The sequence below is a fragment of the Microchirus variegatus genome (assembly GCF_963457635.1).
Source record: "Microchirus variegatus genome assembly, chromosome: 4".
NCBI classification, from domain to species: domain Eukaryota; kingdom Metazoa; phylum Chordata; class Actinopteri; order Pleuronectiformes; family Soleidae; genus Microchirus; species Microchirus variegatus.
This window is the reverse complement of record NC_139805.1, coordinates 26,934,454-27,006,542: the sequence shown is the minus strand read 5'-3', so window position 1 is coordinate 27,006,542 and position 72,089 is coordinate 26,934,454. Positions and strand designations below refer to the sequence as shown.

Genomic DNA, 72,089 nt, shown 5'->3' with positions numbered 1-72,089 from the left:
GTTTGGAACAAGGGCCTTTCTGCAAGGAGTTTGCATGTTCTCCCCGTGAGTGCTTGGGTTTTCTCCGGGTTCTCCGGCTTCCTCCCACAGTCCAAAAACAATGCGATATGGGGATTAGGAGAAGTGGTCTCTCTAAATTGACCGTTGACGTGAGAGTGTGAGTGAATGGTTGTTTGTCTCTAGATAGATTGTACTTTATTTATCCCCGAACGGAAATTCAACTGTCCAGCAGCTCCCCACAAACACAAAACATAAAAACAACATACACATTTCCACTCAGGGCAACAGGGCAATAATATTTAGTTTAATAACAGTCTGGAAATATGGTTAAAAGTAGTTAAAAGGTTCAAAAGTAGTGCAAAAAAAGCAGTTTCATGATGATATGTGGCCCTGCGATGGACTGGGGACCAGGGTGTACCCCGCCTATCGCCCAATGTCAGCTGAGATAGGCACAGCAGCCCCCCGCGACCCTCTGGTGGAGGATAAAGCGGTAGAAAATGGATGGATGGTATTAGCCCTGTTCATGTGCCACTTATTCAAGATGGGTTAGGAAACATCTAATTGTAATGCTTTGACAGATATTGCAACTTTGTTCACTCATATTCTACTGCTTTATCCTCCAAATGAGGGTCGCAGGGGTTGCTGGTGCCAATACCAGCTGACATAGGGCCATCACATCATGAATATATCGCAAATCAAATTATAATTTCCTCTGAAGTTGCAGTTCACTTTACACTGTGTAATAGATTTAAAACAGATGATGGAGTATCAACACCATGAAAACATGAACTACTCTACCTTCTACCTGTTTTAATACAAGGTTGAAGTTGGAAAGATATAAAAAAAATTCTGACATTGAATTGCAGCCTTTGCATTTTGCTGACTGGGTCGTTTTTCATTTCAAAATGATTAAAGGTGCATTATGTAATAAATCTAAAGCAACTCGCCGTAAAATCCTCCTAATATGTCACAGAGACTCAATAATAACATTCATATAACAAACAGAACTCACCAACAACAACAGTACAGCCAATTTACTTGCATAAAAACAGACTGCAAATCATGTTTATGTTTTGAAATCATGTTTCAGCATGTGGCGCCACCTACCGCCGTTTACCAATCACTGCAGTCAGTAGAGTCTCAGCTGGCAACTGGCCAACCACGGGTTGCCAGTTACGTCAGAAAACGAAACCTAAAAGACCTTGGTATTTTGAATTTGAATGTAGTAATGGTTTTTGGCCACATTCTTACATATGGCACCTGTATATTTGTCATTCACAACATACAAACCTAATTATTTGTTATTATACCCACAACAGAGGAAAGACATTGTGAAGTGCCTGTGATTCCTAATAGCGACATGACGCATCAGCATAAATATTACGAAGAAGGCCAACGTCTCCAGATTGCTTGTAGCGCAGGATACAGAGCTGAGGTTCATGACTTGGAGTGTGTCAAGGGGAAATGGCATTCGACGGATATACCAATGCAAAGTATCTGCGCACGTGAGTCACCCTCACTTTTAGTTAAATATTAATTAAGGATTACAGGGTGTAACACTAACGCTGTCCACATTTTCAACACTTTCAGTCATCACCAAACAGTGCAGTCCCCCGCCTAAAGTTGATAACGCTGTTATTGGGACGTCATACCAGAAGGAATACTTGTCCGATTCTGAGGTCACCTATCAGTGCCGTCAAGGTCATGAAATTCAGGGAGAAGCGACGCTGACGTGCAAGGACGGGAAATGGGACGAGAGGACCATCGAATGTAAACGTACGTACATCTTTCCGGTGTTAAAGCTACGTTAGAGAGGCAGCTGGTTTCCCTTCAAATTCCTTTTGTAAATGTGTGGAGTCTAAAATTGACAACGTGCTTTAAAACATCAGAAAAATCACATAATATGGTAAAAAAAAAGGTGACCAAAATCACCGCCCTCCTTGTTCTTGGTATGGAGAGCGCAAAATAAAATCCATTGAAATCGAAAAAAAGACAGATTATTATGGATTACGAATTGAAATTAGATGTCACATGAGACAAGATTATCATCTGGAATATCATAATGACAGAGATCATTATTTCAGTAAATGGGCTGCAACTAACAATTATTTTCATCATCGTTTATTATAGAGTTACTGTTTGTTCCATAAAATGTTGAAAATTGTTAATTATTGTTTCTCAGAATTATGACATTTTTGCAAGTTACGTAGAGCAAAGAAACCAGAAGATATTCAAATTAAAGGTGCATTATGTAATAAATCTGAAGCAACTGGCCATAAAATCCTCCTAATATGTCACAGAGACTCTGGAATAATGTTCATATAACAAACTGAACTCACCAACAACAACAGTACAGACAAAATATTTGCATTAAAAAAAATATGACTGCAAATCATGTTTATGTTTTGAAATCATGTTTTGGCATGTGTCTACCAATCATTGCATTCAGTAGAGTCTCAGCTGCCGAGCAACCACGGGTTGCCAGTTACTTCAGAAAACAAAACCTAAAAGACCTCGGTATTTTGAATTTGAATGTAGTAACCGTTTTTTGCCACATTCTTACATATGGTACCTTTTAGAAGCCGAAAACTCAGAAATCTTGTTTTAGTTATCTGAGAGAGAAAAAAGGAATCAAACTAATGAATCAACACAACACACCTGATTCAAACGCTCATTAAGCTCAGCAAAGGCCTGATAACGAGCCCTTCATTTGAATCAGGTGTGGCTTGTGACAAGGTTCCCATCCAGGAAGAGTTTGTTTCTCGACAGGAATTATACAAGGTCTATGGAAAACTGTCATCATGGTTAACAGTTTATGTAATATGATTTGTTCTTTCATATTTTCACCCACAGCTATCTCTCTGCCACAGTGAAAGCGGTGTCCACGTGCGGTCAAGGACGGCTCACTTTAAATGCCAAAAAAAGAGATTTGTTTGTTCTGTTTGATGTTTGTTTGTTTTATTCTTTACAACATGCATCACCTTGATACACGGATGCGCGATACATGTTACTTTTGGAAAGAGTAACAGCGAGTGTCTGAGTTTGTGCAACAAAAAACAATGGGACATTGTGAAAGTTTGACATGTTGAAATAAAAAGAAAAAAAAGGTTAACAGTACAAAGGCCTCATTGGGTGGTTTTATTTATCTTTTGAGCTTGGTGTCTTCACTGGACTTGACTGAAACTGAGGGGTTAGAATTATGTTAGGGTTGGGGTTTGGATGTTTAGTTTTGATGCACACACACAAATAAGTGGTCAAAACTGTCTTTCATGGGCTTAATTTAGGTGGGAAATATTTACAATTTAAGCAAAATCTAAATGGATTCCATTTATACAGCACCAGCTTCACTTTTAATACGAACGTGCAAACTAATACTAGGCCGTTTTCGTGAAGAAACAAGAGTGGCACTGGTTTGTTGTAAATAACGCAACTACACTCTTAGAAATAAGGGTTCCAAAAGGGTCCTTCTTCAAGGGCTGAGGTTCTACCTGGAACCATTTGTTTCTGAAAAACCCTTTTAGAGAAAGAGAGGGTTTTTCAAGGGTTCTTGGATTCCAGTAAGAACCATTTTGATCTGTAGAACCCTTTAAAACCCCTTTTCCTAAATAAAGGGTTTTAAAAGGGTTCTTGGTGGAACCTTCCAAAAGGGTTCCACGTGGAACCTTTATAAAAAAGATTCTACCTGGAACCAAAAAGGGTTCTCCTATGAGGACAAGCCGAAGAACCTTATATGGTTCTACTTAGCACTTTTATTTCTAAGAGTATATGATTAATGCAAGTATCAATAGTAGTCAAGCACCAGCTACTGTGTGCAAAGTGTCTTCATGCAGAAAGTGTTGCTCATTTGATGCATTTGGAAACCGCTGAACGATATTTACACTGGACTTTGCACTCTATCGACAACATTGCCACATGCAACATGAGTGGTAATCAAAGTCAGCACTCACAATCACAATCATGGCAACTATTGAGCTTCAAATACTATATGGTTCTGGTGTAAGATAATGTGATTATTAATAGATACAGTAGTTTAATGTGCTGTGTCACAGTCACATCTAATTCAATTTAAATACTTAGATATCATCTATAATCTGGTACGTTCCTCCAAATGAGGTCATGTGAAGTCATGTAAGAGGCAATGCAGTAGATTCCCATATGAGCTAAATCAGGAACGTGAAGGAATGCATTGTCAATACATTGACCGATGTTGTGCAAACAATGCTGTCTGAGTATTTTTCCGGAGCTTTGAGTAAACCCAGTAACGCACAGTGTGTACCTGTTTGTTTTGCCATGCGTCATGTTGCGTCCATGCAGCCTTGTGCAGTCCAGTCCCCCTGGGCAGTCCTCACTCAGTGCTCACTGCAGACTGTGGCTGGAATTCACACAGACATTTTATTTTTTTTGTTAGGGGAAAAACAGTTTATCATCTCGTCTAATTTTTTTTTTTTTTTGCTGAAATGCGACTGCCTTTGTTGCTTCTGCTTTTCCAGCTGTGGAGCAATGTGAAATTTTCTTCATCACAGAACAGTAAGACCATCGTTTTAAATACTGACTCATGTTGATTTGTTTAATGGAAGTAAATATATATATAATGTATATAAAAAGCATTAAGGAGTCATTGTTCAATACTTTCAAGGCATAGTGTGTGTGTGTGTGTGTGTGTGTGTGTGTGTGTGTGTGTGTGTGTGTGTTTGTGTGGTTCTATTAGGTATAAGGTCCATAAAAAACCTTTTTTAGTCACGTAACATAAAGTTAATCAAAAAAAATCTATATATGCTTAAATCTACTATATCACAAGAATGTGTTCAACACTTTATCTCACTGTTAGACAGCCTTTTTGCAGGCTGGAAACTGAACTGTATAAACTGTACCAAAGTCTACTGAACAGCTGAAAAAAAGCCATTGTGATATGTTTCCATTATGGTACAGTTCAGTTTGGTACGGTTTGGAAAGGCAAAGGCCTCATTGCGTTGAAGAAAGGTGACAGTTTTGTGAGTCTAGCTCCACCCGGATCGTACCATTACTCTGGGACCCCAAGGGAAGGGTACTGAAAAATGCACCAGTTGGAGTCGATAATTTTTGGTACTATTTGGAATAAGAATTTGGAATCCGGTGGGGATTGAAGCTGGGCAGAGAACGGCGCAAAACCGGTGGAAATCTCGGGTTATCCCGTATCTCATACCCATAATGCATTAAACCAGACCGCCTCGTCCCGTTTGGTTTGGTTGCTTTCACACCAGAGGAACCGTACCAAAGTAGGGCGGATAAAGCGGTCCGAGACCACCCCTTCAGGCAGGCAAGATTACATAAAACGAATTACGTAAAAGGAACCGAACCACAACATTTGGTAGATGTGAAAGCGCCCTTAGACACAATTTACTTACATATATGTACAGAGCCGACCCAACGTATAAGCAAACCAAGCACATTTCATTTCTTTAGCATTTCGTTTCGATTACCGGCTCCGCTTGTCTGCATGAGTGATAGAAAAAGCGCTGCACATAGATTCACTGTGTGAATGCCGAAACCGTATCGTGTAAAGCAGCTTTGAGTGGTCATCAAGACTTGTAAAGCGCTATATAAATACTTACCATTTGTCATGTTTTTTTTTCTTCGTCAGTATGTCCAAACCTCCCAAATGTTCCTTACGCCCACGCGTCAGACAGCACCCGGAAAGATCAGTACCTGCAAGGACATGTCGTACATTTCATTTGTGAAACTGGCTACATATCCGGTCCAACTATCAAATATATGTGCTCAACCGATGGCTGGATAGCACTTAATCGGGCAACATGCTCCTGTAAGTGTAAAGTATTTCACCCCATGCTCTTTATTTTAGACTTTAGTGAAACCTGTGGCTGGATATGATTCCATTAAGTAAAGCTTTCTTCTTCTTTTCCAGTAAAGCCATGTCCACTTCCTGATGAAACTCCCAACGGCTATTATCAGATCACCAGAGGTGCCGACTTTGTTTTTGGAGCAACTATCACATACTTTTGTAATGTAGGGTATGTGGAACCATTTATAAATGTCGCATTACTCAATGTGGACCCAGACATTATTTCAGACCAGCAGCATTATGACTTAGAGAATGTAATGATGCTGAAATTGGCTTCCACACTTCCATCCACACAGCTTCAAGGTCGGCAGTCAAGGGGAAACTTTAGGGAAACTTAGGCGAGATCCACACGGAGATGGAGAGAAACGTAAACAATCTTTTTCTTTCAACGTTTTGAGATTTTCCCACTCAAAAAATACCATCTCAGGTCTCCCAAAACACTGTTTTTTCCTTAAGTTTCCCTGTTAACTGCCGGTCTAGATGCTGTGAATCTGGATCCAAACTTCAGCGTCTTGTTTCAGTACCTGATATGTAGTGATCGAGTGTTTTATAGTCCAACACTTCCATCATCGGTATCCTTGGCGATCCAGTAAAATGCTCTCCCATTAGTCCATCCACCATTTCCACCTATTTATAAAAACAGCCAGGGAAGAGAGGAGTTGCTTGACATATTGCCGGGTATACTGTAAGTGCCGCCGGTCATATACGACGTCTATGGCTGTGAACCGAGCTGCTTCCTGCCAAAAAAAACTGTGACGCTTGCTTGACGTCGGCTGTCGGAGCTCTGCAGAAACTATGGATGATTATGTATAAGTGATACATGAGTGGCGGAGGATTGATTGCTGCGGTGTTCAATGCAGGTATCGGATGGTGAGCAGGGAGGACACGCGCACTTGTCTGCTGGACAAGTGGACCAATCATGTGCCAATATGTGAACGTAAGTTACAACAGCAGAGCAGCAATTATGTTCAAAGTTCTGTCACTTACTGTACTATGGTGGGGTTTTAGATGTTGCGCTGCTCCAAGACACCTGATTCAAATGGTCAGTTCATCATGAAGCTTTTGCAGAAGCCTGATAATCATCCATGTATTTGAATCAGGTGTGTTGGAGCAAGGGAACTTCTAAAGTATGCAGGGCAGTGGGGTCCCCATGGAAATCCCAAGATTGATCTGTCTTTCAAAGATTGTGTTTCTGATGGACATAGAGAATAAGGCCCACTTTACATAACGCTTTTCGCGACAGCGGGACTGGCGATAGCGGGAACCCCATGTAAAGAGAATTCCCGCTGTCATAGTCCCGCTGTCTTCAAATTTTCTCCCGACAACTGCGAAGTGGTCGCCCGACAACTCAGCGGGAGTCCCCGACAACTTCAAAGTGCATATAAAGAGAACGCGTGGGGCTCGCGACATTGGGAGGTCAGGGCGGCGGGAATCCTGTCCTGCCAGATTTCCGGACGGTGTGTCTAAAGCGCCCGCTGCCGCGAAAAACGTAATGTAAAGTGGGCCTTAGTGGAGCACTCTGCTTTAAAGTTCTATCTCAATTGGAAATAGCAGCTTATTTAGAGTCTGTACATACCGCCGCAAGAACAGAGAAATTTGTTATTTTTCTCGAAGGTGTCAAGAACACAAACAAAGTTGGCTCTGGCCAGGACATTTCATTCTTCACGAGAAACTCAAAGCAGAACTCCTGGGAAGCACTTCCTTTATCCTCCACCACTCCATCCACATACCATTCAACCATTCACTCTCACACCTACGGTCAATTTAGAGTGTCCAATGTATCTAAACCCCATTGCATGTTTTTGGACTGTTGGAGGAAGCCGGAGAACCCGGAGAAAACCCACCCACAAACATGGCGAACATGCAAACTCCACACAGAAAGGCCCTTGTTCCAACCAGGGCTCGAACCCGGGTGTTTTTGCTGCAAAAGCAAGAGTGCTAACCACTGTGGGAAGTCCTCATAGGGAATGACAACAATTCAGTTGTTGTCGGACACCGCACTAGAAAAATCTGCAGATGATGAAAACAGGGCCGTTATTCTTTTCTTGCAGTCCTGTGAGAGAGAACACACTTCTCTGTTCTTGCGGAGTATTATGTACAGGCCTTTACACGTCACACTGCCCGCTCTGCTTTTCTCTGTCTTTACTGACCCAAGTGATTCTTCTGATCCTTTATTCAGCTTTTAGCTGTCACCCGCCTCCCGCAGGCGAAGAGATCACGGTCATAGGTTTTCCGGATAATGACGAGCCCATACTTCCTGACCGCTTCCTCACATTCCGCTGCGATGTTCCTGGGAAACACCTGAATGGCCATTCGGTGCTGGTATGTGGTAAAGACGGAAATTGGAGCAATCCATTCCCCACTTGCGATGGTAAACCATTTTATTATTGTTTTAACGTTCTGAAATGGCCTGGGGGAAAAAAAAAACTTGTCCACGCAATTTGATGTGTTTTATTTTTCAGAAATCACTTGTAAAGTGGACAGGATGTCCTCTAATCTCAGTGCAGTTGGATTATCAGCTGCAAATAAAACCATGAAGGTCGGACTTAAATTAAAGTTTCAATGTAATGAAGGGTACACACTAAACGGACCCGCAGAAGTTGAGTGTTTAGAAACAGGCCAGTGGAATGCCCGCTTTCCAACTTGTGATGGTAAGTACACTTGATTTTGAACACACACACATTTGTGAACGGGGGGATTTTTTTGAGGCAAAGCAGAGTCGAACAGTGCATTTTATGAAACAAAATAAAAGCTAAATACAATGGAAATCTATGAATAAATAAGTGGGCCATTTCCCGTCAAGGGTCTGTGTGGAAACTGCTATGAGTGACCTTGTTATCTCCTCTATCTATTGATGTAGCAGTTGTTTATTTACACTCAGTGCACATATGGAGTCATCTGCTGCTGTGCCTCGACTCCACCGCATTCCATAATTGCAGGCTGAAAAACAAAAACAGCCACCACACTGTGGGCCTTCTCACATAGTGGTCATGTGAACTATTTTAAAAACAATCATCTACTTTTGAACATAGAGAATATCAGCGTTCTAGACAACCCACGTGTAGATCACAAAGATATGTATTAAGTGTAAAGGGGTCGTACCTATGTTCCCCTGGTCCTATGTCCCCCCGATCGGGGAGCATCGGACCTTTTTTAAAAAAAAGGGTCCTATGTTCCCCGGGTCCTATATCCCCCCGATCGGGGAGCATCGGACCTTTTTTTAAAAAAGGGTCCTATGTTCCCCACTTTGTGGAAGCCCGGGTGTAGATCTCCAGGGTAAAGGGGTATGGGTAGGGTAAGGGTTAGGGTAAGGGGTAGGGTCCTATGTTCCCCGGGTCCTTTTGGGTGAACAGCGGGGAACATAGAACCCTTTTTTAGAGAAAGGGTCCTATGATCCCCGGTCTCATACAATGCGGGGAACATAGGACCCTTTGGGTGAACAGCGGGGAACATAGGACCCTTTTTTAGAGAAAGGGAACATAGGACCCAGGGAACATAGGACCCGGGGAACATAGATACGGTCCCAGTGTAAACATGAGATGAATACGCTCGACTAGCATGAATGGAATTATGTATCTTTTTGATATAATATTCTCTTCTTCTACACAGATAAATGCAGAATCCCAGAAATGCCACCAAATGTGAACGTGCATTCACCCGCATCGGAAAATCAACTCCGAGCAGGGCAAAAGTTGGGGTTTTCTTGTAGACTCCGTGGTCACAGCCTGTCGGGAAAAGCAGAAGTTAAATGTTTGCCAAATGGACAGTGGAGTAGCCCCTTCCCAACATGTGGAGGTGAGTGTGCGTTTGTTCTGTTTACTGTGTTGAAAGTGCAAACTGCTGTGGAGCAATTCATTTGTGTTGTGAAACCCACATCAAGGTTAACTCTACCATATCTACACTATCTACCCATACCTGTCTATGCAAGTGTATAATTGAAATAAAAATCATTCTCGTAAAGGTAGAACAAGCCTTTAATCTGCATTTAAGGTAAGTAACTTGCTTTATGGAGGCTCCAGCCTTGAGCTGACATGTTTCTAATGCAGCACATTTAAATCTGGAAGAGGTAAAGGCAGGGAGAGTGGAGAGGTTAATTAGACTCTCTAAATTAATTGTACGTGTCAATGTCGCCTGTCTGTTTGCCCTGCCACGGCAGAGGCGCAGCTTGTGAACAGGCAAGGCAGGCAACTGCTTGGGGCCCCCGAGCTGATAGGGGGCCCCTGACACTTGGGGCCTGAGGGCTGTTTTTACTGAATTGTGCAGTGACCAGCCGCCTCCCAGTCCCCCTTAAAAAACAATGGGCAATTTGCAATGACATCTCAGTAGGAAACCTTCCTAAAGGGGCCCCACCTCATATTAACCTGTGTGAAGTTATCGTTCTGCAACTTGGAAAATGAAGAGGATTATTTACAGTGTAATGCATATCTTTTTTACTCAGTTTATATATGTTTTTTTCAGTTATTTACAGTACTTTTATTGTCCTATATATTCATATTGTTTTATAATGTGGGTTATTTACAGTATAATTTTTTTTTTTTACTAAGTTTATATATTTTTTTAAAAGCTATTTACACTATTTTGTTTGACATACTTTTTAATTACAAGGTTTTTCCATGTTATTTCATTCATTTCGAGAAAAAAAAATATTTTGAACTCGTTGGTGGATTATTTATAACATAATGGTGATGAACACTGGTTGGAAGGGCCCCCTGGGAATTTTTGCTTAGGGCCCCTACAGACTCTAGAATCGCCTCTGTGCGACGGACTAGCGACCTGTCCAGGGTGTACCCGCCTCTCGCCCGTGTCACCTGGGATTGGCACCAGCGACCCTCGTGTGGAGGATAAAGTAGTCAAAATGTTATTACATATTTGTTTTCCGCATTCTTTCAGCTCCTAAGGGTTGTGGGAAGCCATCGCTTCCCGCAGATGCAGAATTCAAGCAGAGGCCTGAAGAAAATTACGGACATAACGAACGGGCTGAATTCATGTGTCCGAATTACTACATCATGGACGGTGGGCCTTTCAAAACGTGCGACAACGGTGAATGGGTTGGAGAAATTCGATGCCTCAGTAAGTGACTGCACTCTTTACAACGCCTGCCATATGCAAACACAAGTAGTGAAGTAGTGAAATAATTACACAAACACTAAATCGAAGGAAATGTGTCAGATATTAGCGCCCTCCTCCTTTATACAGAGTTAATGGATTAAATAACTGTCATTAAAGCAAAGACATGAACCAGATTTTCCAGCATCTGTTTAACTTTTATAAAGTAAATGAAAGATTGCCATCTTCAGAGGATTGTAAGAAATTAAAGTACACTTTAAATCACATATTTTTTTAATTATTGTATGTAATGCATATTATAGCCCCTTAAAGGCGCCATATGTAAGAATGTGGCCAAAAACGGTTACTACATTCAAATTCAAAATACCGAGGTCTTTTAGGTTTAGTTTTCTCCGCCATTGTAGCTCAGACGTAATTCCCGCTGTCATAGTCCCGCTGTCTTCAAATTTTCTCCCGACAACTGCGAAGTGGTCGCCCGACAACTCAGCGGGAGTCCCCGACAACTTCAAAGTGCATATAAAGAGAACGCGTGGGGCTCGCAACATTGGGAGGTCAATGTCGCGAGCCCCACGCAACCCTTGGTTGCTCGGCAGCTGAGACTCTACTGACTGCAATGATTGGTAGACGGCGGTAGGTGGCGCCACATGCCACATGCAGTGGTTGGCCCAAAACTTTCTTAATTTAAACAACGAGAAAACGGAATGTATTGTGTTCGGGGATACTGTGATGGATGGCTTTGGCTCCTTGTCCTCAAAACTCAGTCCGAACATCAGGAATCTGGGAGTGACCTTTGACAGTCATCTGAGGTTTGATAAACAAATAAGCAACGTTGTCAGGACTAGTTTTTTCCAGTTGCGTCTGCTGGCCAAAGTTAAAACGTTTTTAAGCCGTCACGACCTTGAGAAAGCCATACATGCTCTTATCAGTTCCAGATTAGACTACTGCAATGCACTGTATGTTGGCATTTCCCAGACTTCTCTCAGTCGCCTTCAACGCTGCTGCCCGTCTTTTAACCAACACTAATAGAAGAGAGCACATCACCCCTGTTCTACACTCTCTCCATTGGCTTCCAGTCTCTTTTAGAATCGATTTTAAACTTTTAATGTTTGCCTTTAAAGCTCTTCATGATCTTGCCCCATCTTATTTATCTGAGCTTTTAACTGTTCGTGATCCGGGTAGAGCTCTGAGGTCAAACAACCAAATGTTGCTGGAAGTGCCTAGGTCAAAATATAAACACTTGGGTGATCGAGCCTTTGCTGTTGCTGCTCCCAGGCTCTGGAATAAACTCCCTGTTGAGATGCGTCTTATCTCTGACCTGGGCCTCTTCAAATCATGGCTAAAAACCTATTTATTTAGGATGGCTTTTAATACCGAGTAGTATGGTGACACTTTTTATCTTTTGTCTTCTTATCTTTTATCTGATTCTATCTTATTTTATTTTGCACTATTTTATTGTTTTTATTGTTTTTAATTACTTTTATGTGTTTCCTCTTTATTTATTTATTTCTTGTAAAGCACTTTGGATCACCGAAAGGATTGTTGTAAAGGGCTGTATAAATAAAGTACATTTATTTTAGTACATGCCAAAACATGATTTCAAAACGTAAACATGATTCGTGGTTCGCAAAAGATTTGTTTTTTAATGCGATTACTTTGGCTGTACTGTTGTTGTTGGTGAGTTCAGTTTGTTATATGAACATTATTCCTGAGTCTCTGTGACATATTAGGAGGATTTTATGGCCAGTTGCTTAAGATTTATTACATAATGCACCTTTAAAACTGAAGGTTGCAATAGTTACATAAACTGAGTGTGCTGTAAAAATGCGTTCTGCCTCTGTTGTCTTTTGCAGAACCCTGCACTGTGAACGCGGACGACATGAACAGACAGAACATCAGATTCAAACATAGCCGCAAAGATAAACTGTATGCAACCCACAATGAGCCAATCGGGTTCGCGTGCACCAGGGGAAGACACGTCGGTGGAGTGGACCTGCGTCAGACATGTCGCGACGGCGTGATGAACCTGCCCACCTGCCAATAAAGGCCTTCAGTAGAATGGACGTGATAAAGTTGAGTTGCCACCAGCTGCTGTGTGTGTCATTTGAATAAAACTTTTAATCTCACACAACATGTTTTCCCCCCGCCTTAGCATTGATTACAGAACTAAGCTTAGTTCTAATTCTGTGTTCACTGGCTTTTGGATTGTCTTATATATTAACAAACTGTCATGTGTCAAAATCATGTGTATGTAAAGTTCAAGCACGTCTTGAATAACTGAGAAATAACTGCACGGTCATTTTATCATTGCTAAAACAACAAATCTAATGGTGGCCAAAGATATGGACAAAAGTATTAGATAAATCACACTTCCATATGGACTTAGTCTCACTTTTGCAGATATTACAGCTTCTTGGAAGACTTTCCTCAAGATTTGGGTATTTGTGCACATGGAACTCTGGACGTTGACATCACACAACCAAGGTAACGCCTCCAACACGGCAGGAAACAATGCTCTTCATCCCATAGACGTATAAAGTAGAAGCGATCCATGCACTTAGGCAGTGACTTAACTTTTTCTTCAAAAAAGACCCCAAAAGTATCTTGGAATGTCTTGAAATTGTACACAGTCATAGTCAAGCATGCCCTCAACAAGAATCTGTTGAAAATATTTGCATATCTCTTGAAGAATATTTTTATTGAATTTTTGAAAATCAGGAAAGCGATCCATGCACTTGGACATTCCAAGTATGTTGGAATGTCCTGAAATTGTACTCAGTCATAGTCAACGACGCCCTGAACAAGAATCCATTGAAAATATTAACATATCTCTTAAGGAATATTTTTAATGAATTTTTGAAAAACAGGAAAGTCTGTGCAATATATTGAATATATTTGCATATCTCTTGAAGAATAGGAAAGCGATCCATGCACTTAGGCAGTGACTTAAATTTTTATTCAAAAAAGACCCCAAAAGTATCTTGGAATGTCTTGAAATTGTACACAGTCATAGTCAAGCTTGACCTGAACAAGAATCCGTTGAATATATTTGCATATCTCTTGAAGAATATTTTTAATGAACTTTTGAAAATCAGGAAAGCGATCCATGCACTTGGACATTCCATGTATGTTGGAATGTCTTGAAATTGTACTCAGTCATAGTCAACGACGCCCTGAACAAGAATCCGTTGAAAATATTTGCATATCGCTTAAGGAATATTTTTAATGAAATTTTGAAAATCAGGAAAGCGATCCATGCACTTAGGCAGTGACAACTTTTTATTCAAAAAAGACCCCAAAAGTTTCTTGGAATGTCTTGAAATTGTACACAGTCATAGTCAAGCATGCCCTGAAGAAGAATCCGTTGAATATATTTGCATATCTCTTGAAGAATATTTTAAATGAATTTTTGAAAATCCGGAAAGCGATCCATGCACTTGGACATTCCAAGTATGTTGGAATGTCTTGAAATTGTACTCAGTCATAGTCAACGACGCCCTGAACAAGAATCCATTGAAAATATTTGCATATCTCTTAAGGAATATTTTTAATGAAGTTTTGAAAATGAGGAAAGTCTGTGCACTTAGGCAGTGACTTAACTTTTTCGTCCAAAAAGACCCCAAAAGTATCTTGGAATGTCTTGAAATTGTACACAGTCATAGTCAAGCGTGCCCTGAACAAGATTCTGTTGAATATATTTGCATATCTCTTGAAGAATATTTTGAATGAACTTTTGAAAATCAGGAAAGCGATCCATGCACTTGGACATTCCAAGTATGTGGGAATGTCTTGAAATTGTACTCTGTCATAGTCAACAACGCCCTGAACAAGAATCCGTTAAAAATATTTGCATATCGCTTAAGGAATATTTTTAATGAATTTTTGAAAATCAGTAAAGCGATCCATGCACTTAGGCAGTGACTTAACTTTTTTGTCCAAAAAGACCCCAAAAGTATCTTGGAATGTCTTGAAATTGTACACAGTCATAGTCAAGCATGCCCTGAAGAAGAATCAGTTGAATATATTTGCATATCTCTTGAAGAATATTTTAAATGAATTTTTGAAAATCCGGAAAGCGATCCATGCACTTGGACATTCCAAGTATGTTGGAATGTCTTGAAATTGTACTCAGTCATAGTCAACGACGCCCTGAACAAGAATCCATTGAAAATATTTGTATATCTCTTAAGGAAAATTTTTAATGAATTTTTGAAAATGAGGAAAGTCTGTGCACATAGGCAGTGACTGAACTTTTTAATCAAAAAAGACCCCAAAAGTATCTTGGAATGTCTTGAAATTGTACACAGTCAAAGTCAAGCGTGCCCTGAACAAGATTCTGTTGAATATATTTGCATATCTCTTGAAGAATATTTTTAATGAACTTTTGAAAATCAGTAAAGCGATCCATGCACTTGGACATTCCAAGTATGTGGGAATGTCTTGAAATTGTATTCAGTCATAGTCAACAACGCCCTGAACAAGAATCCGTTAAAAATATTTGCATATCGCTTAAGGAATATTTTTAATGAATTTTTGAAAATCAGTGAAGCGATCCATGCACTTAGGCAGTGACTTAACTTTTTTGTCCAAAAAGACCCCAAAAGTATCTTGGAATGTCTTGAAATTGTACACAGTCATAGTCAAGCATGCCCTGAAGAAGAATCAGTTGAATATATTTGCATATCTCTTGAAGAATATTTTTAATGAATTTTTGAAAATCCGGAAAGCGATCCATGCACTTGGACATTCCAAGTATGTTGGAATGTCTTGAAATTGTACTCAGTCATAGTCAACGACGCCCTGAACAAGAATCCATTGAAAATATTTGTATATCTCTTAAGGAAAATTTTTAATGAATTTTTGAAAATGAGGAAAGTCTGTGCACATAGGCAGTGACTTAACTTTTTATTCAAAAAAGACCCCAAAAGTATCTTGGAATGTCTTGAAATTGTACACAGTCATAGTCAAGCATGCCCTGAACAAGATTCTGTTGAAAATATTTGCATATCTCATGAAGAATATTTTTAATGAATTTTTGAAAATCAGGAAAGCGATCCATGCACTTAGGCAGTGACTTAACTTTTTCGTCCAAAAAGACCCCAAAAGTATCTAGGAATGTCTTGAAATTGTACACAGTCATAGTCAAGCATGCCCAGAAGAATCCATTGAATATATTTGCATATCTCTTGAAGAATATTTTTAATGAATTTTTGAAAATCCGGAAAGCGATCCATGCACTTGGACACTCCAAGTATGTTAGAATGTCTAGAAATTGTACAGAGTCATAGTCAATGACGCCCTGAACAAGAATCCATTGAAAATATTTGCATATCTCTTAAGGAATATTTTTAATGAATTTTTGAAAATGAGGAAAGTCTGTGCACTTAGGCAGTGACTTAACTTTTTATTCAAAAAAGACCCCAAAAGTATCTTGGAATGTCTTGAAATTGTACACAGTCATAGTCAAGCATGCCCTGAACAAGATTCTGTTGAAAATATTTGCATATCTCATGAAGAATATTTTTAATGAATTTTTGAAAATCAGGAAAGCGATCCATGCACTTAGGCAGTGACTTAACTTTTTCGTCCAAAAAGACCCCAAAAGTATCTAGGAATGTCTTGAAATTGTACACAGTCATAGTCAAGCATGCCCAGAAGAATCCATTGAATATATTTGCATATCTCTTGAAGAATATTTTTAATGAATTTTTGAAAATCCGGAAAGCGATCCATGCACTTGGACACTCCAAGTATGTTAGAATGTCTAGAAATTGTACAGAGTCATAGTCAATGACGCCCTGAACAAGAATCCATTGAAAATATTTGCATATCTCTTAAGGAATATTTTTAATGAATTTTTGAAAATGAGGAAAGTCTGTGCACTTAGGCAGTGACTTAACTTTTTATTCAAAAAAGACCCCAAAAGTATCTTGGAATGTCTTGAAATTGTACACAGTCATAGTCAAGCATGCCCTGAACAAGATTCTGTTGAAAATATTTGCATATCTCTTGAAGAATATTTTTAATGAACTTTTGTAAATCAGGAAAGCGATCCATGCACTTGGACATTCCAAGTATGTTGGAATGTCTTGAAATTGTACTCAGTCATAGTCAACGACGCCCTGAACAAGAAGCCGTTGAAAATATTTGCATATCGCTTAAGGAATATTTTTAATGAATTTTTGAAAATCAGTAAAGCGATCCATGCACTTAGGCAGTGACTTAACTTTTTTGTCCAAAAAGACCCAAAAAGTATCTTGGAATGTCTTGAAATTGTACACAGTCATAGTCAAGCATGCCCTGAAGAAGAATCAGTTGAATATATTTGCATATCTCTTGAAGAATATTTTTAATGAATTTTTGAAAATGAGGAAAGTCTGTGCACATAGGCAGTGACTTAACTTTTTATTCAAAAAAGACCCCAAAAGTATCTTGGAATGTCTTGAAATTGTACACAGTCATAGTCAAGCATGCCCTGAACAAGATTCTGTTGAAAATATTTGCATATCTCATGAAGAATATTTTTAATGAATTTTTGAAAATCAGGAAAGCGATCCATGCACTTAGGCAGTGACTTAACTTTTTCGTCCAAAAAGACCCCAAAAGTATCTAGGAATGTCTTGAAATTGTACACAGTCATAGTCAAGCATGCCCAGAAGAATCCATTGAATATATTTGCATATCTCTTGAAGAATATTTTTAATGAATTTTTGAAAATCCGGAAAGCGATCCATGCACTTGGACACTCCAAGTATGTTAGAATGTCTAGAAATTGTACAGAGTCATAGTCAATGACGCCCTGAACAAGAATCCATTGAAAATATTTGCATATCTCTTAAGGAATATTTTTAATGAATTTTTGAAAATGAGGAAAGTCTGTGCACTTAGGCAGTGACTTAACTTTTTATTCAAAAAAGACCCCAAAAGTATCTTGGAATGTCTTGAAATTGTACACAGTCATAGTCAAGCATGCCCTGAACAAGATTCTGTTGAAAATATTTGCATATCTCTTGAAGAATATTTTTAATGAACTTTTGTAAATCAGGAAAGCGATCCATGCACTTGGACATTCCAAGTATGTTGGAATGTCTTGAAATTGTACTCAGTCATAGTCAACGACGCCCTGAACAAGAAGCCGTTGAAAATATTTGCATATCGCTTAAGGAATATTTTTAATGAATTTTTGAAAATCAGTAAAGCGATCCATGCACTTAGGCAGTGACTTAACTTTTTTGTCCAAAAAGACCCAAAAAGTATCTTGGAATGTCTTGAAATTGTACACAGTCATAGTCAAGCATGCCCTGAAGAAGAATCAGTTGAATATATTTGCATATCTCTTGAAGAATATTTTTAATGAATTTTTGAAAATGAGGAAAGTCTGTGCACATAGGCAGTGACTTAACTTTTTATTCAAAAAAGACCCCAAAAGTATCTTGGAATGTCTTGAAATTGTACACAGTCATAGTCAAGCATGCCCTGAACAAGATTCTGTTGAAAATATTTGCATATCTCATGAAGAATATTTTTAATGAATTTTTGAAAATCAGGAAAGCGATCCATGCACTTAGGCAGTGACTTAACTTTTTCGTCCAAAAAGACCCCAAAAGTATCTAGGAATGTCTTGAAATTGTACACAGTCATAGTCAAGCATGCCCAGAAGAATCCATTGAATATATTTGCATATCTCTTGAAGAATATTTTTAATGAATTTTTGAAAATCCGGAAAGCGATCCATGCACTTGGACACTCCAAGTATGTTAGAATGTCTAGAAATTGTACAGAGTCATAGTCAATGACGCCCTGAACAAGAATCCATTGAAAATATTTGCATATCTCTTAAGGAATATTTTTAATGAATTTTTGAAAATGAGGAAAGTCTGTGCACTTAGGCAGTGACTTAACTTTTTATTCAAAAAAGACCCCAAAAGTATCTTGGAATGTCTTGAAATTGTACACAGTCATAGTCAAGCATGCCCTGAACAAGATTCTGTTGAAAATATTTGCATATCTCATGAAGAATATTTTTAATGAATTTTTGAAAATCAGGAAAGCGATCCATGCACTTAGGCAGTGACTTAACTTTTTCGTCCAAAAAGACCCCAAAAGTATCTAGGAATGTCTTGAAATTGTACACAGTCATAGTCAAGCATGCCCAGAAGAATCCATTGAATATATTTGCATATCTCTTGAAGAATATTTTTAATGAATTTTTGAAAATCCGGAAAGCGATCCATGCACTTGGACACTCCAAGTATGTTAGAATGTCTAGAAATTGTACAGAGTCATAGTCAATGACGCCCTGAACAAGAATCCATTGAAAATATTTGCATATCTCTTAAGGAATATTTTTAATGAATTTTTGAAAATGAGGAAAGTCTGTGCACTTAGGCAGTGACTTAACTTTTTATTCAAAAAAGACCCCAAAAGTATCTTGGAATGTCTTGAAATTGTACACAGTCATAGTCAAGCATGCCCTGAACAAGATTCTGTTGAAAATATTTGCATATCTCTTGAAGAATATTTTTAATGAACTTTTGTAAATCAGGAAAGCGATCCATGCACTTGGACATTCCAAGTATGTTGGAATGTCTTGAAATTGTACTCAGTCATAGTCAACGACGCCCTGAACAAGAAGCCGTTGAAAATATTTGCATATCGCTTAAGGAATATTTTTAATGAATTTTTGAAAATCAGTAAAGCGATCCATGCACTTAGGCAGTGACTTAACTTTTTTGTCCAAAAAGACCCAAAAAGTATCTTGGAATGTCTTGAAATTGTACACAGTCATAGTCAAGCATGCCCTGAAGAAGAATCAGTTGAATATATTTGCATATCTCTTGAAGAATATTTTAAATGAATTTTTGAAAATCCGGAGAGCGATCCATGCACTTGGACATTCCAAGTATGTTGGAATGTCTTGAAATTGTACTCAGTCATAGTCAACAACGCCCTGACCAAGAATCCATTGAAAATATTTGAATATCTCTTAAGGAATATTTTTAATGAATTTTTGAAAATCCGGAAAGCGATCCATGCACTTGGACATTCCAAGTATGTTGGAATGTCTTGAAATTGTACTCAGTCATAGTCAACGACGCCCTGAACAAGAATCCATTGAAAATATTTGCATATCTCTTAAGGAATATTTTTAATGAATTTTTGAAAATGAGGAAAGTCTGTGCACATAGGCAGTGACTTAACTTTTTATTCAAAAAAGACCCCAAAAGTATCTTGGAATGTCTTGAACTTTTACACAATCATAGTCAAGCATGCCCTGAACAAGAATCCGTTGAATATATTTGCATATCTTTTGAAGAATACTTTTAATGAACTTTTGAAAATCAGGAAAGCGATCCATGCACTTGGACATTCCAAGTATGTTGGAATGTCTTGAAATTGTACTCAGTCATAGTCAACGACGCCCTGAACAAGAATCCATTGTAAATATTTTCATATCGCTTATGGAATATTTTTAATGAATTTTTGAAAATGAGGAAAGTCTGTGCACTTAGGCAGTGACTTAACTTTTTATTCAAAAAAGACCCCAAGAGTATCTTGGAATGTCTTGAAATTGTACACAGTCATAGTCAAGCATGCCCTGAACAAGATTCTGTTGAAAATATTTGCATATCTCTTGAAGAATATTTTTAATGAACTTTTGTAAATCAGGAAAGCGATCCATGCACTTGGACATTCCAAGTATGTTGGAATGTCTTGAAATTGTACTCAGTCATAGTCAACGACGCCCTGAACAAGAAGCCGTTGAAAATATTTGCATATCGCTTAAGGAATATTTTTAATGAATTTTTGAAAATCAGTAAAGCGATCCATGCACTTAGGCAGTGACTTAACTTTTTTGTCCAAAAAGACCCAAAAAGTATCTTGGAATGTCTTGAAATTGTACACAGTCATAGTCAAGCATGCCCTGAAGAAGAATCAGTTGAATATATTTGCATATCTCTTGAAGAATATTTTTAATGAATTTTTGAAAATGAGGAAAGTCTGTGCACATAGGCAGTGACTTAACTTTTTATTCAAAAAAGACCCCAAAAGTATCTTGGAATGTCTTGAAATTGTACACAGTCATAGTCAAGCATGCCCTGAACAAGATTCTGTTGAAAATATTTGCATATCTCATGAAGAATATTTTTAATGAATTTTTGAAAATCAGGAAAGCGATCCATGCACTTAGGCAGTGACTTAACTTTTTCGTCCAAAAAGACCCCAAAAGTATCTAGGAATGTCTTGAAATTGTACACAGTCATAGTCAAGCATGCCCAGAAGAATCCATTGAATATATTTGCATATCTCTTGAAGAATATTTTTAATGAATTTTTGAAAATCCGGAAAGCGATCCATGCACTTGGACACTCCAAGTATGTTAGAATGTCTAGAAATTGTACAGAGTCATAGTCAATGACGCCCTGAACAAGAATCCATTGAAAATATTTGCATATCTCTTAAGGAATATTTTTAATGAATTTTTGAAAATGAGGAAAGTCTGTGCACTTAGGCAGTGACTTAACTTTTTATTCAAAAAAGACCCCAAAAGTATCTTGGAATGTCTTGAAATTGTACACAGTCATAGTCAAGCATGCCCTGAACAAGATTCTGTTGAAAATATTTGCATATCTCATGAAGAATATTTTTAATGAATTTTTGAAAATCAGGAAAGCGATCCATGCACTTAGGCAGTGACTTAACTTTTTCGTCCAAAAAGACCCCAAAAGTATCTAGGAATGTCTTGAAATTGTACACAGTCATAGTCAAGCATGCCCAGAAGAATCCATTGAATATATTTGCATATCTCTTGAAGAATATTTTTAATGAATTTTTGAAAATCCGGAAAGCGATCCATGCACTTGGACACTCCAAGTATGTTAGAATGTCTAGAAATTGTACAGAGTCATAGTCAATGACGCCCTGAACAAGAATCCATTGAAAATATTTGCATATCTCTTAAGGAATATTTTTAATGAATTTTTGAAAATGAGGAAAGTCTGTGCACTTAGGCAGTGACTTAACTTTTTATTCAAAAAAGACCCCAAAAGTATCTTGGAATGTCTTGAAATTGTACACAGTCATAGTCAAGCATGCCCTGAACAAGATTCTGTTGAAAATATTTGCATATCTCTTGAAGAATATTTTTAATGAACTTTTGTAAATCAGGAAAGCGATCCATGCACTTGGACATTCCAAGTATGTTGGAATGTCTTGAAATTGTACTCAGTCATAGTCAACGACGCCCTGAACAAGAAGCCGTTGAAAATATTTGCATATCGCTTAAGGAATATTTTTAATGAATTTTTGAAAATCAGTAAAGCGATCCATGCACTTAGGCAGTGACTTAACTTTTTTGTCCAAAAAGACCCAAAAAGTATCTTGGAATGTCTTGAAATTGTACACAGTCATAGTCAAGCATGCCCTGAAGAAGAATCAGTTGAATATATTTGCATATCTCTTGAAGAATATTTTAAATGAATTTTTGAAAATCCGGAGAGCGATCCATGCACTTGGACATTCCAAGTATGTTGGAATGTCTTGAAATTGTACTCAGTCATAGTCAACAACGCCCTGACCAAGAATCCATTGAAAATATTTGAATATCTCTTAAGGAATATTTTTAATGAATTTTTGAAAATCCGGAAAGCGATCCATGCACTTGGACATTCCAAGTATGTTGGAATGTCTTGAAATTGTACTCAGTCATAGTCAACGACGCCCTGAACAAGAATCCATTGAAAATATTTGCATATCTCTTAAGGAATATTTTTAATGAATTTTTGAAAATGAGGAAAGTCTGTGCACATAGGCAGTGACTTAACTTTTTATTCAAAAAAGACCCCAAAAGTATCTTGGAATGTCTTGAACTTTTACACAATCATAGTCAAGCATGCCCTGAACAAGAATCCGTTGAATATATTTGCATATCTTTTGAAGAATACTTTTAATGAACTTTTGAAAATCAGGAAAGCGATCCATGCACTTGGACATTCCAAGTATGTTGGAATGTCTTGAAATTGTACTCAGTCATAGTCAACGACGCCCTGAACAAGAATCCATTGTAAATATTTTCATATCGCTTATGGAATATTTTTAATGAATTTTTGAAAATGAGGAAAGTCTGTGCACTTAGGCAGTGACTTAACTTTTTATTCAAAAAAGACCCCAAGAGTATCTTGGAATGTCTTGAAATTGTACACAGTCATAGTCAAGCATGCCCTGAACAAGATTCTGTTGAAAATATTTGCATATCTCTTGAAGAATATTTTTAATGAATTTTTGAAAATCAGGAAAGCGATCCATGCACTTGGACATTCCAAGTATGTTGGAATGTCTTGAAATTGTACTCAGTCATAGTCAACGACGCCCTGAACAAGAATCCATTGAAAATATTTGCATATCTCTTAAGGAAAATTTTTATTGAATTTTTGAAAATGAGGAAAGTCTGTGCACTTAGGCAGTGACTTAACTTTTTATTCAAAAAAGACCCCAAAAGTATCTTGGAATGTCTTGAAATTGTACACAGTCATAGTCAAGCATGCCCTGAACAAGATTCTGTTGAAAATATTTGCATATCTCTTGAAGAATATTTTAAATGAACTTTTGAAAATCAGGAAAGCGTTCCATGCACTTGGACATTCCAAGTATGTTGGAATGTCTTGTAATTGTACTCAGTCATAGCCAACGACGCCCTGAACAAGAATCCATTGAAAATATTTGCATATCTCTTAAGGAATATTTTTAATGAATTTTTGAAAATCAGGAAAGCGATCCATGCACTTAGGCAGTGACTTAACTTTTTCGTCCAAAAAGATCCCAAAAGTATCTTGGAATGTCTTGAAATTGTACACAGTCATAGTCAAGCATCCCCTGAAGAAGAATCCGTTGAATATATACGCATATCTCTTGAAGAATATTTTTAATGAATTTTTGAAAATCCGGAAAGCGATCCATGCACTTGGACATTCCAAGTATGTTGGAATGTCTTGAAATTGTACTCAGTCATAGCCAACGACGCCCTGAACAAGAATCCATTGAAAATATTTGCATATCTCTTAAGGAATATTTTTAATGAATTTTTGAAAATCAGGAAAGCGATCCATGCACTTAGGCAGTGACTTAACTTTTTCGTCCAAAAAGATCCCAAAAGTATCTTGGAATGTCTTGAAATTGTACACAGTCATAGTCAAGCATCCCCTGAAGAAGAATCCGTTGAATATATATGCATATCTCTTGAAGAATATTTTTAATGAATTTTTGAAAATCCGGAAAGCGATCCATGCACTTGGACATTCCAAGTATGTTGGAATGTCTTGAAATTGTACTCAGTCATAGTCAACGACGCCCTGAACAAGAATCCATTGAAAATATTTGCATATCTCTTAAGGAATATTTTTATTGAATTTTTGAAAATGAGGAAAGTCTGTGCACTTAGGCAGTGACTTAACTTTTTATTCAAAAAAGACCCCAAAAGTATCTTGGAATGTCTTGAAATTGTACACAGTCATAGTCAAGCATGCCCTGAACAAGATTCTGTTGAAAATATTTGCATATCTCTTGAAGAATATTTTAAATGAACTTTTGAAAATCAGGAAAGCGTTCCATGCACTTGGACATTCCAAGTATGTTGGAATGTCTTGTAATTGTACTCAGTCATAGCCAACGACGCCCTGAACAAGAATCCATTGAAAATATTTGCATATCTCTTAAGGAATATTTTTAATGAATTTTTGAAAATCAGGAAAGCGATCCATGCACTTAGGCAGTGACTTAACTTTTTCGTCCAAAAAGATCCCAAAAGTATCTTGGAATGTCTTGAAATTGTACACAGTCATAGTCAAGCATCCCCTGAAGAAGAATCCGTTGAATATATACGCATATCTCTTGAAGAATATTTTTAATGAATTTTTGAAAATCCGGAAAGCGATCCATGCACTTGGACATTCCAAGTATGTTGGAATGTCTTGAAATTGTACTCAGTCATAGCCAACGACGCCCTGAACAAGAATCCATTGAAAATATTTGCATATCTCTTAAGGAATATTTTTAATGAATTTTTGAAAATCAGGAAAGCGATCCATGCACTTAGGCAGTGACTTAACTTTTTCGTCCAAAAAGATCCCAAAAGTATCTTGGAATGTCTTGAAATTGTACACAGTCATAGTCAAGCATCCCCTGAAGAAGAATCCGTTGAATATATATGCATATCTCTTGAAGAATATTTTTAATGAATTTTTGAAAATCCGGAAAGCGATCCATGCACTTGGACATTCCAAGTATGTTGGAATGTCTTGAAATTGTACTCAGTCATAGTCAACGACGCCCTGAACAAGAATCCATTGAAAATATTTGCATATCTCTTAAGGAATATTTTAAATGAATTTTTGAAAATGAGGAAAGTCTGTGCACTTAGGCAGTGACTTAACTTTTTCGTCAAAAAAGACCCCAAAAGTATCTTGGAATGTCTTGAAATTGAACACAGTCATAGTCAAGCATGCCCTGAACAAGAATCTGTTGAATATATTTGCATATCTCTTGAAGAATATTTTTAATGAATTTTTGAAAATCTGGAAAGCGATCCATACACTTGGACATTCCAAGTATGTTGGAATATCTTGAAATTGTACTCAGTCATAGTCAACGACACCCTGAACAAGAATCCATTGAAAATATTTGCATATCTCTTAAGGAGTATTTTTAATGAATTTTTTGAAAAATCAGGAAAGCGATCCATGCACTTAGGCAGTGACTTAACTTTTTCGTCAAAAAAGACCCCAAAAGTATCTTGGAATGTCTTGAAATTGTACACAGTCATAGTCAATGACGCCCTGAACAAGAATCCATTGAAAATATTTGCATATCTCTTAAGGAATATTTTTAATGAATTTTTGAAAATGAGGAAAGTCTGTGCACTTAGGCAGTGACTTAACTTTTTATTCAAAAAAGACCCCAAAAGTATCTTGGAATGTCTTGAAATTGTACACAGTCATAGTCAAGCATGCCCTGAACAAGATTCTGTTGAAAATATTTGCATATCTCTTGAAGAATATTTTTAATGAACTTTTGTAAATCAGGAAAGCGATCCATGCACTTGGACATTCCAAGTATGTTGGAATGTCTTGAAATTGTACTCAGTCATAGTCAACGACGCCCTGAACAAGAAGCCGTTGAAAATATTTGCATATCGCTTAAGGAATATTTTTAATGAATTTTTGAAAATCAGTAAAGCGATCCATGCACTTAGGCAGTGACTTAACTTTTTTGTCCAAAAAGACCCAAAAAGTATCTTGGAATGTCTTGAAATTGTACACAGTCATAGTCAAGCATGCCCTGAAGAAGAATCAGTTGAATATATTTGCATATCTCTTGAAGAATATTTTAAATGAATTTTTGAAAATCCGGAGAGCGATCCATGCACTTGGACATTCCAAGTATGTTGGAATGTCTTGAAATTGTACTCAGTCATAGTCAACAACGCCCTGACCAAGAATCCATTGAAAATATTTGAATATCTCTTAAGGAATATTTTTAATGAATTTTTGAAAATCCGGAAAGCGATCCATGCACTTGGACATTCCAAGTATGTTGGAATGTCTTGAAATTGTACTCAGTCATAGTCAACGACGCCCTGAACAAGAATCCATTGAAAATATTTGCATATCTCTTAAGGAATATTTTTAATGAATTTTTGAAAATGAGGAAAGTCTGTGCACATAGGCAGTGACTTAACTTTTTATTCAAAAAAGACCCCAAAAGTATCTTGGAATGTCTTGAACTTTTACACAATCATAGTCAAGCATGCCCTGAACAAGAATCCGTTGAATATATTTGCATATCTTTTGAAGAATACTTTTAATGAACTTTTGAAAATCAGGAAAGCGATCCATGCACTTGGACATTCCAAGTATGTTGGAATGTCTTGAAATTGTACTCAGTCATAGTCAACGACGCCCTGAACAAGAATCCATTGTAAATATTTTCATATCGCTTATGGAATATTTTTAATGAATTTTTGAAAATGAGGAAAGTCTGTGCACTTAGGCAGTGACTTAACTTTTTATTCAAAAAAGACCCCAAGAGTATCTTGGAATGTCTTGAAATTGTACACAGTCATAGTCAAGCATGCCCTGAACAAGATTCTGTTGAAAATATTTGCATATCTCTTGAAGAATATTTTTAATGAATTTTTGAAAATCAGGAAAGCGATCCATGCACTTGGACATTCCAAGTATGTTGGAATGTCTTGAAATTGTACTCAGTCATAGTCAACGACGCCCTGAACAAGAATCCATTGAAAATATTTGCATATCTCTTAAGGAATATTTTTATTGAATTTTTGAAAATGAGGAAAGTCTGTGCACTTAGGCAGTGACTTAACTTTTTATTCAAAAAAGACCCCAAAAGTATCTTGGAATGTCTTGAAATTGTACACAGTCATAGTCAAGCATGCCCTGAACAAGATTCTGTTGAAAATATTTGCATATCTCTTGAAGAATATTTTAAATGAACTTTTGAAAATCAGGAAAGCGTTCCATGCACTTGGACATTCCAAGTATGTTGGAATGTCTTGTAATTGTACTCAGTCATAGCCAACGACGCCCTGAACAAGAATCCATTGAAAATATTTGCATATCTCTTAAGGAATATTTTTAATGAATTTTTGAAAATCAGGAAAGCGATCCATGCACTTAGGCAGTGACTTAACTTTTTCGTCCAAAAAGATCCCAAAAGTATCTTGGAATGTCTTGAAATTGTACACAGTCATAGTCAAGCATCCCCTGAAGAAGAATCCGTTGAATATATACGCATATCTCTTGAAGAATATTTTTAATGAATTTTTGAAAATCCGGAAAGCGATCCATGCACTTGGACATTCCAAGTATGTTGGAATGTCTTGAAATTGTACTCAGTCATAGCCAACGACGCCCTGAACAAGAATCCATTGAAAATATTTGCATATCTCTTAAGGAATATTTTTAATGAATTTTTGAAAATCAGGAAAGCGATCCATGCACTTAGGCAGTGACTTAACTTTTTCGTCCAAAAAGATCCCAAAAGTATCTTGGAATGTCTTGAAATTGTACACAGTCATAGTCAAGCATCCCCTGAAGAAGAATCCGTTGAATATATATGCATATCTCTTGAAGAATATTTTTAATGAATTTTTGAAAATCCGGAAAGCGATCCATGCACTTGGACATTCCAAGTATGTTGGAATGTCTTGAAATTGTACTCAGTCATAGTCAACGACGCCCTGAACAAGAATCCATTGAAAATATTTGCATATCTCTTAAGGAATATTTTTATTGAATTTTTGAAAATGAGGAAAGTCTGTGCACTTAGGCAGTGACTTAACTTTTTATTCAAAAAAGACCCCAAAAGTATCTTGGAATGTCTTGAAATTGTACACAGTCATAGTCAAGCATGCCCTGAACAAGATTCTGTTGAAAATATTTGCATATCTCTTGAAGAATATTTTAAATGAACTTTTGAAAATCAGGAAAGCGTTCCATGCACTTGGACATTCCAAGTATGTTGGAATGTCTTGTAATTGTACTCAGTCATAGCCAACGACGCCCTGAACAAGAATCCATTGAAAATATTTGCATATCTCTTAAGGAATATTTTTAATGAATTTTTGAAAATCAGGAAAGCGATCCATGCACTTAGGCAGTGACTTAACTTTTTCGTCCAAAAAGATCCCAAAAGTATCTTGGAATGTCTTGAAATTGTACACAGTCATAGTCAAGCATCCCCTGAAGAAGAATCCGTTGAATATATACGCATATCTCTTGAAGAATATTTTTAATGAATTTTTGAAAATCCGGAAAGCGATCCATGCACTTGGACATTCCAAGTATGTTGGAATGTCTTGAAATTGTACTCAGTCATAGCCAACGACGCCCTGAACAAGAATCCATTGAAAATATTTGCATATCTCTTAAGGAATATTTTTAATGAATTTTTGAAAATCAGGAAAGCGATCCATGCACTTAGGCAGTGACTTAACTTTTTCGTCCAAAAAGATCCCAAAAGTATCTTGGAATGTCTTGAAATTGTACACAGTCATAGTCAAGCATCCCCTGAAGAAGAATCCGTTGAATATATATGCATATCTCTTGAAGAATATTTTTAATGAATTTTTGAAAATCCGGAAAGCGATCCATGCACTTGGACATTCCAAGTATGTTGGAATGTCTTGAAATTGTACTCAGTCATAGTCAACGACGCCCTGAACAAGAATCCATTGAAAATATTTGCATATCTCTTAAGGAATATTTTAAATGAATTTTTGAAAATGAGGAAAGTCTGTGCACTTAGGCAGTGACTTAACTTTTTCGTCAAAAAAGACCCCAAAAGTATCTTGGAATGTCTTGAAATTGAACACAGTCATAGTCAAGCATGCCCTGAACAAGAATCTGTTGAATATATTTGCATATCTCTTGAAGAATATTTTTAATGAATTTTTGAAAATCTGGAAAGCGATCCATACACTTGGACATTCCAAGTATGTTGGAATATCTTGAAATTGTACTCAGTCATAGTCAACGACACCCTGAACAAGAATCCATTGAAAATATTTGCATATCTCTTAAGGAGTATTTTTAATGAATTTTTTGAAAAATCAGGAAAGCGATCCATGCACTTAGGCAGTGACTTAACTTTTTCGTCAAAAAAGACCCCAAAAGTATCTTGGAATGTCTTGAAATTGTACACAGTCATAGTCAACGACGCCCTGAACAAGAATCCGTTGAAAATATTTGCATATCGCTTAAGGAATATTTTTAATGAATTTTTGAAAATCAGGAAAGCGATCCATGCACTTAGGCAGTGACTTAACTTTTTCGTCAAAAAAGACCCCAAAAGTATCTTGGAATGTCTTGAAATTGTACACAGTCATAGTCAACGACGCCCTGAACAAGAATCCATTGAAAATATTTGCATATCTCTTAAGGAATATTTTTAATGAATTTTTGAAAATGAGGAAAGTCTGTGCACTTAGGCAGTGACTTAACTTTTTATTCAAAAAAGACCCCAAAAGTATCTTGGAATGTCTTGAAATTGCACACGGTCATAGTCAAGCATGCCCTGAACAAGAATCCGTTGAATATATTTGCATATCTCTTGTAGAATATTTTTAATGAACTTTTGAAAATCAAAAGTTCAAAGAATCCGTTGAATATATTTGCATATCTTTTGAAAAATATTTTTAATGAACTTTGGAAAATCAGGAAAGCGATCCATGCACTTGGACATTCCAAGTATGTTGGAATGTCTTGAAATTGTACTCAGTCATAGTCAACGAAGCCCTGAACAAGAATCCGTTGAAAATATTTGCATATCGCTTAAGGAATATTTTTAATGAATTTTTGAAAATCCGGAAAGCGATCCATGCACTTGGATATTCCAAGTATGTTGGAATGTCTAAAAATTGTACTCAGTCATAGTCAACGACGCCCTGAACAAGAATCCATTGAAAATATTTGCATATCTCTTAAGGAATATTTTTAATGAATTTTTGAAAATCAGGAAAGTCTGTGCACTTAGGCAGTGACTTAACTTTTTATTCAAAAAAGACCCCAAAAGTATCTTAGAATGTCTTGAAATTGTACACAGTCATAGTCAAGCATGCCCTGAACAAGAATCCGTTGAATATATTTGCATATCTCTTGAAGAATATTTTTAATGAACTTTTGAAAATCAGGAAAGCGATCCATGCACTTGGACATTCCAAGTATGTTGGAATGTCTTGAAATTGTACTCAGTCATAGTCAACGACGCCCTGAACAAGAATCCGTTGAAAATATTTGCATATCGCTTAAGGAATATTTTTAATGAATTTTTGAAAATCAGGAAAGCGATCCATGCACTTGGATATTCCAAGTATGTTGGAATGTCTAAAAATTGTACTCAGTCATAGTCAACGACGCCCTGAACAAGAATCCATTGAAAATATTTGCATATCTCTTAAGGAATATGTTTAATGAATTTTTGTAAATGAGGAAAGTCTGTGCACTTAGGCAGTGACTTAACTTTTTATTCAGAAAAGACCCCAAAAGTATCTTGGAATGTCTTGAAATTGTACTCAGTCATAGTCAACGACGCCCTGAACAAGAATCCATTGAAAATATTTGCATATTACTTGAATAATATTTTTAATGAATTTTTGAAAATCAGGAAAGCGATCCATGCACTTGGACATTCCAAGTAAGTTTTTTTTTTGTAATTATCTTTTTATTTAGAAAAGCAGATTTCCATCACATACAATAATCAAACACTTCGTCATTTCAGATCTTGGTAAAGGATGGATACAGTAAGTTCTGATGACTTTATCCATATTGCCCTTCTGGAATTTTCCCATAGATCACTACTTCAATAATAAAACAAAAGATAACAAAACTGGGGAGTGCACCATCTCAAATAAACAAAACATCGCACTAAGAAAATAAGGAGGGTAGTTTCACACATTGCAACAGTACAGTCAAATGAAATCTGTTCTAATTGGTTTCACATACTCAGTCCATTTGGACCACATCTTATAAAATTCCCCTTTTTCGACTCTGAGGGAAAAAGATAATTTCTCCATAATGTAAATCTCATAGACAATTTCAATCCATTCATCAATGGTGGGTGGTTCTACTTTTAACCATTTCCTTGTGATGGATTTCTTACTAGCTGCCAACAGTATAGCAAGCAGTTTTTTGTTGTTGTTGTTCCATGTGTCAAGTAATAGATCTCCCAAATACAAAGTTTCACATTTAAACGGAATCTTTACATTAAATACATTCTGTATATGTTCGTGGATCTTTTCCCAGTAAGGTCTTATTTCCTCACAGTCCCAAAAAATATGAAAATGGTTGGCTCCATTCAACCCACAGAGTCTCCAACAAGCGTCCCCGGTACCCTGATGTCTTTTCTGAATAGGTGTAATGAAAAATCTTGCAATGTTTTTCCAACAGAACTCTCGCCATGTGTTTGAGCCAGTTGAGAACCATTGTAGCTGGCATATTTTCTCCCAGCTCTCCTGTGTGATCAATACCTTTGCTTCTTTTTCCCATTTCTTCTTTATGTATTCTGTATTCTCTTGTTTAGATAATTGTATGGCATTATATAATTTGGAGATAATTTTGTTGCCTGATCTGGGTTTAGATAATGATAAAAACACCTCCATGAACCCTGATTCACCTTTTCCTAACTCCTCTTTAAGATTCTTATTAAAATAATCTCTCACTTGCAGGTATCTGAAGAAATCATCTCTTTCCAGACCATGATTCTTCTGTAGGGCTTCAAAACTCTGAAATGTCCCTTTGTGGACAAACAAATAATATGTAGTTAAACCTTTTGAGATCCATATCTTAAATCTGGCATCAATTCTATTTGGTGTGAAGTCTGAATCATAGGCACACCATCTCATCATTTTAGATGCTTCTCCTAATCTGCAAATTTTAACCATTTCCTGCCAGGACTTCAAAAAGCTGCCTGTTATAGAGTCTATTGGGATTTCCTGTAATTTGTTATCACACAGTAGGGCTGTTATTGGGATTCCCTTTATCGTTGTGCCTTCTATTTCCTTCCATGCTGCAGTGTATGATGGTGAACACAGGCAGACTAAAGGCCTCAGCTGGGCTGCAAGATAGTAGTCCTGCAAGCAGGGAAGGCCCATTCCACCTTTTCCTTTTCTTAATTGTAGCGTCTTAAATTTAATTCTAGCCTTTTTCCCTTGCCATAAATACCTCGCTATCAATCTGTCCCATTCTAAGAACTGTTTGAATGGTATTTTGATTGGCAAACACTGAAAAAGGTACAGCATCCGTGGAAGAATATTCATCCTAACTGATTCTATCTGGGAGCTTAAACTTAGAAAGGGAATAACATTCCATCTATGTATATCAGACTTTATTTTTGAGTTCAATGGGCCATAATTAATGTCATACAATCTCGAGAAGTCTCTTGGTAGTGAAACCCCCAAATATTTGATGGACTCAGCATCCCATTTCCAATTATAAATGGTCTTAATTGAAGATGGAGGATAATAATTAAACGTTAATACTTGAGTTTTGTTAATATTTATTTTATAACCAGAAATGAAACCGAATTCCTCTAACAATTTCATCAGTTTCGGGAGTGTCTGTGTAGGTTGTGTTATACTTATCAGTAAATCGTCAGCAAATAAGGCCAGTTTTTGTTCCCCTGAATCCAATGTTACTCCCTTTAAATCTGATCTCTGCCTAATCAGTTGACTCATGGGTTCTATAAACAGAGCAAAGAGGAGTGGCGACGCACAGCACCCTTGTCTTGTTCCTCTTTCCAGAGTGAATGAATTGGTTAGATCTCCATTGATTTTAATTCTAGCTGTTGGTTTGTTGTATAATGCTGCAAATGTGTCAATTATAGTTGTATGGAAGCCAAATTTTGAAAGTACTTTATATAAGAATGACCACCTCACTGAATCGAATGCTTTCTCTGCATCTAAGCTCAATATCAATGTCTCCAGTTTTTGTTGTGTGACTTGTCTCATAACGTGTAGTGTTCTTCTGATGTTATCTTGGGTCTGTCTTTGTCTGACAAAGCCAGTCTGGTCCTTATGTATTAATACAGGTAATATCAGTTCTATTCTTTTGGCTAATATGGATGTGAATAGTTTATAATCATTATTAAGAAGACTCACAGGACGGTAGCTCCCACATTCTAATTTATCTTTACCCTCGTTAGGTATGACTGAGATCATTGCCTCTTTCCAAGAAGGGGGGATGATTTTGTTTTCCAAAACCCAATTGAACGTTTTTAATAATGTTGGAATTAGTTGATCTTGCATTGTTTTGTACCATTCTGTGGTAAAGCCATCTGTCCCTGGAGACTTCCCCCCTTTCATTCTCCCGATTGTTTTAGGGATTTTCCACTATCCACTAGTATTGTTGCTTTGTAAAAAGGAGCTTTTTTTGAATTTCCTGAGTATTTATTTCATCTATCATCAATCCTCTGAGCTCTCGCAGAATCAGCTCCAAGTCGGCCATCTCTCCGCACTGCGCAGCGTTGTTTGCTAGCGTGTGCCTGTTAGCTGCTAATATTGCTGCGCCCCGTCCTTCTCACCCACCTGGTTCGGACGACGTTTATTGCTCAAAGTAGAGTTATGGATTTTATCCCCTTATCTTACTGGTTTTCGTCGAGTGATTTATTTGTTTTTTATGGGGAAATTTCTCTAATTGCTCTGGCTCAGTCGGGAGCTCTCTCGCTATGCGGCCATCTCAACGGTGTTCCGACCGGAAGTCCGACTGAGTACAATTTCAAGACATTCCAACATACTTGGAATGTCCAAGTGCAGACGATATGTTAGAATATGTCCAGATCTCCACAGATCCATAGACACAGCAGAGGTGAAACGAGCAAGAGCATGATCAAGCGGTCTAACTGTTTGTAACTCAGTTTGTAAATGAGGAAACACCATAAATGAATCAATAAATCATTGTGAAAATTAAATACAATCAGGCCTCTCCAAGAATCCACCAGCAGCACACTAAACAAACCATTTTAAAGGGTTTGAAAAAAAAAAAAAATCAAAATGTCTGCTGGCAATCTGGCTGTGACTGGGTAAGACCTGGTTTTAGGTTAACGTTAGGGACTTAGTTGTGATGGTTAAGGTTGTGTAAGGGGCTAGGGAATGCATTATGTCTATGATGTGTGCACTTGCGTGCATGTGTGTTAAAAGAAAAAACATTGACTCGAACGACACTGATAAAAACAACCAGTATTGATTGTGTTTTAGTGCTAAGGAAACTGTGGACATGTCAGAGTTACACAATATTCCACAGTGCACACAAATGCCGGGTATAAATACTGACCCGAGCTCAGCATTTTCCCACCAAAGCGCAAACATGAACTTGTCTTTTATGCTTTTCTTTCTTCACCTGTTAGGGTGTGTGGGATGGTCTTTATCACAGAATGGTAAGAACATTGTTTTTTTAAGATGCTGATATAGTTCTATATAAAATAAACATATTTGGGAGGTAACGGGAGATGTTGCATGCAAAGTGAAAATAAAGACTCTTATTTTGAAAGGCAGGCTTCATTTGCACGACAAGAATCTGTAGATTATTATGAGAGTGTGTGTGGGGACACTCGTATAATTATTACACTATTATTTGCAGAAATAGCTCTATTTCAACATTTAACTGCACAATAAACAGAAGCACTGTGAAGAATTAGCCAGTCTCGTATATTAAAAGTATTTTCAAAATGTACTTTTTTTGTAAATAGATTTTAGTTTTGACAGATCATGGTTATAGTAGCATAGTGTTCTGAGAATACAGAGATCGTGGACACAGATGTGTTTGTACTGTGTAAACATAATATTCTCTTTTCACACACAGAAAGCTGCACAATCCCAGAAATACCAGGAACCATGAACATGCATTTAACTGTATTAGGAAATCAACTCCGAGCAGGCGAAAAGATACAGTTTTCTTGCAGAATCCGCAGTCACAGCATGTCGGGAAAAGCAGAAGTTGAATGTTTGCCAAATGGACAGTGGAGTAGTCCCTTCCCAACATGTGGAGGTGAATACGTTTGTTCTGTTTACCCTGGAACACTGTAAGCAGTGTGCGAAATACCCATTCATAATCGGGGGGTCCCATCTCCCATTTGTTGCACAATACTGTTTCACCACCCTGCAGTATTGGCTATCTTCCCTGTCAGATGTGGGCTTGTGTGGGCCTTTTCCACAGTGCCATTTGGAAAGCAATAATTAAAACATTAAAAATACACAATTAGAAATAAAATAATTGACATTTTGTCTGGTTAAAAAGGATAAGAAAGAAGTCAAAATGTTATTACATATCTGTTTTCCGCATTCTTTCAGCTCCTAAGGGTTGTGGGAGGCCATCACTTCCCGCAGATGCAGACTTCAAGCAGAGGCCTAAAGACTATTACGTACACAACGAACGGGCTGAATTCATGTGTCCGAATTACTACATCATGGACGGTGGGCCTTTCAAAACGTGCGACAACAGCGAATGGGTTGGAGAAATTCGATGCCTCAGTAAGTGACTGCACTCCACTCTTTGCATGCCTGCCCACACACTGTGCAGTGGTGAAATAATTACACAAACACTAAATCAAAAGAAATGTGTCGGATATAAGCGCCCTCCTCCTCCTCCTGGGTTTGGTGTCATTAAAGCAGCAAAGACATCTGAACTTTGATAAAGTAAATGAAAGATTGCCATCTTCAGTGGATTGTATGTAATTAAAGTATACCTTAAATCACGTTTAAAGTTGCATTATGTAATAAATCTAAATCAACTGGCCATAAAATCCTCCTAATATGTCACAGAGACTCAGGAATAATGTTCATATAACAAACTAAACTCACCAACAACAACAGTACAGACAAAATATTCACCTTAAAAAAAACTTTTGCAGACCGCAAATCATGTTTTGGCATGTGGCGCCACCTACCGCTGTCTACCAATCATTGCAGTTAGTAGAGTCTCAGCTGCCGAGCAACCACGGGGTGCCAGTTACGTCTGAGCTAAAATGGCGGAGAAAACGAAACCTAAAAGACCTTGGTGTTTTTAATTTGAGTGTAGTAACTGTTTTTGGCCCCATTCTTACATATGGCGCCTTTAATTATGTTCTGATAGATATTTCCCCCTCTTTATTATCTATATATAAAAAAACAGTTAAAATGGACAGTAAGAATAATATATACTCGATGAACTAATGGATAAATGTTTTCCTGTGATGTTGCTCATCTGTTGTCTTTTGCAGGACCCTGCACTGTGGACGCAGAAGACATGAACACACGCAACATCAGATTCAGATTTAGCCATAGAGAGAAACTGTACGCATCCCACGATGAGACAATCTCGTTCGCGTGCTCCAGAGGAAGACCTGCCGATGGAGAGGCACTGCGTCAGACATGTCGCGATGGTGTGATGGACCTGCCCACCTGCCAATAAAGGCCTTCAGTAGAACGGACATGATAAAGTTAAGTTGCCACCAGCTGCCGTGTGTGTCATTTGAATAAAACTTAATTTCACACAACATGTTTTCCCGCCTTAGCATTGATCACAACATGAAATGCAATGGTGGCCGAAGACTTTTGCACAGTGCTGTATATACACCAACAGGGACTGTGATGACGTACTATATTCAGATACATATACAGCACTTTAATATGGATTTCGTGCTAGTTTATCCACTATTGTTGGTAGACTTTCATCAAGATTTGGAAGCGTTTCTTTGGGAATGTGTGCCCACATGACCAGTTTTCATATTGCACAACACGATTAACAGTATTTACAAAAGCAGTTTGAAATGAATTAGCATTGATGTTTGAGAGCACATTTGAATGAATTACAGGATTACTCCATGGCAACAGAAATTGTGTGTTTTCTCTAGGTTCTCCAGTTTCCTCCTCTCTAAATTGAGAAAGGGCCAGTGTTTAATAAGCTTCAGCCAACACGATTGGTTCACCATTGAGAATTCAGAGGTTCTTTTGACTTCATATTCCATTTTATCTATAAGCAAAAAAGCCAAAAATTAAAAAAAAAAAATCTAACTTTTACCATCAGCCAGATTAAAAAAATGGTTTGTTTTCCCCGATATCTAATCCAGTCATTTTCCAGTAACCATCATAAACTTCTTGATTTCTAAATGAATCAAAGAATGAAGAAAACACACAAGTGCGATACGTGTTTAAGAAACAAATCCATTTTAATATGTACATGAAACAACATGGAAATGTCATGGTATATATATATAAAAAAACAAAAACATAAAATGATATTTTCTGAGAAGGAAAAAGAGATGATGATGTCATATTTAAGAGCTCATCTATTTACAACACAACAGACAATGTCTCGGCCACCATTTGAATGGCCCTGAGAGGAGCCACCACGTCTTTGAGCTTGTCCTTTCTGAGAACCCAATCTGGTGCAAACCTGAAAAAAAAAAAGAAGATGGAAATGAAACCTTTGAGACACAAATGCATCCGTACATCTCCGACACATTTATTACACGCATAAAGAACACATACTTCGGTGCGGGTCGTGATTTACGAGGCGTCGCCGGAACGAAGAAGCTCCCATTGACCGAAGCGTTCATCTTCTGCTTGGTGACGGTTCTTTCCGCGTCCATCTTGTGTTTGCGGGCGGTGAGGCGATAAATGCTGCGAATCATGTCCAAGGCTTTGGGCAGCTTCGTCACCTCCTAAACACAGTGAAAATTAAATTTGCATTACATTCACAAAGCTGCCAGTCCTCGTATGTCATTTCATAACGAACGGTGATTCCCAAAGTGTGAGCCATGTAAGGTCATTAAATATAGAGAAATAAATGTATTGTACGTTTTTAATTGCTGTAAAACGTACTGACTTAAATGTGTTATTCTTCTTTTATCTGTCCTAGTATAGAAGGTGTCACCATATTTGTTGATCTAGTCTCGCGTGCCGATATTTAAGGTTTGGGCCTCAGAGGATTTTCAGGTTTCAAAGTGAGCCCCCAGCACTCTTGAGTTTGAGAATGGCTGACACATCTGATTCAGTTATAATAAACAGGTTGGGTGTGCATGGTTTCGTAGTTACGGACCGCAGCGCGCTGTTTGTCTTGTAGCAGGAGTGCAAGAAGAAAGCAGGCCTTGGTGAAGATGCTGCCGCCCTTTTCTGCCACTTTATCACCCGCCTTCTCCCGGTATCGCTGCAGCAGGTCCAGCAGCGTCACCACCGAGTTTTCCACCGAATACACTGCCTCGATCGTCTTGTGGTACTGAAGGACAATTAAAAGATGAAAAACGAGCACAAATATGTAATTAAAGAACAAGGCGTTGGTGAGACGAAGACAGAAGATCTGACAGATGAAAGAAAGTCTGTTAGCGGTCAATCCCATTAGCCATGTAAATTTCAAAATGGCGACATTTCCAACTATCTTTTACATCAGAATTTCATTTCCTCGGCCGATTTCAGTGAAAGAAAGAAAATAGAAGGGGATATAAAAAGGATTTCTGATTCATTAATTAGATAATTTGACACCAAAATCACTGAAATCAGTCAGGAAATGAAATTCTGATGGGATGACAAACAAGAGAGGATGTGATTGCAGTTTTGCGATTTAGATTGTCCAGTAAGATTCTGCTCCAAAATGTGAAATGGCTTGCTCTGACCACTTTGTAGAAAGAGCCCGGGCTAAATAGGTCCATTGTGTAACAAGTAGGGAGGTATTTTAGTTGAGCACATTGAGTAACATTGAGCACCAAACGGCACCGTTTTATATTCTATGCAGTGTATGAAAGTGCTGCTTGGCAGCGTTTCCCAAGCCATGAATGATCTTTGATTGCAAGACCTAAACAACAGCAGGTAACATTTGCATTCACCACATGGTGGTGCTGTCGGGTCTGTTGAAAATGCTTCAAAAAGGCAACATATGCATTCAAAAGTGTGGGGTTATCAGTGTGCACTGTATACCACTACTATCCACTGTTAAAAGTGGATTAAAATAACAGTCCATCCATCCATAGCCGGGGTACCCTGGACAAATCAAATCAGCCAGGACAGAGAAAACAAAAAAAAAAGTAGAGGCTGTCCTGGTAACATGCTCTTGCCTTTTGCTGTTGATCATTTTGCAAGTCACACAGTCAAAGTCCACAAAGCAAAGAGGAAAATCAGTCCAAATAAACATGACTGCAGTGCCAAATACAACATAAATCAACGGGGCAGCGACATGTTAACTGGAAATGTTTCATATCAGCCGTTATCAGACAACCAAATCTTGAATTCATACTGATTCACTGCCATCTGTGCAGAAAAATGACCTTAATACTGAAAGCTGGAATGAATGCTGACATTCATTTAGTACCCTCAGTTTTCAAACTCATGTCACAGCAGATGTAGATATAAATGGTCTCGTTTGTGCAAAAACAACATTAAAAAAATAATAGTAGAAGTAGGAGGTGCCAGCATAGATGCTAGTGATGTTTGGAAATTGTTGGAACATTATCAGAAGAGCTGCTCTGGTACCTTAGACAGGTTGAGGAGGATCTGGATGGAGAAGGTGATCACATCCATGCAGGGGACGCTCCTGTTACAGCAGCGGATGAGCGTGAAGATGACGTTGGTCGATCCGCTCTCCACCAGCCGCTCGCAGCACTTGGGCGACAGCCTGGTGGCAGTTTCTGTGGAGGCAAACACACACACAGAGGCTCATCTGTTAGCATCAGATCTTAGGTCTTATCCACACAGAAACAGAACATCTATGATTTATGATTAGAAAACATTAACTCTCGACTTGACACAAGTTAACCACCTTCTTACGGCTTGCAACGCAGGCAATTTGAATCTCACACACATTAATGATTTAGCCGTGTCCTGAACATAAAAATCAACAAACTATAGCCAATAACTTCTTGAAGCTAACACAAAATCGCTGTCAAAGCCAGAGGTACTGTGATATTGCGTGTACTGTGATAAAATGCAGAATTCCCAGGAATAATAAATCCATACCCAGGTTTTTCAGCGCCTCTAGAATGTAGGAGAAGTGTTTGTATCGAAGGAGGTAGTCCAGTGCAGACGACGTCTTGTTGCACAGTTTGTCCTCCTCTCGGACGGCAGCAGAGATTTGCCGTAAACGGTGTCTCAGCTTCACAATCTTAGGCTTGTCATTCAGTCGGCGGGAGCGGTGTCCTCTCCACAGAGCCTGGAGAAAAGAAAAGGACGGAAAAAAAAGTACACGCAAGAGCAGAGTACGTTAGGATGGGTAGGACAATTTAATTAGAGTATCCTGACCTTGGACACTCAATTGTCATCCATCCAGTATTACATGTTCTTAGGTTTACCCAAGATCATTTTGCAAAAAGTCCAGTGATCACCAACTACAGTACCTGAGCTTTAACAATCCCTTCTTGAACCCTCTTCTGACGCCTGAGGAGGAGGAATTTCCGGACGGCCAGCTGGATGACGGATGCAGCTTTGTGGCGACGGGCTAACCAGGACTTGATTGCTCGCTGGGCTCTAACCACCTTCCTCCTGTCCTCCAAATACCGTCTCCTCTGCTGCCTCGCTCTTACCCATCGCTGTGAAAAAAAACAAGGGAATCATTTTGAGAAACACGGAGTGGTTTTCCATTAAGTTTGTCACAAGACTAGAGTTGTTTTCAGTGGGATAACTCTGCACCGATAAAGACTGCTCGTCTGTACCTGTACGGTGATGACAGAATGGATTTGTTTTTTCGCAGACTCCAAAGCCCAGTGAACTCTCAGAGCTCGTTGGATTTTTATGGCGCCGAGATGATGGAAAACAGCCGATGTAAACCGGAGCCTACGCTTTGCTTTGGCAGCCTCCAGTACCTGAAATATAATAGCACACAGGATTATATGATCAGCCCATTATAGCACACTTACACATTTTGATAAAAGTTTGTTTGCTTCCAGACAGGCAGTAGTGGGAAAAAAAAATTCTAGCAAGCTATTGACTTTGAATGCATTCTTTTACCTGTCGTCTTGCATTCCAGGCCCGGCAGTGCGTCTGAAGTGTGATGGCAGCTTGCCTTGTTCGGGTGTAGTTGTTCCTCTCCACTCTGCCAAGCTGCACTGCCCGAAACCAGCGCTGAAGTGTCACAGCTGCCTCTCTCTTCCTCAGGAAGATACGCCTCTGCACTACGCCTATCCAGCACGACTGGATGACGGCGGCGCTGTGATTTAATCGCCTTATTTCCCGCCTGACACACCAACCTCTGAACGCAGCCTGAAGGATGATGGTGGATTGTTTCTTTTTCAGAAACATTTCTTGTTCGTATTGTTGAAGAACATGGGAGCGATAGTGTCTTTGGATGATGATGGCGGATAACCGCAAGGCCTGGAATTTGACTTCTTCTCTGTGTTTTCTGAATTCAGACTGGATCACAGTGGCGGCCCAATGCCAACGAGCAACCCTCACTCTGGCCTGCCAGCCTCTGTGTGCTGCTTGAAGAATGATGGCTGCATTGCGCTTTTCCAGATACTGTGTTCGTTGTACTTTAGCTGCTACAGTTGCCCGGTATTTTTGCTGAATATTGAGCACAGACGATTTCAATTTCAGATATTGCTTGTGTTCGCAGTGGGCTCTGAAAGCTCTCTGGATCACTGCAGCATTTCGGTGCCTTTGTTGGATCATTCTCCTGGATATTAATCCACGGAAAGCAGCTTGTAGATGAATGACAGCTTTTCTCACCTCTTGATAATGCTTCAAATCAAGGTCTCTCTGTCTCTGAGCTCTGAGTCTCTGCTGTAAGACACAAGCTGCCCAGCGTTGTCTCCTGAAAGATGACCGCTGTTTATGTTTCTTGAAGTTGGCTTGGATGACAGTAGCTGCCTGGTGCATCTTGGTAACAGTGTTCCGCACACGCTGACCTCTGAAAGCTGCTTGAAGAACAATGATGGATTGTCTGACTTCAAGAAAGTTTTCCCTTTCTTTTCTTTGAATAATACTGGAGCGATAGTGCCTCTGGATGATGATTGCCGACAGCCGCATGGCCCGGAATTTGACCTCTTCTTTGTGCTTTCTGAATTCAGACTGGATCACAATGGCAGCCTGGTGCCAAAGAGCAACCTCCTTTCTGACTCTCCAACTTCTGTACACAGCCTGAAGAATGAGGGCTGCTCTACACATTTTCTGATATTTTTGCTTTTGTTCTTTTGCTGCTACAGTGGCTCGATACCTTCGTTGAATAGTAAGGATGGAGGATTTTAAGACCAGATAATGCCTGTGTTCACAGTGAGCCCTGAAAGCTCTCTGAATAGCACCGGCAGCAGAGTCTCTTTCTTTGATGTTCCTCCTCGTTTTCATTCCACGATACGCAGCCTGCAAAACAATGGCTGCTTTTCTGCACATCTGATAATGTTTGACTTCAAGGTCCCTCTTTCTGTGGACTCTGAACCTCTGCTGTAAGACACAGGCTGCCCAGCATTGTCTCCTAAAGGTTGACTGCTCTTTATGCCTCTTGAAGTTTGTTTGGATGACAGTGGCTGCCTTGTGCATCTTGGTAATTGTGTTTCGCACATGCCGACCTCTGAAAGCTGCCTGAAGAACAATGGCAGAATGTCTAACTTTCAGAAAGTTTTCTCTGTCTCGCCTCTGAAGAGCCCAGGCCCTGTAGTACCTCTGGATGATGATGGCTGACAGCCGCATGGCCTGGAATTTGACTACTTCTTTGTGCTTTTTGAATTCAGACTGAATAACAGTTGCAGCTTGATGCCAACGAGCAACCTTCTTTCTGACCTGCCGACCTCTGAAAGCTGCCTGAAGGACAACAGCAGCCCTGCGCGTTTTCTGATATTCTTGCTTTTGTTCTTTTGCAGCTACAGTGGCACGGTACCTTCGTTGAATAGTAAGGGTGGAGGATTTTACAGTCAGATAGTGGCTGCGCTCACAATGGGCCCTGAAAGCTCTCTGGATAATACTGGCAGCAGAGTGGCTCTGTTTGATGTTCCTCCTCGTTTTCATTCCACGATATGTGGCCTGTAAAACAATGGCTGCGTTTCTGCACATCTGATAATGGTTTATTTCAATGTCTCTCTGTCTATGAGCTCTGAACCTCTGCTGTAAGACACAGGCTGCCCAGCGTTGTCTCCTAAAGGTTGACTGTTGTGTTTGTTTCCTGAAATTTGCTTGGATGACAGTGGCTGCCTTGTGCATCTTGGAAATGTTGTTTCGCACACACTGGCCTCTGAAAGCTGCCTGAAGAACAATAGCAGAATGTCTGACTTTCAGATAGTTTTCTCTTTCGCGCTTTTGAAGAGCCCAGGCCCTATAGTGCCTCTGGATGATGATGGCTGACAGTCGCATGGCCTGGAATTTGACTTCTTCTTTGTGCTTTCTGAATTCCGACTGAATAACAGTTGCAGCTTGATGCCAACGAGCAACCTCCTTTCTGACCTGCCAACCTCTGTAGGCTCCCTGAAGGACAACAGCAGCCCTGCGCATTTTCTGGTATTCTTGCTTTTGTTCCTTTGCTGCTACAGTGGCACGATACCTCCGTTGAATCGCAAGGATGGAGGTTTTTAAAGTCAGATAATGCCTGCGCTCACAATGGGCCCTGAAAGCTCTCTGGATAACACTGGCAGCAGAGTGGCTTTTTTTGATGTTCCTCCTTGTCATCACACCACGATATGCAGCCTGCAACTTGATGGCTGCTTTCCGGCACATCTGATAATGTTTTAATTCAAGATCTCTCTGTCTCCGAGCCCTGAACCTCTGCTGTAGGACACAGGCCGCCCAGCGTTGTCTCCTAAAGGCTGACTGTTGTTTTTGTCTCCTGAAGTTTGCTTGTATGACAGTGGCTGCCTTTTGCATCTTGGTAATTGTGTTTCGCACATGTCGACCTCTGAAAGCTGCCTGAAGGACAATGGCAGAATGTTTAACTTTCAGAAAGTTTTCTCTGGCTCGCCTCTGAAGAGCCCAGGCCCTGTAGTACCTCTGGATGATGATGGCTGACAGTCGCATGGCCTGGAATTTGACTTCTTCTTTGTGCTTTCTGAATTCAGACTGAATAACCATTGCAGCTTGATGCCAACGAGCAACCTCCTTTCTGACCTGCCGACCTCTGTAGGCTGCCTGAAGGACAACAGCAGCCCTGCGCATTTTCTGATATTCTTGCTTTTGTTCTTTTGCAGCTACAGTGGCACGGTACCTTCGTTGAATAGTAAGGATGGAGGATTTCAAAGTCAGATAATGCCTGCGTTCACAATGGGCCCTGAAAGCTCTCTGGATAACACTGGCAGCAGAGTGGCTTTTTTTGATGTTCCTCCTTGTCATCACACCACGATACGCAGCCTGCAACTTGATGGCTGCTTTCCGGCACATCTGATAATGTTTTAATTCAAGATCTCTCTGTCTCTGAGCCCTGAACCTCTGCTGTAGGACACAGGCCGCCCAGCGTTGTCTCCTGAAGGTTGACTGCTGTTTCTGTCTCTTGAAGTTTGCTTGTATGACAATGGCTGCCTTGTGCATCTTGGTAATTGTGTTTCGCACAAGCTGACCTCTGAAAGCTGCCTGAAGAACAATAGCAGAATGTCTAACTTTCAGAAAGTTTTGTCTTTCTCGCTTCTGAAGAGCCCAGGCCCTGTAGTACCTCTGGATGATGATGGCCGACAGTCGCATGGCCTGGAATTTGATTTCCTCTCTGTGCTTTCTGAATTCAGATTGAATCACAGTGGCGGCCCGATGCCAACGAGCAATCTCCTCTCTGACCTGATCACCTCTGTAGGCTGCCTGAAGAATGATGGCTGCTCTTCGCATTTTCTGGTATTTTTGCTTTTGTTCCTTTGCTGCCACAGTGGCTCGATACCTCCGTTGAATCTTAAGGATGGAGGATTTTAAAGTCAGATAGTGTCTGCGCTCACAGTAGGCTTTGTAAGCTCTTTGGATAACACAGACAGCCTGGTTCCTTTGTTTGATGACTTGCCTGCATTTCATTCCACGGTAGGCAGCTTGTAAGACAACAGCAGCCCTTCTCTTGGCACTCAGATTGTTCATCTCCAATCTCATTTCTTTAGTAGCTCTGTAACGTGTTTTCACTACACTGGCAGCCCAGCATAGCCTCTTGTAGAACTTTCTCTGCTGGAATCTTCGAAAGTGAGACTGAATTGTCACAGCTGCCATGTGCTGGATACGCACCTGCTTTCTGACCTTATATCCCCTGTAGGCTGCCTGCAGACAAATGGCCGCCCTGCGCTTTGACAGATAGTCGAGACGGTCTTTTCTTGCAAGGGTCACAGCTCTGTACCTCTGCTGACAAACCAATGCTGCCGTCTTGATAGCTAGAAACTTATTTCTTTCTCGGATTGTGAAGAACTTTCTTTGAATGACAACAGCAGCTCTGTGCATTTCTGTAACTTTCTTCCTGGCCATGTGGCCACGATAAGCTTTCTGGATGACAACAGCAGCAGCTTTTATTGTTTTGTACCTCTGCAACTGTTGATCTTTGAGTATTTTGGCTCTGTAGTGTTCCTGAATAATGATGGCAGCACACTTGGTGGCAAGGTAAGCCATACGCATTCTGTACATCCTGAAGTGAGCTTGGATCGCTGTGGCAGCACTGTGCCTCTTCTTTAGGTCTGCTCTCACTCTAAATCCCCGGTAGACGGCTTGAATCTTTATGGTGGTCTGTTTTAGCTCCCTGTACTCATTTTGTTGGGATCTGCCAAGCAGAAGAGCCCTGTATCTACTTTGGATAATAATTGATGCACTTTGAAGGAGAACATATTGTTTCCTACAAAGAAACATCCTGACAGTAGACTGAATGACAGTTGCAGCCTGGTGCTTTTTCTTGATCTCTGCCCTAGCTATCATGCCTCTGAATCGAGCTTGTAGAGTGACACAGGCTGCTTTTATGCATAGAAACTCTTCCCTTATCTCCCTTCCAGCCACATAAGCTCTGTACTGATGTTGTATGACGACAGTTGCTGCTTTCTTTGACCTGTACTCTGCCTGGGCTTTGTGCCGACGGTAGTAAGCCTGTATCAGAGTTGCACACTTACGGCGATTTTCTATCATCTTCCTGACAGCCCTGCCTCTCCAGTTAGCTTGAATAATGAGTGCAGCATTCCTAAGAGCCTGGAAATCCTTCAATGTTTTACGAGCCAATACTGAGGCTCTGTACTTTTGCTGAATCATAGCTGCAGCTTTTCTCATGGCAAGGTAGCGGCTTTGAACAGTGTACCTCCTATAAACTGCCTGGATTACCGTTGCCGCCTTCTGCTGTTTTTTCACAAACTCTCGGGCCACTTTTCCACGATAAGCTGCCTGAATGGTAACAGCGGCGCATCTCATCCTCACAAACTGTAATCTCTCCATGTCTCTTGACACAGAGGCCCTGAACCAGCACTGAATTATGACTGCAGCACTTCTCATCCTTGTCACCCGTTTCCTGACTGTGTGCCCTCTGAAGGTACTCTGGATGATAACAGCCGAGTGGTGCTGTAGCTTCAACATCTTAAAGTGGCACCTCTGTACGTGACCTCTGTACTGAGCTTGAATGAGTACAGTGCTTCTTTTGATCCATCTGTATTGATTGAGACATGTGTGCATTCTGTACCAAGACTGAATCCTTACAGCAGCAGCACTTCTTTTGGCCGTTCTTTCCTGGTGCCACTTCCTAAACACACCTTGGATCACTTTAGCAGCATGGTTTTCCCCCTGTGTTTTCTGGGCCTTCCATCTTCTGTACCCGCTCTGTAATTTCATCACTGCAGTTTTAAGGGAGAGATAACGTTCCCGATCTCTCCTGGCAAGAACCAGTGCCCGCCAGTGTGCCTGAAGGACTGTTGCCGCAGAGTAGATCCTTCCATAAGCAACAGCAGCGCTCCTCATACGCCATTGTGCTTGGACAATAATAGTGTAGTATCTGAGGCGTTGGTAAGCCCTCATAGTTGAATGCATCCTCCATTGCGCCTGCATGGACAAGAACCATGAATGTGAGTTGTGCATTTATAATTAGCACTAAATAAAGAAAAGAACACCTAAAAATGATGAGGAAATGCATCTTTCATTTCTACAGCATTATCTGTTATGGATGATTATTTTCATATTCAATTTATTGGGATGAAACACCAAGTCAAAAACTCTGATAGATCATGAATATCTTGGTCATTTACATTTTTCTGAAGGAACGTTTCCCACCCATGCATATAGGAAAAAGAAAAACCTACCTGTATGACAGTTGCCGCCTCATACTGCAGAGCCCGGAGTTGAGCCTCTTTCTTCAGCCTCAGCCTGTTGCGGGCTACATAACCCCTCCAGACTGATTGGATGATAATCGATGCTCGATTCTGCATTACAGCTCTGCGCTTCTGCAGATAATTAAAAGTAAAAGACAGAAGTTAATTACTCTGGGCTCTATCTTACACCCACCACAAAGTGACACATAGCACATCGCAAGTGTCTTAGCTTATTCCTTGTCCATCAAATATTGACAAAATTGAATCAGATAGTTGTAAATAAACCGAAACCACTTTGCTGTGGACTCACCTTGTAGAGCTCTAGATCTTTCTTTAACCTGTACTTCCTCCAGGCCCCCTGTATGACCCGAGCTGCACGGGTTTCGTTTCGCAGGTCCAGCAGACGGGCACATAAGAAGGTCAGGTAAGACATCACAACCTGGAAACAAACACATGTGAAGGAAGTGTCTTTTTTTACCGAGGTCTTGGCAGATTGTTTTTTTAACTCAATTCACCAAAAATCAATTGACAGAACAAATACAGCGGGAAAACTTTGTATAATGCACAATCACACAGTCAATCAATGTTTCTTGGCTGTACGCTTTGTGATTTAAGTTCGATCATGGCATGTATACAGATATTCATAGTATGGTTGAATTGATTCATCAGGGAATCTATAACTTCTCTAAAATGGGCTGAATATTAAACTGTGTGTAGAGAATCGTCTCATCTGCTCTCACCTTCTCATTGGGGATGGTGTTGGACATGTCCGCTGGATTGATCATGGCGGGGACTCCGCCCAGAAAAGACACGGCAGTGTTCACCAGCTTAAAGTTGTTTCTCTCGTTTTCTAGTAGCTCTTTAAATTCTACTGATGGAGAATCTGGGCCTGTTCATACAAAATAAACACGTATGCTGTTACAAGTAATATCTCTCCAAATTCTAATATAAATGTATATAAATCCAAACAGACAGTTGCACACAGCACAAAGCATACATGTACCATTCAGGCTGTATGATATCGAGTCAGAGTCACTGTCTGAGTCGCTTGCTGAGCAGTCGAGTTCCAGGCGTCCCCTCGTCGAGCACTCGACGGTCTGTGTGGTGCTGTGACCGATAGCCTCCTCAGGCAGGAGAACTGGGTGGTAGCGGTGGATGAGATAGCAGAGGACGCGGCCATCTGAGAACGTCACGGTGAAGTTCTCCACCTGTGAAGACACAAAACACACTTTAATTTAAAGAAAATTACCATTTAAATCGAGGTTCGGTGTTAGGCTGTGTGCTGGTGTCAATTCAGAAATGTAATGGATCTTATTATAGTATGCATACAATAATCGTTCAAAATTTCTTGACATTCATGGGACTACTGATTGATTATATTTTCTATTACACTGTTAAGGGCCTACATTCCCTAAATCAATCATATTAATAACTTGGGTGGCTTATGAGACAAAGTATGAAAACGGTATTTTCTGCTGGCAGTGATTTAGCAGAAGAAGAAAGCACCAACTTCTATGACATTAAATCCTTTGAATCCAGTCAGTGAAAAGTCCATCGGGTCGAACAAGGAAGCATATGCAAGACCAATGTAACAACTAAAACTCCTAAGTGCCCAGTGCCTTGAGATAATGTACATTTTGCAGCACTATACAAATACAATTTGGAAATGACTCACCTTCAGATTGTAGAAGTCACACACGGCACGAGTCCAGTCCATAAGCAGTGTAATCTTGGTGCTGCTGTGTTCATACGGCGCCCTGGTCTTTACAGGACTCGGCTGAATTCCCCGGTCGGACCTCAGAGAATCAAGCCTCCGTTTGGTCCTCAAGGTTCTCTTCAAGAATCCAATCTCCTCCCTGAGCTGGTCTTCATCCAGAATCACCTCCACCTTAACAGATCATTAATAATTGTACATTAATCAAATCCTTTCATGGAATTAAAAATAAATAAATAAATGAAAATTATGAGATTTGGTTGGATACGCACATGAAACGCAAAGATGATTTTCCATAAGAGGCTCAATGTCTTCTCTCTGTGTCCATCCACGATGTCTCTGGACTCTATAATGGAGCCTGTAAATATAAGACACAAAGTTTGGTACAGTGGCACCAAGTTGGTGAAATAAAAAAGGTTCTGCTTTTGTTCTTTGCTTATGAGGAAATGTATAACTACCTTGTTCATCCTTTAGGTCGACCCCTTTGCTTTTGACAATTTGCAGAGCAATATCGGCATTGTGGACCTTCTGCAAGCGGCTTATGGCCGGCAGCCGGAGCTTTGTCGACAAACTCCAGTCCTGGGTGAGGAGCTCCATCACACGCCTGAGAGGAAAGGGACATATAGGTGTTATAATATAATTAGAGTGATATAATTGATGTTCTGGAAATGAAGTTGACGATGAATAAAAATGACAAATGACCCTTCCAGTGAAATAAAAAGGATTAGATTATGTTACCAACTTGTTTTTGTTTATTTCACATTAAAATATGTCTGTTTGTCTTAAATTATTAATAATCCTAAAAACAAGAAAATTTACAAGAGTTTCTTGGGTCTGTGACAATATTTGTGACCCGCCACGGACCAAGCGGGAACAAGTCGGCCGAGCGCAAAACGAGAAAAACAGGAAAACGTTGTTTTTTTTCAAAATTAGGGATTTGCGTTTTTTTCAAAATTACACAAGTTGAAGTTTTGAAGAAGCCACTACCTGCTTCAAATCACAGTATTGTGGGTCTTAAAACCATAAACTTTGTGTTTGAATTAAGGTTGTTTTGTCGCTGTGAATCACTCCTAGTTTGGGTGTGACGATCTCACATTCCAGAGCCTTTGTTGCTTTTTCAGCCAATCAGCTGACGATCACGGAGAATACACATGGCTAATTAATATGCAGCTCTCACTCAGAGAGCGAGAGAGAGAGAGAGAGAGAGCGTGTCGAATGTATGTAATGTGTGCAGTGTGTGTGCAGTACGAAATTAAAGGGCGATTATCATCAAAGCAGTCATCATCAAAGCTTTGTTTGACAAAGGAAGGCAAAGAGAACAGGACAATAAGTCAGCTGTGGCTGAGCAGCTTCTTCACAAGGACAGCGAAAGCACAGAGACGGCTGTGTGTGGACTGTTAGCATTTTAAGCTAGCGATCTTTATGCTAACGTGTTAGCAGACTTCATCGTCACAAAAACAACAAACAGATGGATTATTCCACGGCTGAAAGAGAGCAGGACACACACGGCAGTTGTCTGAGATGATGACGTGACACCAACACCGCTCTATCTCCTATCTAATTGGACTTTTGGAGGTGCACAAACGTAAAACTGACGAAAAGGAAGCACGCCCGGACCTCTTATCTGATCGGAGGCACTGAAGTCTGCCGGAATACCTTTCAGTTTCTTATGGGGTGAGTTTTCATTAACTTTGTTAATCTGTTATGTTAGTGTTCATTCAAAGTCACATACAGACGCACATAGGGACGCTGTCTTTTAATAATCCACTGTGCGTTTCATAACCACGTTTGGCTACATTGTTATTAGCTATGCTTGCTTAGCTCGCTAGCTCGATACTGTATTATTACAATGAGAATGATGCGCACATCGAAACTTGTGTTCGGTCAGATGAGCGTATTATAAGCCGTAAGAGGAGCATGTCACGGCCCGATTTTGTACACCCACAGGTTCAGTTTGATAATTCAAATGCTTTGAGACGAAACTCCCATGTTCGAAACCTAACATTGCATTGAATGATGTGTGAATGCCACACCTTTGCATGCATGAATCACACATGATTAACACAATGTGTGATGAACGTGTTAATTACATGTGCAATTCATGCACACAAAGGTGTGGCATTCACACATAATTCAAGCAATACTACTGATCAATCTATACTGATTCAGTGATAAAGTGCCTGTTAACATGAACCATGATCTGAAACAAGTATTTTGTTATTTTTTTTCAGAATCCTGGGCATAAGGATTGGCATGTGAAGTTGCTGCCAACCCATGTGTCCAAGGCCTCAGTGTGTTGTCTTTAATGAGGTCGGCTAAGGCTCTTGGTATGTGTATAAATTGATTTCTATACAATAGCCAAATGCTTATAAAGACTGCAATATGTAATCTGTAAAATGTGATTTTTTTTTTTGGGAAAAGTAAAATAATTATTTTCATTGTGGTTCTTGCTGTCAACTCTGTCACTCTCAGGTAGTGGAACACAGCTCTCCTGAAAGTCGCCTCAATATTCCGCAGCTTGTTGGAACGGCAGATGGCAGTGTGATAGTAAAGACCATCGACTGGCAGTCCCTACTTTCGAAAGCTCCCACAGATCAAGAGTTATCAGCACTTTAGGTATTTATATTCAAAATTCTGCATTTTATGAATAAAAAAATCACGAATGGACACGATAGTGTTCCATGTGAACAGTGAGCCATGTTTTAAATATCCTGTTGTGTGCTTCTATTCTGTCACAGCTTTGATGCCAACAGACCAGGTTTGGTGCTTGCTCAAACTCACAGTGATGCAGAGCCTATCGAGTTTCAGCTACTGCGCAACCCAGGAGTTCTGCCCCCTGTTGACAGTCTTCCCGTCCTGGCCCCACCTGGACTGACCATGGACAGGCAGACGTATCTTTTTGAACAAATCAGGCCTTTCTGTTCTGATGAGGCAAAAGACTTCACATGCCCAGCACCAAAGGTTACAGCACAGAAGAGTAAGCAGAAGAGGGTGTGCTTGTGATGTCACCATTTAGCCCGCATGTCAACTGTGATCTTTCACCTTTCTTGTTTCTCATTTTTATTCAAGTGCTTTTTGTAACAGAAGAATTTCCCTCTGGAGATCAATAAAGTAAATTCGGATTCTTATCAGTCCACTGAAGTACTTACAGCAAATAACACTACATTGACATGAACTACATTCATTCCTTTGTTTTCAAACTGCTACACTGTTTCTGTCCTGTGGGCTAACAGACATCAGATGTCACTGACAGCTAGACTGGGTGGGGGGTTGTGACCATGTTAATGTGATGCAAATGAGCAGCTATTGGCCTGGCTCCTCAAGAAGGTCGAAATCTTTCAGGCTGAATTTCTCCCTAAAGCAGTTTGAGGAGTGCCTACATTCAAATGGCCACATCTTCTTCAAAAATGATCAGATGGACATGTGTTTGACATTGTTGGAAAGCTTAGAAATCACACTTTCAGAATGATAATGATAATGATAAATAACTCCAAATGTCCCAAAGGAGAATTGTGAACCCTTTTGCCATGGCTGGACACATTTGTTTAGCCTGTATGTGCAATAAAAGGAAGAAATGCACAATAATGAGCTTTAAAAGGACAAATCACACACAGATGGACGAGAGACTGAATTACATTTCATCAACAAACGCATGCCAACACTGCCGTACGGCTGGGCCCGACCTCGGAGATAAACACAAATACCCTACAGGGATCAAAGCATCACATTAAAATCACGTCTCACTCACACTAAGCGAATCCCACATTTCAAGTCGACAGCCAAATTCTTCACAGCGAAGTTGAACTCGTCCAGGGGCTTCTGAGTGTGAGAGACGGGTAATCCCAGGTAGCCGAGGTGCCTTGAGAGGATTCCCTCTCCGCTCAGGAAGTCCCTGGAGAACGCCAGGAGCAGGTCTTTGCTGGTCTGTTCAATGAAGAAGATGTATTAGAAAAAGCACAGAGCATGGCACGTGTTGCATATCTCTTAATTATCTCCTATATATATATATATATATATATATATAAAACCTTTAATGACTGTATGCTAGGTCAGCACAGGAGGAAGATTCAGAGCTCAAACGGAGCATGTTCTTCAGGCCTGGCTGTCCAGTGTGAATCACCACACCCACCCAGTCCTTTTTAAACATCTAATATTATTAAATGTTTGCCATTGTCACACGGAGGCTTTGGTCTACCTTGAACTCTGCATCCACGCAGAACAGACAGGGGTCGTGCTCAATCAGCCTAGACTCTTTGGCCTTGTCCAGGAAACACACCAGCAGGAGCAGCTTCTTCAGCGTGAAGCGAGACAGCGCCTCCTCGTGGCCTAACGCAGACAATGTGAACAGATATTAACAATGAGTCCACCTTTCTGAAACATGACACAAATAATATTTCCTTGTTCTACTACAAAGCACTTTCTATTTGCTTATTTAGGTACTTGAGCTCTTGATGCCACATTTACATTTTGCCAATGTGGGCTAAACCACAGACTTCAGAAGTACAGTCAAATGTCTGGTATAAAATTAAAAGGGTTCCCACACCTTGATTGACATCAAATTCAAGGACTTTTCAAGAACTTTCCAGTGATTGTCCCTGGATCTTGAGCAACCCATACAGGGAAACATCAGCGGCAGGAGACATTTACTTAAAGGTCCCATATTATACCCCATTAACCCAAGTTAAACTAGGTCCTGGTGCCCTAATGAACATGTCTGTGTCATGCTTTAGTCAAAATATCATAAGGATGAAGCACAATAGCAGTTCAATAACTCTGCCAAAACAGCCTTTTTCAGAACGCTCGGTTTTGTGCCTGATCATTTACATGTGAATGGGACCCAGGTACACATCCACTGCTTCCAGGGGAGTGTCGGCACTTATCACCTATTGTCATGCAGCGTCGTCACAACCCCCGCTCCATATACCCCATAGTAATGTCCGTTTACCCGTTGTTACTGCGTTTCACCGTAATGCATAGAGTGACCACAATTTTGGCTTCTTGCGATCATAAAAAAAATGAAAAGGAAAAAAACGATTAATGCGCCGCGCAGCGCGGCGTGTATATAAATTCCCATGCTAGAAAAAGACCCTGAACGCACCAGTGTAACTGCGGCTCCAACTGGTGTGTGGATCAACAACACGAGGAGAGAACTGGAAACACGGCAGAAAGGAAGCCTTTGGTTGAGAAGAAATGTAGGACAACATCTACATCTTTCTGCAGTGCTTTCAAACGCGTGCTCCTCATATCACCGATCCACACGCCACTCGCTAACCGCAGGCACGTAACTGGTGCGTTCAAGGTGTCCCTCCAGCATAGGAATTTACACACACCATCAACAACAAAGGGCTTGTGAAGCTTGTGAAAATTATTTTCATAAATAAAATATATCCACTGGACACACAAGTCCTCTGAGGCTGGAAGTTTGTGTAAAACACTGTGCTCCGCTCTTCCTCCCTCGCCTGCAGTCTCGTATTTCACAGGGACAAGGGGGAGCTACGGTGGAGCTGTGAAGTACTCTGCCTGGCCGGGTGCCAACATTCACGGTGACTGTCGTCACTTGGTCGGGAGGTGTAAACATCGCGTGTTTTATCACCTATACTTACACAAAGTGGAACCACTAAAACATGACTGAGTCTTGTTTTTTCACATTTTGGGGACTGGTATGGCCCACTGAGTCCCAAATATAAGTACTAAAAGATTAAAAAGTTGATTTTGCACAATGGGGGACCTTTAAATATCAACTTAACATTTTTTTCCCCAAATTCCCACATTTTCAAGGATTCCAAGGACCCGTGGGAACCCTGAATTAAGTCAAGGATAAACAATGTAAGCCCTTAATTAATTCCTAGGAGGTGCAATAATAATAGTTAGAACCTTAGTCTTCAAAAAACCTTGCCTGGTGTTTGAGATGTCTACTATAAAATGCTATTGATTAGTTATCTTTTTTATCGTCAACTAATTAATGGTAGAATGGCAATATCATTAAACGGACGTTTTCTCGATCTGTCTCAAAAGTTGAGCTAAAACGAATAATCGATGAATCGATTATTAATCGATTGCTAAATTATCGCCAACTATTTTGATAATCGATAATCGGTTTGAAGCTTTTATCATGATTAAAACAAGATTTCTGATTGTTTTAGCTTCTTAAATGTGAATATTTTCTTGCTCCACATAACAAAAAAATCATTAAAACTCATTTTGGTTTGTAAACAAAACAAGACTTCCGAGAACATCGTCATTTCCAGCTTTGACAAACACTGATCAGCGTTTTTTAACATTTTCTGACATTTCATGGGCCAAACGATTCATCGATTAATCGAGAAAATAATTGACAGATATTTTTATACTTTATCGTTAAAATCGTGAGTTGCAGCTCTACTCAAAAGCAATGCGAACATCTTCATTTGTCATGTTTGGTTCATGCAAAAGTGACTCATGTTGCTGTTGGTAACTGATGCGATAACTCACTTAAATATATCACATGCAGCTGCAAAAGAAACCCTCCACCACAACACAGATTCTTCATTTGAGGCAACACAGTTATTAGAGCTGGTAAATTACCGTCTTTGTAAAGGTTGGGCACTTTGGGGTGTCTGAACTCGGCAGCGATATCTGGGTTCCAGAGCAGCCGCTGGAGGACGAACATGGCCAAACCCAAGGTATCGTTGTTGCTCTCGAGTGAGATCAACTCTCCGAAGATTGTCTGCACGCAGGTATAATGTTGTTTTAGCAGGAACGGTCAAGGGAACTTTGTTTTAAAAAAAGCTGAAGAAAACGGAAAGAAAGAAGAAAACGTATCGGAATACCTCCAGGCCTATCCGTAACCACAGCGGATTGTAGGAGAGAAGCCAGTCAAGAACTTTCCTGCGTTCACCTGAAAATTTCAACAAGAGAAGTGTAATTAATGCAATCGTTCGGGCCGATCTGGGCATTTAAGATCCAACACAGACAGCTTTTATATTTCACCTATGTCCTTCCAAAGATGGCGGTCTTTCCGGACAAGCAGCCGCCTGGCCTCCACCTCCAGCTCCAGCCTCTGAATGGCCTTCACCATGGCTTCAGATGTGAAGAGCTGGCAGGCAGAACGACGGAGGCGGTTCAGCTTCCTTCGGGCTGTGTAGGTGCTGAATGACATCTCCTCTTTGGTGGGAGCTTTAGGTATGCTGAAGGTGTTATCATTGCCCATGGCAAGAGATACAGCACTCACTACACGAGACAAACGGTATTAAGATGTTAAAAAGCCGAGTCCAGAGTCCACAATATATTGCAGAGTTTGTAAGAAAATCTATTGCAACATTTTTCTATCGCACATTTAAAAACATCCAGGGAAAGGAAAAACAACAAGAACATAAAACAAAGTTGATCGCACTGGGATTTTAAGCTGAGTTATATATGCAAAAGCAACCGGTTGTTTGAGCTCAGCAGTTTGGATGAGGTGTGAACTTTTGACAGAAGATTTCGGTAAAAAGAGAATAGTGGGAGTTAGTTCACAAAGATAAGCGACAATTGTCACCACAGAAGGACAACAAGACGTAACGTGATAACAGTGGATCGGGCGGATTTCTACCTTTAGTGACTTCAGTGTTGACTTTGAAGTCATCTGGGGTTAGAACGTAGTTGATCCACCATGTGAATCCCCTCTCCTGCTTTTCAATCCACCTCTCGTCATAGAACATGTTCTTTGCGGCGAATGGCATCGGGTGCCTCGGTATGGCTGAAAGAACGTGGAAGAAGGATTTTTTTTATATATACACACAAAACTGAAATACCCCTCCACACACATTAAATTAAAAAGCCCACGTCGTGAAGTCCCAACATCAAAATACCTGTTTGTGTTGGTTTAATGAAGGTCAGCTTTGACTGAGCTACAGCAATGACTTTTGCTGTCCTCACAGATGAAGCAGACCTCAGAGATGGTGCAGCTCCTGTACAACAGAGAAGTCATTTTGGACTTTGTTACCCTTTACATTGGACAGAGCATATGATCGACTTAGACGTAAACGTACCTCTCGAGCCGTATTTGGAGGTTGGCTGCTTTTTATGGACTGGAACTGCAGACCTTGTGCTATTCAGAGAGGATGACGTTAATGAGCGCACCGACCCTGAAAGAAAGCAATAGTCAATGGTAAAAATTGTAAAATGAATATAAATAATTACAAGATTTCACAATGAAAAACAACCAATTGCGTATATAAATATTGTGATTTAATTTGCAATAATTCATTAAATTCTAACCGAGTACCGTCAACAGTCAAATGGGTTTTGTGTGATGAAATTTAAATCATTTCTGATGCTGCAAACTGTGCTGCTGAGCTATATTGCATTATAAATTGAGGTATTGAGTATTTAACCTACATGCATTTATATAAATAAAGTGCATTAGACTGCACTGCGTTAGTTTTAACCAATAAAATAGCAGCTGAGTCCAGGTTGTACCTCGCCTTTCGCCCTAAATGAGCCGGCCCCTCTACCCTCGTGTGGAGGATAAAGCAGTAGATGATGGATGGATAGAGTTTCTTTTATATCTATATATATTTTAATTCAACCTTCATTTATTAACATACAATCTCATTGAGACACATCTCATTGTCATGCATTATCCGGTGTCATTTTTCACAAAAAGTAATTAGTTAATAATCCATAATGGAAATAATCGTTAGTCGTAGGCCTGGTGGACTGGGTAATCATTGTTCACGGGATATTTAATACACAGGTGATATGAAACGGCAGCAATGTGATGTAAAGTCTCACCTGCTGTTCTCGGCTGCTGCCTCTGCGACGCCCCTCTGCGCTCCTGCACCGATCTCGAGGCCTCTGTTTTCGAGGCCTCCGTTTTGCTGACCGCCACCACCACTTTGCTCCTTTTGACCCGCTCGCTTTCCACGGCTTTCTCTCGCCTAGCGTCGCTTTTCAAATACTCCTCGCTCTTCCTCTTCTTGCTCGCCGCGGCCTTGTGGATGGGAAAGGAGTCTTTCCCATCCACAAGCACCGAAACGGCCGGACACTGCTCAAACGCGCTCGGCTTCGACAGGAGGCCGAAGCGAAGGGGAGAGGGTGAGCCACGGGGCGACGCAGAGGTGATGGAGAAAGAAAGGTGAGTGGGAGCCACAGGTGGAGAGGAGGAGAGGGGGAAGGTGACGGGTGGAGGTGGACGATGATGGGTGCATGGACTCGGGCTGGAAGAGGTGAACCCCAGCACTTCACGAGTGTCATCACACGGGTGACTGGTCACAGACGAGTTCAGCGTTCCCTTACTTCCCGCGTCCGGATCGATCACGGGGAGATTTGGAGTCAGCGATTCAGACTGACAGCTGCAGTCAGACAGCTCCAGTGTTTTCTCCAAGAGCCTCCGCCTCATCTTCTTTATTTTCCTTCCACTCAAACTGTTTTCCTTCACCGGGGCTTTGCTCTTGATCACTGTGGCAGAGGTAAATGAGGACTTTTTGACAATTTCAGTCAAACGTGCATCCTCCTCCGCTGGAGCGACAGCCTCGCTCACAACAACCTTTTGGCTGACAAAGAAAGTCAGCCTGGGCTCGTTTGACTCAAACAGCTCTGGGCTGTCGGGTAATGGTCTGAGGCCGTTTCTGTCAGTTCCAGAGCCACTACTCCCGTTCTTTGATTCCAGTGAATCGGAAAAATCACAAAAAGAACTGGTGTTCACTTGGCTCAGATCGGTGCAAACGATGGCGAGTGCGTCTTCTAAAGAAAGAAGCGAGGTTCTACTCAATTCAATGTTAGCACGACCAACATGAGCGGGAGACATCACTGTAGCAGGAGCTGGACTAACTGACAGAACATGAGGCACGACTTCTGGTCGTAACTCATTTGACTTGGGCAGCTCCGGGCTGTCCAACGTTTTTGAAAAATCAGACCCAGCACCTCGAGGACTGGTGTTGATTTGGCTCAGATCAGAGCCAATGATCGCCAGTGCGTCTTCTAAAGAAAGAACCGAGGTTCGAGCTAAATTTTCTGACTGAATACGAGGCATGATTTTCTTAAAGTTCTCTGGCGTTCCGATTGGCGAGATCGTCGCATTAAGTATTTTATCAAGATCTTTGTTTTCAGGTTTGATCACCGAGACGTCCGGAAGAGCAGACGCGCAGTCAGAGTCCATCAGCTTCGCAGCGGGGACGAGTAAGACGACAGGAGAGTTCCTCTGATTGTGATAAACGTTCTCCTGGTCTGACAAAGCCAGACTGTGATTTAAAGCCTTCTGCTCTTTCTCCTTCTTGAGCGACCTCCTTCGGTTGCCTTTGCCCTCATTGAGTGAAGACAGAGGACTGCACGGCTTGTCCCGTTTATACTGCGGTTGTCGCGGCACCTGGAAGGTTTTATTGGCGACCATCTTCGAGGGGTGCTTGAGTTTTTTCCCCTGAGGGCCAGCAATGTTTCCACCCTCCCGTTTGTTTTTGATCGTGTCCCACAAGCTTTTCTGAAACACACAGGCACCAAAACATGAAAGGGAAATAAAGGAGTGGCATGTGTGTGATATGCCAGAGAATCCACAGATCTAAACAAAAATGAAGATGTGGTGGCAGAATCAAAAGTAGTTCATCAAACCTTAGGGAAATTTAGCACCATGCAAAAAAATTATTGAACAAATTCTCTTAAACAGACAAATTAAAATAGTTTATGGTAACCTTGTAACTAATTGTCAAATAATCATGGCCTTTATGAAGTTGTGATGGCAATTACATAGACAGATAGGAACAAATAACAAAACAATTACTCGATTACCAAATAAACTCTTTTGATAATCGATGAAACTGTTTGAATCTTGATTAAAACAAGATTTCTGATTGTTCCAGCTTCTTAAAATGTGAATATTTTCTTCACTTTTCGTTGCTCCACGTAACGAAATCATTAAAAACTGAATAATTTTTGGTTCAAATGAAGACATTTGAGAAAATCATCATTTCCAGGTTTGACAAACAATGATCAATGTTTTCTCACACTTTATGTACCAACTAATTGAGAAAATATATAAATCGACAGATGACTCAATTACGAAAATAATGATAAGTTGCAGCTCTAGATTTGAATCCCTAAACTCGCCTGCCTAACGGTTAACAGCTCATATTGACAGTGAATTGTGAAAAAACGTCAGTTGCAGCTCTTATCATATCATAAGCGATCTGGGTTACTACCCTGTGGTTCCCCATCCTTCATATCCAGCTTACCTTCTTCTTTTTCGGTGCTTCTGCTCGGCCCAGCAAAACGGCCTGGTGCTTGAGGACTCCATTGGCATTGAACGTGATGAGCTCTCTGATTCCACCTTCTTCTGCTGGAGTCCATGTTAATGTCAGACTGAAAGAGCCTTCAGGCTGTGCACACACAAAACACACACACGTGAGGTTTGCATGACTTCAGGGGACATTGCTTTGACGTAAACTACCATAAAAAAATTCAAAGGTGGGGCAGCGGTGGCTCAGTTGGTAGAGCACCTGCCCCATATGCTGAGGCTGTAGTCCTCGCTGCAGGCGACCCTGGTTCAAATCCCGCACCTAGCGGTCTCTCCTGCGTGTCATTCCCCATCTCTCTGCCTATACTATGCCACATTAAAGGCAAAAAGGCCCAAAAAATATATATAAAAAAAAGTTCAAAGGTTAGCAATCCCCTTTTTTTTTTTGAGGAAAAGCACTTTTTCCTTCAATTAATATAACATTAAATGATTCAGAAATACACTCTATACATTGTTAATGTGGTAAACGACTATCCTATTTGCAACTCTTTTGATGAATAAAAGTGTGACTTTTAATGGAAAACACAAACAAAATTGTATAGGTGACCCCAAACTTTTGAACAGTCAATGTACATAGTGTACATTCATTTCCTGGATTTCCTAATCCTAACCCTTACCCCACCCTCAACCTAACCTTAAAACATTGCTTCACCTTAAAATATAGTCATTTACATCACATGTGTCAAACTCAAGGCCCGGGGACCAAATGTGGCCCGCCACGTCATTTTATGACGCGAGTGATCAATTGGTCTTAAAAATCTGTGCTAAAATAAGTATATGCTGCTTTAAGGCATGCATTGACATAAACATTTCCCACAATGCATGGCGATTGCGTTACCCGCAAAGTGACGGCACCGCCGCCAGATCGCAGTGTATCATTGTATATGCATCACGCGACGAGTGAAATTGAATAAGTAATAAATACAGAAAGTTATTTAGCAATATGCAACTTTATTTAACATTATATTTGGTTACATTTAGTAACATTTATTCTGTATGACAGTTGCATCTGGCCCTTTGAGGGTAACCCGTTTGACACCCCTGATTTACATTATGGAGACTTGCTTTTTGTCCCCACAACATTAGTAAAATATGGGTACACACACAAAACACACAAGGCAACGTGTGGACCAACCAACTATATACATATTTAGGTTTACACACACACACAGTATACAGCCCAGTGTAAAGTCCTTTAACATGAGAACATACCTGAACGGTGAAGGTTTTGTGGTCCACAGAAAAGCCTTTACATGAGGGGATCTTCTCAACAGACACCTCTGCTTCCACGTCTTCAGCGGGATTCTCAATCCGCAGAACAGCCGACTTGGACGTTCCCAACTTTAATGTCCCAAATGTGACGAACGGAGCTTTAGAAAACTGGACCAAGCTCAACACCGGGACATTGTTCTCCTTGTCAGTGTCGTCTCTAAGTCCTGGACTGAAGTCTACAAATCCTTTCCGTGTCGAAGTCCACGTTTCGGCCATTGTATTGGTTAAAAAAAAAGGCTAAGCTAGCCTTTTAAAGCTAAGCTAAGTTAGTTTTTTTTCGCTTCTAAACGCTTAAACGAGCCATGTGTTTGCGGGCGCGGTGCGGCAACAAGCGACGAGTAGACCGCTCAGAACAATTCGATCCATCGAAACAACTATCAGACGTTACACACGCTTCCTTCAACAACACTGAGACACACGGTTTGAAATTCGGTCCGTGTCGCGTAATCAGCCAATCACACGCGAGGAACTGTTGCGGCTTGTCCAATGGGAGAGAGAACACGTCGAAACCGTATGAATACACCGTCGCGGGCCAATCAGAGCTCGCTACAGTTTTTTAAACAGCTAAAGCCGCGCCCACAAACAAAGAGTAAAAAAACAAAAAAAACGAAAATGTTCACTCGGATGACTTTTTCGACACCACTAAATTGAAAGAATGTTGATTCTGAGCACGACTTCCATTTGGCAAAACACTGATGACCAGTAACTTGAAAGGAAGACATGAACTGGAAAACGTCAGCAAGTCCACTTGACGATTACGTTTTTTTAATCAAACTAAAGTAGTGACAAGAATCAGTGGTTCGTTTGCCATTTTTAATTCAGAGTAGATGAGTGAGAGCTCTGTCCACTTATACGACCTTTACTGTGGCAGTGTTTGACAAGTCCCAACCCTGGATAGAGCACCGCCCCCCCCTGCCTTGAATACAGTTTTGTCATAGTGGCCACTCTGGGTACTGCAACCAAAATACTCATGGTGCCCAAAAAGCAAATTTTCCCATTGACCACAATAGTAAAAGAGACGCCTGTAAAAGTGTCCACAGGACACATCGAGACATGGGCACGGGCTTTTATAGATTTTTATATTCTATATTTTTCATTCATGGAGTTTCATATTTGAAAAAACATTCCTAAAGGCCATAAAAAGTCCAGACAAATCTTTATTTCCCAGAGTGACGTCACAGCTGTGTACGAGCACACAGCCAAGCGCGGTCATGTGGCGTCTCGGGAACGGCGCTACTGTCACTGGCTACTGTGAACCGTACGATATGAAAACTTTATGAGAAATGTGAATACATTCAGACAATTACAGGGCTTTTGTTTACATTTTTTTATATTACGACTAAGCAGGTTTTAATTATTTATTAATGTATTTTCAAACTTTTCAAAGTTCTCGAACATATAGTGACAATGTCACGATGTCAGTCTCCTCATACATCGTTAATAGGTTTGAAAATAAATGCTCATAAGCGACAAACACATAACTAAAACCTGCTTTGTCGTAATATTTGTGTCACATTGTTTTCATTTATTCACTTTTCTCATAAAGTTTTCATATCATACGGTACACTGACACGAGCGTCGTGCCCGAGACGGTGGGGTGGTGCTTTTAAATACCCCTCTCAGAGCAACAGCGTTCTCATCCGAAGCGATAGCTCGCCGTGATCGTATAGTGGTTAGTACTCTGCGTTGTGGCCGCAGCAACCCCGGTTCGAATCCGGGTCACGGCACTTTTTGGTCAACACAATAATACTCATGTCAAATGCAATATGACTAATGAATAAAATGTTACTCTCCCACTTACTTGTTTTTGCAAGGCAGTTCTTTAAGAGACTCTGTTCAAAGTTTCTTACGAGTCTATTTACCATATAACGAAAAAGGCTTGTTCTATTTCTGGTCGGATACTTACTCCTCATCTCAAAGTTGAAGTTAACATGAATAGGAATTAGCAAAACCTTGTTATAAGAAAATAAAAGAATTATTAGCCAGTAAAAACAAAAAATAAATAAATAGACACCAGTAAAACAAATTTCACATAAGTACCTAATTTAGAATAACAAATATTACAACTGAAGCTTATATGTTTCATTTCTTCGTGTGTCGCTGTATTTTTTGTTTGTTTTTATTATGATATCCACAGTTTGATACACCTACCACAGCAACAGTAGCAGGTTTACAGTCGCAGAAACCCAGATGTTAGTGTAGTGTTTGCAGACATTAACATGTCTATAGCAGGGGTTGGAGTCACTCCACCATCAATCCCTTTAAAAATGTCTCTAACCTCCTCTGTCCTTTTGTCTGTCCCTCACTACACTGCCGTTGCCATTTAAGGAATGCTAATGTAAATCCAATGTGAAAGCATCTGTGAATACAATGGAGTTTGCTCCACCACAGCTGCATCACTGAAACTGCTACTGACTCCATGAGTAGCTCAAACCCAACAGGGTCCAAATGGCCCTTTGCACAGCAGCGATTTCTGCAGGTCACCGTAGTAAATCGATAAATCAATGTAAACAATCAAATGACTGATGGCTGAACTTAAATTATCCAGAACAGAATCATTTCATATGATAATGGCAATAAATATAGGTTCAAAGAGCTTCAGTTGGACTGAGCTGAGCCAACATGTGACAAGAAATGAGCCAGAAACAACAGTAGAAAGATTGTATAGTGGAATACTGTCACGTACTACAACTAATAAATGTTATTAAGTGTTATTTTGATGATCGAAAACCCATGTAAATCTACATTTTAAGAACAAGAACTAGTTTTGCTGTTTTATTCTTCCAAACACAGGCTGTAAACAGCTGTAGTCTCAGCCAGTGATGTGTCTGTCGCGAACGAGCCGATTCAAAGAGCCGAAGATGAGCAAACAATTAGCACGCATTTTAATAACTGTGGAAATGAAACCAACTTTACAACTTTACTGTTGAATACTTCAGTACACATTATGTATTGAATAATGTGTGTGGAAAAGGTGAAAACAAGCAGAGGTAAAACATTAAAAGCAGAAAGAGTCGGCTCTCATATGTGAGCTGAGCCAAATGATCTAACTCGTTAAAAAGGATGGACTGCAACGGTGCCCTTTGTTTTTGGCCCCGCCCCTCCTCGCTTCTGCTCTGATCATGTGACGCGCGCGTTGTCCAATCCCGTGCGAGGAGACGACTGCTGGTAATTTTGAACAGAAGGCGAGCAGCCAGTCAGTCCGCAGTGACACCAACCGAAAACCGCGTCTGTGTTATGGATGTTTTATTCTCGTTTTCTCGTCGCATGTGGTGAAAACGTCAGCGCTGCCGTTTACGATAAACATGAGTTCTCATGTTATCAGCCCTGGGCCGTACCGAGCTACTAAACTGGTGAGTTTAAAACGCTATAGCAGAGCGGGCTAAAGAGCTAATGCATGGACGTGAAAACGTAACGAACGTCAGCGGGTAACGTTTTTTTTTTGTTTTTTTTTAAATCCGCCTTTAACTACACTTGTATGTGGTTTGTTCCACGGATTTAATCGTTGTTTAAATTTGTCCAAAGTGTAATTTCTTTCGTCCACAGTCAAGCACTTGTGTGAGACTTTCCCCTCGACACTTTACGTGTTTCTCAGACTTTATTCACAACCTGTTTCTCTGAGTCTTGGCCTTGTTTTTACACGTTTGTCACAATCATTTTTACTTCATTATTAAGTCTGTTCAGTAAGTTTTTATATTTTTTAATAACCATGTAAGATAGTATAATATTCAAACATGAAACAGTTAAACAAGCTAAATAAATAAAAGTACATTAGCCAACAAAGTAATATCAAGAGTTACTATAACTCAACGTTGAATTTACAATATGAAATTTGAAGCACAACATCATTGTTTTTACAGCTTTTTTGCGACTATGCTTATAGAAAGCACACCTACTTTAAACACTGTATTTATGAATGTAAAACGTGGCTTGGCTTGAGATATAATGAGGTTACATTCATTATACAGTATCATTATACAACATTTCAGTCATGAATGTTCCTAAATCTCTTTGACTTTATAAACCAATTGATAAACAAAATAGTTTTTATTCCAATCAATGTTTTGAACAATGTTTTTAGTCTGTAAAGTTCCCACTATAATGACTTCATCTTGCTTCCCATCTCCCAAATTAGATGTTGAAACTGAAATAAAGTACTGTCATCATTTAACTATTTTGATAATATAACTTGTTTGTTTTCAAGCAACAACAGATGTACGTTAAATATTTAAATAACTTCATTTTCATTTAAAAAAAGGCATCTTGGTATCTGCTTTGGTCTCTAGAGCTGGATGATATGACCAGAAACATTTCAATAAAACAACTTTCAGATCACGAGAAATATCAGAACCACTGAGCAAAGGTTGAAGAAACCAGTTAATTGTGGAACATGTTGAACACTGTACTTGTTTACAAATCTCCCAATACTACAGCTACAGCGCGGCCAGCTGTTCTCATACGGTCACCTGATTATATTAACATCAACCTCGACCAGTCAAATCTAATTGCGCCGTGTTTGACAATACCAAACATTGTCTGTGTTTTCCCCCAGTGGAATGAAGTCACACGTCTGTTTCGGAGTGGCATGCCCCTGAGGAAACATCGGCAAAACTTCCGCAACCACGCCTCGTGCTTCACGGCCTCCTCTGCCGTGGAGTGGCTCCATCAGCTCCTCCGCAGCAACAGCAACTTTGGCCCCGATGTCACCAGGCAACAGACCGTGCAGCTCCTGAAGAAGTTTCTGAAGAACCACGTCATTGAAGACGTGAAGGGTCGCTGGGGCTCGGAGGATCTGGAGGACAACAACTCGCTGTACAGGTCGGGGCATCGATTTGAGTCACTATCTGCAAATTTATGGTGTTAGAGAAGTTTTGTTTCGCTTGTTTAGAAAAAGACATGGTGATAAAGGGGTTGTTTTCCCAAAAGCAAGATTACATAGTCAATTTCATCTCCCTCCCCCCCCTAGATTCCCCTCCACTTCTCCCCTGAAACCCATTCCCTGTCCAGGCACAAGCTCAGGCTCCAGCTCCATAAAGAAACGACCTTCACTAAGGGACTTCAGGTTTAGGGGTGTGAAAAAACATGAAAAGGAGACGCTGGTGAGTTGGAGTGAATGTGAATTATCGCTAAACTGTTGTCAGAAACGCCAGTTCGAGTCGAAACTTTGTCAAAAGAGTTCACACGTTGCTGATTAAACTGATTAGTCACACACATTTTGTGATTAAGCACACATAACTGATTAACGCTGATGAAGGACACATCATTGGAACATTGTCTCCGTTCATGAAGACCAAACAAAGGCAGAATAATCAATGTGATGTAATTTCAGTGATGGTCTAACACAGTGCCTGCTTGTAGTAGCACTTTGAAAGCAAATTAACTTATTATGTTTGTCGATTTCAGGAAAATGTTGATCCTGCCCTCCAAAAAGAAGAAAATCAGCTGATGGGAGACCAGCAGGCACCAAGACGAGAGCTGACGTTGGATGACGAACAGGAAATCTGGAGGGACATCACCCTAACCCAGTAAAAACACATACACTGAACCATCAATTCATTTTCACAACACGACACATTTCAGATACCCATAGATTAACAAATTGAGCAAGTGGTTATAAATAACACCTGCTGATGTTTTCCCATGTGACTAATGTTTTTTTTTTCGTGTTCTATTTCAGCCTGCAGAGGATTCTGGGTCTTGGGTCGCTTGATGAGGTTTTAAACCAGCGTTACATTAACCCACAGAACATCATTCATAACATGACCAAAGTCAACAAGCACGGAGTGGTCACGATGGACGACAAGACCAGTATGTTTCTTTAAAATGCATTTATAGCCTGTAAATACTAGCATGTATTGTGTGTGTGACTTTAATATGATTCAGTGTGATCTGATGAGCAGTCTAATCCCTCGTCCATCTCTTTAGATGACCTTCCGCACTGGGTTCTGTCTGCCATGAAGAGTTTGGCCAACTGTGAGTTGACTCGTACACCTCTCTAAAAAAATAACATTTGAAGAATCAATTAATTTATTCATGCATAAAATGGTGACAACATTTTAATTGGTGTTTCTCAAACTGCCAAAATAACGTTTTTCCACATGCCAAAGATGGTTCCCAGTTCTATGTTGGGTTTATGAATTTACTGCTATTTTATCTCCAGGGCCAAAGTACGACAGCGCACAGCCGTCCTATCCCGGCTTTGAGAGAGATGTCTTCAAAACGGTGTCCGATTACTTCTACAGCCTCCCACAGCCGTTACTCACGTACGAACTGTACGAACTGTTTATCAACATCCTGGGTAGGTGCTCTCATTTGTCGGTGTTAACATTTTGGTTTCACCACGTTTATAACTGATCCGAACCTTTAACAGAGCCTTTTGACACCTAACAGAGGTTTTGGTTGTTCCCTAACAGTGACACGTGGTCTCTGACCAACATATAATTCTGTATGTGCAGTGATGGTTTAACCTAACTCGACTCTCTCCCTCCTCCTTACTGTTTGCTCGCACTGACCCTCCACCTGCTCTGCTTGGCCCTGCCTGCTCTCTTTGCTTGTCTGTCCGCATCCGCTTTCAGTGTTTTGTGGGTACGTCGCAACGCCCACGACGCACCAACGTGGGAAACGCAAGAAGTCCGACCTGCCCTCGGTTCCCCCTCCAGCCAAGTCGTCATTTCGCTCCACCGAGTGTCTCCTCCTGTCTCTTCTCCATCAGGGGACGTGTGATGAAACGGAATCGCCCATGAGAGATGTGCTTGGCGGGAAACTGCAGTCGCGGCTGGAGGCACTGCGAGGAGGTGGCTCTGCGGGTGAGGCTCAGTTCGGTGGCAGCCTCATGAGTCTGAATACTGCGGTTTCCATGAAACCTCAAACCAGGAGTTGCTCACTAGAAACCATCCTGGATGACACTGCCCCTCTCAGCCGACAGCCGCTGTTTCTGTCCAGTGACAGCCTGGCTTCCTGCACCTTCAACAGCAGGAGTCAGGACGACAGTCCTGCAGTCACAACACCCCACTGTCATCCAGACTTCTTATCTGTATCCAAAGCGTCTGCTTTGACTTGTGGAAATGCTCCAGGAAGTACAACCAGAAACAGACTATCTGTAGTTTCCACAGCGGGACCGTCGTTCACAAAGAGGTCGCATCCCTTGCGGCCATGCAGCGTAGGCAGCTGCCTGGACATCGTGGTAGAAGCCAGGGAAGAAGAAGCAAAAGAAACCAACTGGCAGGGCCGAACAACCAGCTGCCTCAATGTTAACACTCCTGCAGACTCGCGTCGCTCCTCCTCAGCTTCACGTCCTCCCTCGGTGTCCTCCTATCTTCCCTCTCCTTCTTCCCATCATCCATTCTCCTACTTGTCGTCGACTGCTGTGGCCAAAGCACAAGAGTCCTATGCTGCTACAGGACCCGGTGGGCCCAGACCCGCCTGCAGTACTTCTAATCTCTGGATGCCTCCTGCTCCTGCTGTTATCCGGCGCTGCCTCAGCTCTCTGGACGTGTGCAAGCCTTCGCGACCTGTGCCACTGTTCAAACATCCTGTCTGTGTGCCCAGCAGCAGCAGCGTACACCCTCCTCAGCCTAAACCTCAGCACAGTAAGAGCCTCTCTCCCCTCTACCCGTCTGTCTGCTCGTCTGTTGATGTCTAATCAGACTAACTCCAATTAACATCTAACCATAGCATGAATGCAAAGTTTAAGTTTAGAACCATGATTGCTGAAATTGTATGTGTGATGCTGATTTGTTTTGTAACGAGCATAGTGCTGTAAATGTACCAAGTGATATCATGCTGGCTTGTTATCATCTACCCTCAAGCAAAAGCAAAAAAAAACATGGATGCACAGGTTTTTAGAAGCATCTTATCGCATAAATCCCACCTGACTCATCCTGTACCATAGCTGTAGTTTATTAATCCTGTCATTAATCCATCATCGATCCATTCATCCCTCATTAGTCTGATCTAGTGGGTGTGATGTAGCAGTAATGGATGGATGGATGTGGTCATAGAGGCTTCATGTTTTAATACGCAGAGCTCACCTGTGAATGTGATCATTACTGTGCAACTGTGTGTGTGTGTGTAGGCCTCATTCAGCCTCAGTGTGAGCGTGTAGCCATCGAGGCTCTGCAGCTTTGCACCCTCCTCCTACCTCCTGCCTCCCGCAGGAAGCTGCAGCTGCTCATGAGGATGATGTCACGCATCAGTCAGAATGTGGACATGCCTCGCCTCCACCCCGCCATCGGCACCAGAACGTTGGTGAGTAACTTAGTGTCTCAAAGTTACATTTTAGTTCATATTTGTGTGTATTGGTGGATGTTGACCCCCCCCCCTCCCTTTCAGATGGTCCACACCTTCTCAGGCTGTGTCCTCGGCAGCGCTGAGGAGTGTGATTTGGATGAATTGTTGGCCACCAGGCTGGTGTCTTTTCTGATGGACCATCAACAGAGCATCCTCGCAGTTCCAGAGTACCTGTTCAGTGCCATCAATGACCACATACAGTATCTCCGCACAGCACAGGTACACCGTTTACACTCTCGCAGCACTTGGTGATACCGATTTATCATTTAAGGTTTAACAACTAGGGTTGGGTAACGTTTATATTTGAACCGATACGGTGTTGGTATCTTGAATTCAGTACCGTAAATGTTTTCAGTTGTAAAACAAAGTCTACACTTCTCAGTTTTAGTTTTTTATTAAGAATATTTAGATTTTAGACCTCGCTAGCTTAGCTAACATCAGCTGAGACGCTACTTATTCACCTAGTTAGTTAGCTGATGATTACATGAACGTGTCGATGAGGTGGATTTATTGCTCATTTCACATTTTTCAAAATCAGGCCTCAAAAAACAGGTAATACGCTGTTGTTTTAGTGACTAAACAAAACAAAAGACAGATGTCTTGAACTGCGTTTGAATTTTTTACGTTAAATCAATCAAGTCATTAATAATGTTTTTTTTTTTTTTCAGGTTCCCATTGACAGCATCACTAACCCCGATGGCGATGATCCGATATACGCTCCAGTGCCCGTGTTCGCTTTCTGCCGCCAGATTAGCGGGGCTGAGTTTGAACAGCAGAAGCAGACGTCTTCTCAGGAGGCCATGGAGGAGTTACTGGAGATCCTGCTGACTGACCGAAACATCAGTGAGAAAAACCGACGCAAGAAACTGAAGCAGGTAACGAAACATTCCTCGAATGCTCGGTCAAAAGTTGTGTTATGCGCTTTTTTTTCGAATTAACTGGATTGAGCTTGGGCAGCAATTGAGATTTAGTTTATGGATATCGTTTGATACGTCTCCCCTTTCTTCCAGTTTCAGAAGCAGTATCCAGACATCTACAGTCGTCGGTTTCCCCCATCAGACCGAGAAAACAAGACCGACAACAAACCAAAGATTAAACCCGCACTCCTCAATATCAAGAAGACCAAAGCGTTCAGCATCAGGAACTGAACTGACGTGGAGTCGGCAGTGTGACGTCATTTGTGTGGAGATGCTACGCTCCTCTGAGAAGATTTCAGAAACTCTGTCTTCTCTTTGCAGCCATTTTTTTTCACGTTGTTACATTGGGAACACTGTTATTCCTGTTGGATTGGGATTTTATGAGAGCTACTGCAGGATGGGAGTGTGTGCGTGTCAGTGTGTGTTAAGTAAGATGAAGGCAGACGAACAGACTGTATATACAGACAGTATATTAGTTATTGTCTTCAGTGCAGTGCATTTTTTTTATTTCTGTACCAAATTTCTTTTAGAGCTCTGAATTTTATGTGCATCCTTCCTTCTCTTTTGTGCGTTGTGTGTGTGTGTTGCAAAGTCTTGGATCACTGGTCCACAAGGGGATAACTAGATTATTAATTAATTTATGATGCCATTTGGGAGAAGTGCTAGAAATGTTCTTTCTTAACTTTGTTTTTAAACATATATATACTTGACTAAGTGTTTTCTATTTTAGATTCTAGGTACTATAAAGGGGTTTTATAGATTTTGGGGACACTGTGAATGGCCAGCAAGCTAATGTCAACCATAAGGCGGTTAATTTATACATTATTTAATTCCTATTTGACTCCAAAACAAAGGTCTCAACACATCTGTTTTTTTTTTCCTTCAGATTTGGGCATTAGGCAGACCGGAGACCCTAATTTGACTGTAGGTGTGTGTGAGAGTGGATGGTTTTTTCCTATATATGGCCCTTTAGGGTGTAACCCTGCCCCTGTGTCAGCTGGGATTGGCACCAGCGACCCTCATGTGGAGGATAAAGCGGTAGAAGATGAGTGACTAGTGTTC

The 72,089-nt window shown here is 40.3% G+C and overlaps 3 protein-coding genes across 3 annotated transcripts in view; 2 read left to right on the top strand and 1 right to left on the bottom strand.

The window, feature by feature from the left end:
• The window catches only part of LOC310926168 (complement factor H-like), a gene marked incomplete at both ends in the record, with an annotated part of 19,579 nt that extends 6,632 nt beyond the window's left edge, over positions 1–12,947 (top strand). The window contains 4 exons of the mRNA XM_083888269.1: positions 1,591–1,770; positions 8,019–8,168; positions 10,730–10,909; positions 12,757–12,947. Coding sequence (XP_083744395.1) covers positions 1,591–1,770; positions 8,019–8,168; positions 10,730–10,909; positions 12,757–12,947 — 701 coding nt within the window. The remainder of the gene's footprint in view (positions 1–1,590; positions 1,771–8,018; positions 8,169–10,729; positions 10,910–12,756) is intronic.
• A 24,795-nt stretch (positions 12,948–37,742) lies between these two features.
• On the bottom strand, positions 37,743–62,037 carry aspm (assembly factor for spindle microtubules; the record flags this gene model as incomplete). Its single annotated transcript, XM_083888268.1, has 27 exons — positions 37,743–37,845; positions 37,941–38,113; positions 38,491–38,667; positions 39,915–40,069; positions 40,398–40,590; positions 40,775–40,966; positions 41,090–41,239; positions 41,385–41,636; positions 43,608–47,321; positions 47,579–47,719; positions 47,898–48,026; positions 48,328–48,476; positions 48,591–48,795; positions 49,263–49,475; positions 49,574–49,659; positions 49,760–49,905; positions 53,050–53,225; positions 53,497–53,627; positions 55,866–56,007; positions 56,111–56,178; positions 56,271–56,510; positions 56,872–57,018; positions 57,131–57,229; positions 57,311–57,406; positions 58,056–59,739; positions 60,488–60,631; positions 61,762–62,037. The coding sequence occupies 27 exons, from the start codon at positions 62,035–62,037 to the stop codon at positions 37,743–37,745; spliced, it is 9,381 nt and encodes a 3,126-aa protein (XP_083744394.1).
• Positions 62,038–65,126: 3,089 nt separating this feature from the next.
• Positions 65,127–71,258, top strand: depdc1a (DEP domain containing 1a; the record flags this gene model as incomplete). The annotated part of the gene is made up of 12 exons (XM_083888416.1): positions 65,127–65,174; positions 66,374–66,639; positions 66,788–66,920; positions 67,225–67,346; positions 67,499–67,629; positions 67,747–67,794; positions 67,982–68,119; positions 68,397–69,410; positions 69,896–70,068; positions 70,153–70,329; positions 70,779–70,985; positions 71,121–71,258. 12 exons carry the CDS (start codon positions 65,127–65,129, stop codon positions 71,256–71,258), a joined length of 2,595 nt encoding a protein of 864 aa, XP_083744542.1.
• Between the last annotated feature and the right edge of the window lie 831 nt (positions 71,259–72,089).